This window comes from Chlorocebus sabaeus, chromosome 24 (genome assembly GCF_047675955.1).
Source record: "Chlorocebus sabaeus isolate Y175 chromosome 24, mChlSab1.0.hap1, whole genome shotgun sequence".
In the NCBI taxonomy this organism is placed as follows: Eukaryota; Metazoa; Chordata; class Mammalia; order Primates; family Cercopithecidae; genus Chlorocebus; species Chlorocebus sabaeus.
In genome coordinates this window covers 81,546,736-81,607,683 of record NC_132927.1, presented here as the reverse complement: position 1 = coordinate 81,607,683, position 60,948 = coordinate 81,546,736, and the positions used below count along the sequence as shown (strand labels likewise).

The 60,948-nt window shown below is 63.1% G+C and overlaps 2 protein-coding genes across 9 annotated transcripts; both read left to right on the top strand.

The window, feature by feature from the left end:
- The first annotated feature begins 10,554 nt into the window (after positions 1-10,554).
- Positions 10,555-18,829, top strand: NUDT14 (nudix hydrolase 14). Of its 7 annotated transcripts, XR_012091110.1 has the most exons (7): positions 10,558-10,738; positions 11,574-11,678; positions 14,077-14,120; positions 14,780-14,844; positions 15,035-15,272; positions 18,141-18,323; positions 18,509-18,613. XR_012091110.1 is itself a non-coding variant. In XM_073011384.1 (6 exons), the coding sequence occupies exons 1-6, from the start codon at positions 10,658-10,660 to the stop codon at positions 18,747-18,749; spliced, it is 738 nt and encodes a 245-aa protein (XP_072867485.1). In that variant the 5' UTR covers positions 10,558-10,657; the 3' UTR covers positions 18,750-18,829. The 7 variants fall into 7 exon arrangements, 6 of the variants coding, with proteins under 6 accessions (XP_007986224.2, XP_072867485.1, XP_072867484.1 ...); XM_073011384.1 differs by lacking the exon at positions 18,141-18,323 and having other exon boundaries at positions 14,816-14,844; positions 18,509-18,829; XM_073011383.1 differs by lacking the exon at positions 18,141-18,323 and having other exon boundaries at positions 14,813-14,844; positions 18,509-18,829.
- A 4,902-nt stretch (positions 18,830-23,731) lies between these two features.
- Positions 23,732-55,283, top strand: JAG2 (jagged canonical Notch ligand 2). 2 transcript variants are annotated; one of them, XM_073011380.1, is made up of 26 exons: positions 23,732-24,146; positions 24,394-24,744; positions 39,101-39,158; positions 40,924-41,175; positions 41,291-41,351; positions 44,653-44,783; positions 44,887-45,006; positions 45,204-45,317; positions 45,553-45,666; positions 45,817-45,930; positions 46,010-46,056; positions 46,144-46,317; positions 47,809-47,959; positions 48,039-48,191; positions 48,270-48,383; positions 48,688-48,801; positions 48,883-48,996; positions 49,206-49,322; positions 49,549-49,576; positions 49,664-49,749; positions 50,393-50,506; positions 50,617-50,732; positions 51,121-51,363; positions 52,032-52,163; positions 53,361-53,517; positions 53,821-55,283. In XM_073011380.1, the coding sequence occupies exons 1-26, from the start codon at positions 24,081-24,083 to the stop codon at positions 54,315-54,317; spliced, it is 3,738 nt and encodes a 1,245-aa protein (XP_072867481.1). In that variant the 5' UTR covers positions 23,732-24,080; the 3' UTR covers positions 54,318-55,283. The 2 variants fall into 2 exon arrangements, with proteins under 2 accessions (XP_072867481.1, XP_072867482.1); XM_073011381.1 differs by lacking the exon at positions 45,817-45,930 and having other exon boundaries at positions 24,061-24,146.
- Positions 55,284-60,948: the final 5,665 nt, after the last annotated feature.

Genomic DNA, 60,948 nt, shown 5'->3' with positions numbered 1-60,948 from the left:
ACACACCCACACATACCCCCCCCACACACACACCCCCCCCCACACACACATACCTCCCACCCACACACACACACACCCCCACACACACATACCCCCCCCACACACACCCCCCCCCACACACACATACCTCCCACACACACACACACCCCCACACACATACCTCCCCCCACACACACCCCCACACATACCCCCCACACTCACACACACCCCCCCCACACACACACCCCACACACATACCTCCCACCCACACACACACACCCCCACACACACACATACCCCCCCACACACCCCCCCACACCCACACATACCCCCCACACACACACCCCCCCCACACACATACCTCCCACCCACACACACACACACACCCACACACACATACCCCCCACACACACCCCCCCCACACACACATACCTCCCACACACACACACACCCCCCACACACATACCCCCCACACTCACACACACACCCCACCACACATATACCTCCCACACTCATACACACACCCCACACACATACCCCCCACACTCACACACACCCCCCACACATACCTCCCACACACACACACACCCACACACATACCTCCCACACACACACACACACCCCCACACACACATACCTCCCACACACACACACACCCCCCACACACATACCCCCCACACTCATACACACACCCCACCACACACATACCTCCCACACTCATACACACACCCCACACACATACCCCCCACACTCACACACACACCCCCACACATACCTCCCACACACACACACACCCCCACACACATACCTCCCACACACACACACACCCCCCCCACACACATACCTCCCACACACACACACACACACCCCCACACATACCCCCCACACTCATACACACACCCCCACACACATACCTCCCACACACACACACATACACCCCCACACATACCTCCCCCCCACACACACACACCCCACACACATACCTCCCACACACACACACACACACACACCCCACACATACCCCCCACACTCACACACACACCCACACATACCCCCCACACTCACACACACACCCCACCACACACACATACCTCCCACACACACCCCCACACACACATACCTCCCACACACACACACACCCCCACACACATACCTCCCACACACACACACACCCCCACACACACATACCTCCCACACACACACACCCCCCACACATACCCCCCACACTCACACACACACCCCCCCAATACCTCCCACACACACACACACACCCCACACACACATACCTCCCACACACACACCCCCCACACACATACCTCCCACACACACACACACACCCCCAATACCTCCCACACACACCCCCTATACACACGCACACCCCCCACACATACCCCCTATACACACACACACCCCCCACACATACCTCCCACACTCATACACACACCCCCCACACACATACCTCCCTCCCACACACACACACCCCACACATACCCCCCACACTCACACACACACCCCCCCAATACCTCCCACACACACACCCCACACACATACCTCCCACACACACACACACACCCCCCACACATACCCCCCACACTCACACACACACACCCCCACATACCTCCCACACACACCCCCTATACACACACACAAACCCCCACACATACCCCCCACACTCTCACACACACCCCCACACACACATACCTCCCAAACACACCCCCTATACACACACACACCTCCCACAACACCTCCTATACACACACACACACCCCACACATACCTCCCACACACACCCCCTATACACACACACACCTCCCACACACACCCCCTATACACACACACACCCCCACACATACCTCCCACACACACCCCCTAAACACACACACACCCCCACACATACCTCCCACACACACCCCCTATACACACACACACCTCCCACACACACCCCCTACACACACACACACCCCACACATACCCCCCACACTCACACACACACACCCCCACACACACATACCTCCCACACACACCCCCTATACACACACACACCTCCCACAATACCCCCTATACACACACACACCCCCCACACATACCCCCCACACTCACACACACATATCCCCATACACACATACCTCCCACACACACACCCCCCCACACATACCCCACACTCACACACACACACCCCCACACACATACCTCCCACACACACCCCCTATACACACACACACACACCCCCACATACCTCCCACACACACCCCCTATACACACACACACCTCCCACACACACCCCCTATACACACACACCCCCACACATACCTCCCACACACACCCCCTATACACACACCTCCCACACACACCCCCCACACTCACACACACCCCCACACATACCCCCCACACTCACACACACCCCCCCACACACATACCTCCCACACACACCCCCTATACACACACACACCCACACATACCTCCCACACACACCCCCTAAACACACACACACCCCCACACATGCCTCCCACACACACCCCCTATACACACACACACCTCCCACACACACCCCCTACACACACACACACCCCACAAATACCCCCCACACTCACACACACACACCCCCACACACACATACCTCCCACACACACCCCCTATACACACACACACCTCCCACAACACCCCCTATACACACACACACACCCCACACATACCCCCCACACTCACACACACATATCCCCATACACACATACCTCCCACACACACACCCCCCCACACATACCCCACACTCACACACACACACCCCCACACACATACCTCCCACACACACCCCCTATACACACACACACACACCCACATACCTCCCACACACACCCCCTATACACACACACACACCTCCCACACACACCCCCTATACACACACACACCCCACACATACCCCCCCCACTCACACACACACCCCCCCCACACACACCCCACACACACACACCCACACATACCCCCACACTCACACACTCACAAACACACACATACCCCACACATACCCCCCACACTCACACACACCCCCACACACACCTCCCACACACACACACACACACACATACCTTCCCACACTCACACACACACCCCCCCACACATACCTCCCACACACACCCCCTATACACACACACACCCACACACACCCCCTATACACATACACACCCCACACATACCCCCCACACTCACACACACATACCTCCCACACACACCCCACACATACCCCCCACACTCACACACACACCTACACACATACCTCCCACACACCCCCTATACACACACACACCCCCCACACATACCCCCACATCACACATACCCCCACACACACATACCTCCCCCACACACACACACCCCCACACATACCCCCCACACTCACACACACACCCCCCCCACACATACCTCCCACACACACCCCCTATACACACACACACCCCACACATACCCCCTATACACACACACACCCCCACACACACATACCTCCCACACACACCCCCTATACACACACACATACCCCACACATACCCCCCACACTCACACACACACACACCTCCACACACACACACACACACCACACACATACCTCCCACACACACACCCCCTATACACACACCCCCCCACACACATACCCCCTATACACACACACCCCACACATACCCCCTATACACACACACACACACCCACACCCACACATACCCACACACACATACCTCCCACACACACCCCCTATACACACACACCCCACACATACCCCCCACACTCTCTCACACACACACTCCCACACACATATACCTCCCACACACACCCCCTATACACACACACCCCACACATACCCCCCACACTCACACACACACCCCCTATACACACACACCCCACACATACCCCCTATACACACACATACCCCCACACACACACACCCCCACACACACATACCTCCCATACACACCCCCTATACACACACACACACCCCACACATACCCCCCACACACACACACACTTACCCCACACATACCCCCCACACTCACACACACACACACCCCACACAAACCCCCTATACACACACACACACCTCCCACACACACCCCCTATACACACACACCCCACACATACCCCCCACACTCACACACACACACCCCCACACACACATACCTCCCACACACACCCCCTATACACACACACACACACCTCCCACACACACCCCCTATACACACACACACCCACACACCTCCCACACACACTCCCTATACACACACACACCCCACACACACCCCCTACACATACACACACCCCACACATACCCCCTATACACACACACACCCCACACATACCCCCTATACACACACACACACCCCACACATACCCCCCCACACTCACACACACACACCCCCCCACACACATACCTCCCACACACACCCCCTATACACACACCCCTCACACATACCCCCATACACACACACACACCACACATACCCCCCACACTCACACACACACCCCCACACACACATACCTCCCACACACAGCCCCTATACACACACACACACCTCCCACACACACCCCCTATACACACACACCCCCCACACTCACACACACACCCCCCCATACGCACACACACACCCCACACACACCCCCTATACACACACACACACACCCCACACACCCCTATACACACACACACCTCCCACACACCCCTTATACACACACACCTCCCACACACACCCCCTATACACACACACACACCCCCCACACTCACACACACACACACCCCACACACACCCCCTATACACACACACCCCCTATACACACACACACCCCTCCCACACACACCCCCATACACACACACACCCCCCACAGTCACACACACAGCCCCACACACACTCCCCCCACACTCACACACACCCCCACACACACCCCCCCCCACACACACCCCATACTCACACACACACACCTCCCACACACACCCCCTATACACACACCCCACACATACCCCCCACACTCACACACACACCCCCACACACACATACCTCCCACACACACCCCCTATACACACACACCCCCCACACATACCCCCCACGCTCACATACACACACACCCACACACACATACCTCCCACACACACCCCCTATACACACACACCCCCCACACATACCCCCCACACTCACACACACACACCCCCTACACACACACACACACCCCACATTCACACACACACCCCCCGCACACCCCCCACACTCACACACACACACACCCCACACACACACCTCCCACACACACCCCCTATACACACCCCCCAACACCCCCCACACTCACACACATACCCCCCCCACACATACCCCCACATACCCCCCACACTCACACACCCCCACACACACACTCCCCACACTCACACTCACTCCCACATATACTCACACATACCCCCCAAGCTCACACACACATACCCCCCACACTCACACACACGCACCTCCCACACACACACCCAGTCACACATACCCCCACACACTCACACATACACCCCCACACTCACACACATACCCCACACACACATCCCCCACACACCCCCGCAAACCCCCCCACATACCCTCCCACACACACACACACACCCACAAACATATCCCCCCACACCCACACACACACATCCATACTCACACTCCCTCTCTCACACACTCTCCCTTACACACACAGACACACACATGCACACACACACACAGCCCAGCCCCCTGCTGTTCCTCTGGGTGTGGTCTCTGCTGTACCCCCTTAGCCCCCCACGGCCAGTCCTGGAGCCTGCCACTCTGCTCACTTATGAGCACTCTGCACCCAACTCCTGCCCACACTCAGTGGACTTCCGTGCCCACACCCCGGACCTCCTGACCCCCTATCCTGACCCTCCTCCAACTTCCCCTCAAGCCAGCCTTTCTCGGGACACTCCCTCTGCACTTACCTTGGACTCCCCGCCCCCAGTTCCCCTATGTCCCTCCTGCCCTTGGCTCCTCCATGTCCTCCCCAGCCCCCGACCCCTCACCTGGGCTCTGTCATGTCTGGAGCTCCCTGCTCAGCGTCCTCAACTCTCTGACCCACTTGCTGCCTATGACCTTACTGGGAAGGAGCCGAGCCCTGGAGGAGCCCAGTGGTCCCCCTTGTACCTGCCCTGCATCCCGCATGGCCCAGGAGCATCCCCCAGCCGGGCACCACCAGGAAGCCTTGCTCCCCAGGCTCCCTCGGGGCCGGCACCCAAGCCCCTGCCAACGGAGGCCACTTTGCCTCCCTCCCCCTGCATCTCATCCTTAGCAGGGGACCCTGCTTCACTCCCCTTACAGAAGAAGGACAGAAGCCCACAGCAATCTCCTCGGTGTCCTGCAAGAAACCGGCCCACTTGCTTCGAGGCAAGCCCCAGGCCGCAGATCCTGGTGCCACAGGGTCCTGCTGTGGTGGTGATACCCTCCCGATGCATCCTCCCCAGACTCCAAACCTGGATCCCCAGAACCCGCAAGTATGGAGCTTCAGTGGCAAAGGGGACTTAGCAGGTTTGACTACAGAAGGACCCAAGATGGGAAGATGCTCCTGGGTGACCCGGGAGGCCCTAAATGTGGTCACAAGGGCCTCAGAAGAGGGAACAGGAGGGTGGAGGTGGAGATGTGAGGAAGGCAGCAGAGTCAGAGAGGGGACGGAGGGGCACTCTGCTGGCCTCGAAGGTGAGAAGGGGGCCGGGGGCACCTTCGGAAGCTGGAGAGGACAACGAATGGATCTTCCCCTGGAGCCCACAGAAGGAGCTGCCCTGTGACCCTTGACCCTTGCCCGGTGGGATGCATTTTGGACACTCATCCCCCAGGGCTGGAAGGCCATGGCTGTGCTGTTCCCAGCTGCTGGGTTGGCAGTGGTTTGTCTTGGCAGCCCTGGGGAGCTGACGCTGGTGCCCTCTGGCCCTGCTACAGGGCGTCTGCAGGGGCCTCTGCCACTATACTCAGCAGGGTCTCCGAAGTCCCCACACTGCCAAAGCCAGAGGTGGCTTTTCAGAGCTCTCCACCGTGATTCAGGACACCTGGCCACACTGAGGCCTCTCATTCCCCCTCCTGCAGCCCCTCCCCAAACCAAGCTCCTCCCCCTCCTCCTCCTGCACCTGCTTCCATGGGGACCAAAGCCACCCTCTGCACAGCCACCGCTCTGGACAGCCAAAGGCCCTCAGACCAGTCCCCTCCTCCCTTGGCCCCAGGCAGTCTCAGTGACCTCCCACAGGGGCAGTGACCTCCCAGAGGGGCATCTGACCACCTACCCTGCCCAACCCCTCCAAGACTCCCAGTGCCCCAGGGGATGTGCCAAACACAGGCCCAGGGAACTGCCCCCAGGGCCATGACCCCTCTTCCGGCCTCGGTCTCCTCATGCCAGGACAGCTTCCTTTCTCCTGACTTGGATCTTCGGGTTTCTGGGGAGTGTCGTGTCCTCAGGGAGGCTGTCCTCTGCCTATTGGCATGCCTGTCCTAACTCCTTGTGACATCAGGCCTGTCCCGAACCCCCGTTTGAGCCACCCCAGTGCACAGAAAGAACAGGTAAAGTGTCTGGGCTGCTTCTGCCTTTTCTCCCTTTCCATCTCGTGAGGAGGGACAGCAGGTCTCGCTTGCCCTGTCCTCAGCTCCACGTGTGGGCAGTGGCCCTATGGTCATAGACAGCGTGGGATGTTCCTGAGCAGCCTCAGTGACATGGGTTTTTCTTTTTTAAAAAACAAAAAATTGAACCGAGCCAGGCATGGTGGTGTGAACCTGTAGTCCCAGCTACTCAGCAGGCCGAGGTGGGGGAATTGCTTGGGGCCAGGAGTTCAAGTCCAGCCTAAGCCACATAATGAGACCCTGTCTCTAAATAAAATTTGTTTAAAATGGAACTGAAATTCACAGAACATTAACCACTTCACAGTGCACACCGAGTGCCAATGTAGTACATTCATACTGTTGTGCGACCACCAGCACTTAGCTCCAGAACGCTTTCTTCACCCCAAAAGGAAAGGAAACCCAGCATCTATTAGTCAGCATTCTTCATTCTCCCCGCCCTCAGACCCACCAGCCCACAGCTGCTTTTGTCTCATGGATTTACCTGTTCTGGACATTTCTTTCTCTCTCTCTCTCGCTCTCTCTCTCTTTCTTTCAAGATGGAGTCTTGCTCTGTCACCCAGGCTGGAGTGCAGTGGCGAGATCTCAGTTCACTGCAACCTCTGCCTTCTGGGTGCAAGCAATTCTTGTGCCTCAGCCTCCCGAGTAGCTGGGATTACAGGTGCGCACCACCACAGCCGGCTAATTTTTGTATTTTTAGTAGAGACAGGGTTTCACCATGTTGGCCAGGCTGGTCTCAAACTCTTGACATCATGTGATCTGCCTGCCTCGGCCTCCCAAAATGCTAGGATTACAGGTGTGAGCCACCGCGCCTGGCCTGGACATTTCATATACACAAAATCGTGGAAGACGTGGCCTTTGTGTCTGGCTTCTTTTGCTGAGCGTAATGTCTCAAGGTTCATCCACACTGTAGCGTGTGTGGGAATTTCTCTCCTCATGGCTGAGTCATGTTACCTTACACGTCTACACTGCATTTTGTGGATCTATTCACCTGGCAACAGATGCTTGTGTTGTTCTTCCCTTTGGCTGTTGTGAACAAGCATCTGTCTGAGTGTCTGTTTTCAACTCCTTTGGGTAGGCACCCAGGAAGACAGTTGCTGGACCACAGGATAATTCTACGCTTAACTTTTTGAGGAGCCACCAGGCTGCGTCCCACAGCAGGCACCTTGCTGATATTTTCATGCACCTCAGCTCTGCAGTCTGCACTGCCGGGCACCTTGACCTCAGTGAGTCTGAGGAGCACGGTGCTCTGTAGAGCTGCTGGCTCTCCCAGGGGCTCCTTGATGGGGCTGCTGTTGCCTCTGCCTGCCCCAGGGCTGCTGCTGCTGGAAGCTGAGACTCATCCTCATTTTCCACACAAGCACGGGCAGGAAGGGGCCTGCACGGGACATGCGAAGATGCGCACTTACCCCGGGCCCCTTGTGCACCAGAGGAAGAGGCCTGCCTGGCTGTGGGGTGGGGTGGGGCCAGCTTCTGGGCTGGGTGCTCTGGTGGGTAAACTCTGGCTTCGGGGACACCAGGAGGAATGGCCAAAGCGGGGAGACACAGGCCCCTGTAGAGCTACTGGGGCGGTCACAGCTGGACTTGGATGCTGGCTTCATGACCGTGTTCCCCAGCGTTCCCACCTGGTGATACCCCTTCCCTGGAATCTTCGGGTGGCCCAGGACTTTCTGACCCACAGGATGCAGTAGGAATGACACCATATGACATCCGAGGCCAGGTCACACAAAGTCTGGCAGCTTGGCCTGGCCTGGTGAACGTGCTCTGGAAGGAGCCAGCTGCTACGGGAGAATCCGACTACCCTGAGACCACCAGGCTGCGGGGAAGCCCACACCAGCCACAAGGGAGGCCAGCTGGCCCTGGCTGTTCCAGCCACCCAACTGAGGGCCAGGGGTGAAGACGCCATCCTGGACGGTCCACCCCGTTTGGCCTTCAGACGGCTCTAGCCCCAGCTGCCACCTGATTAAAACTGCAGAGAGACCCCAAGGCAGGGCTGCCTGGCTGAGCTGGGCGATCCATAGGCCAGGTGATAAAGGGGCACTTTAAGGCATTAAGCTTTGGAGTGTTTTGTTACACAGCAATAGTGAACAGGGATCTGGGAGTTTATTTCAAGCCCACATGGCCAGTCCACCCTGAGCCTGTTCCCCTGGGCCATAGTTCAGAAAGCAGGTGCAGGTCAGGGTTCAGGGCCAGTGTGGGCCTTAGCTCCCTTGCCTCAATATTGTTTCCAGCCCCTGTGGAGGCCGTGGTGGCATTTGGAGGGGGTCTTTGGAATCCATGCCCAAGGAAGAACTGCAGCTGCCTGGGACCCTTCCACACCCAGGAAGGACCATCATCAAGGTAGAACTTGCAGGAGGAGGGAAGGGCAGCTGGCTTTTGAGTGGAGGAGGGACAGCTGCAGAGACAGCGTGGCAGCTCCCAGCCACCCTGGACACCAGGAACCTCGAGGGGAAGCCCCCTCGGCCCAAGCTTTGGCCCCTCCCGCGCCCCACTCTCCTCTCCCCTGGCTTATTTCCAGGGCCCTCTTTCTGGTCTCCCGTGACTCTCTTCCTGGACCCAGTCCCTCCTTCCCTGGGGCGCTGCTCCGCCCCCGGCCCCGCCCGCGGACCCCTGGAGTAACTTAATCTCAGGGTTGTGGTCCATCCCCAGAGTGGGGAGGCATCCACTTGGCCCATCGCACCCCAAACGGGCAGGCTCTTGGCTCCAACCACCTCCAGGCCCTCCCTCCCCCAGCCAAGAGGTCCCGAGTCCCACCCAAGCACTGTACCCCGGTCCGGCTGGCCCCGCCTGGCGGCCGGGATCGACCCAGCCAGTCCTTCCTCTGCGCGACGCCCACGTGCCTGCGCGACTCCCCTGGCACCGCGGCGACAGGCGCCCCCAGGCGCGCAGCACCCGACAGGTGGCACCTGCGAGCCACGCCCACCTCGGCCGCCCCGCCCCGCCCCGCCCCGCGCACCCACGGAGCATGCTCAGAGCCGCCGTCACGCGCCCGCCCGAAGGCTCCCGTCCGGCCAGGGCGCTGCCCCGGGTTGGTCCCCGCTGCGGTCGCGACCCCCGCCTGTCCTGGCGGCGCCATGGACCGCATCGAGGGAGCGTCCGTGGGCCGCTGCGCCGCCTCACCCTACCTGCGGCCGCTCACGCTGCATTACCGCCAGGTGATCCCGCGTCCCCGCGCCCTCCGCGCCCCCGCCGGCGGCCCAGCCCACGACCCGCGTCCCGCCCACCGCCTTCTGCGCTGCGGGCCCCGCCCCGGAGCCCCGCCCCCGACTCCCGCCGAGCTCCGGGTCGGCCCCTTCTCCGCCCGCCGGATCGCGGGTTCCCAGACCCAGTGAGCCCCCAGGCCGGGGAGGGGCCACAGGAGGGACATTTGAGGGGACACCACTCATCCTTTCAAGGAAGCATTGCTGGGCCCTATCCTTCCCGTCCCCCGAATCCGACCCTTTTGGCAGTGGGACTCCTTGGTTGCCCTGGGGATCAGGGAAGGCTTCCTGGAAGTGGTGGCTTTCATGCTACAACTTGAAGGAGGAGATAGCTGGGCCGAGGAGGAAGGAGCAGGGAGTGCAGAGGGTGGAAGCAGGGAGGTAGGAAAAGGAGCTGAGTGAGAATTTGAGCGAGTCTCTCAAAGTAGGCTTCCTCCTTGGGGTTTTTTCCAGGGAGGGCACCTCCTTGGAGTCTCCATCTGCCTAAGCTCAGCCTTCCCCACCTCCTAGGGTGTCACATTCTCCCATGCCAGGCCGCGACACAAGGGGCTGTGTTGCCTCACTTGGCACCAGGCACATGGTAGGTTCACAAGGAATATTTTGTTTTGTTTTGTTTTTGAGACAGGGTCTTGCTCTGTCTCCCAGGCTGGAGTGCAGTGGCATGATCAAAACTCACTGTAGCCTCAACCTCCCGGGCTCCAGCGATCCTCCTGCCTCAGTCCCTGCCCCAGTAGCTGGGACCACAGGTGCACACCACCACACCCAGCTGATTTTCAAATTTTTTTTGTAGAGACGAGGTCTTACTGTTGCCCAAGCTGGTCTTGAACTCCTGGCCTCGAACTCCTGGCCTCAACCGATCCTCCCGCCTTGGCCTCTGAAAGCATGGGGATTACAGGCATGAGACATATGTGTTGGGTGAAGGAGCTACTGCCATCCTCTTCCCACATCCAGTGGATCGCTGAATCCCAGCTTGTCTTCCTCCAAGCCCAGCCCTGTCCAGTTCGGGCCCCACCTTTTGCTTGCATGCCTGCCTGCCCCCAGCAGATCTCCCCTCTGCCAGAGCTCCTGCATGCCATTTAGGCAAAGACCACCTTCTTGGCCACAGTCAGTCCAGCACCCCCAGCCTCTCTATCAGGTCAGGTGGTCCAGGTCGCCGTGCCCCTCTGCTTGCCTGCCTCCCTCAGGGGGCATTCCGTCCCCCCATCACATCCAGGACGCTGCCCCTCACCATCCTTGTGAAGCCCTCTTGGCTGCCAGCCGGAGAGAGGCCCTGTGCCCCTCACTTTCCCTGTGGCCGGAGTCCTGTTGGCTCTGGAGGACAGGGGATCCCTCTCCCCAAGGCAAAGCTAAGCTGGTGGTGCTGGCGGGGGGCAGCTGGGATCAGTCGAGGTACAGCAGGTGGGGACATGGGGTCACTGCCCTTTTCCCTGATGGCCACATGGGATGCCTGCTTGTGGCTGCACAGTCCCCACAGGGCTGGGCCTCAGGCAGCAGGTACAGGGCAGCCCAGGCAGGTGCCCTCTGTGGCCCTGGTGGCAGCACTCTCTCCCTCACTTCCCGTGAAGTGCTCAGGGCAGCCCTCGCAGCCTCAGCGGGCAACCCACTGGCACAGCTCTGCTGAAGGGCTCTGGTAACCAGAGCTGAGCTGGTGTGGGCCGTGGCTGTGGTGGACATGGATGCAGGCTCAGGCCGGGCGGCGTCTCCTCAGGGCCAAGGGACACTGGGTTGGACCTTGGCCGCCACCCAGGGACAGCTGCAGCCCTCAGCTTTTTGCTGCATCCAGCCAGGGGAGGCCTGTGATGGCAGGCAGACCAAAGGCGGGGGACCCCCATGGCTCTGAGGTGATGGGGCTTTGTTTGCACCCAGCCCTGCCCCTCTCTCCCAGGCCTCAGTGGCCTCCCTGAACCTTCCTGCACCTTGATCTGGCTGGACCTAAGGGTCTGACACACTTTTGACCTTGAGCTGAGAGGGTCCTCGAGACCTGCATGGGGTGATGTTACTCAGGGGGAAGCAGTGGTGGGAAGGGGGCATGGGCATAGCAGGCACATGGCAGGCTGTGGGCAGGGGTCTCCTGAAGCCTGCCCTGGCTGGGTGGCTGGCTCTGGGGTGGCTGGATGTCAGGCAGGCCTGAGCTCGCCTCCCGGGAGTGGTACCCCACGGCCTCTTGGGCATCCTGACCTGCGCGGGACACTGGCCCTCCCTTCCCTTGGAAATGGGCACTCTCCTCCCAGGACGCCTTTGCCTCCCAGCCAAGCTCAGAGGGCCTCTGTGCCTCTGCCTGCCCAGAATCCCTTCCCTCACTTCTGTCACCTCTTCCAGGAAGTCCTCAGGAAGGCTTCTTCCCTCTTCTTCCCTCCTGGCTGCACTTCCTGTGTCTCTGCCGCTCAGGCTCTGTCCATTTCACAGCCTGGGCAGAGCCCCCAGGGTGGGATGAGCAGCTCACCTGGGCCTCGGAGTGGCAGATGGGCTGAGCTTGCCGGAGATGGGACCCCGTGGGACCCCAGGCCCAGCCCCCAGGATGGGAGTGCATCTCAGAATCCGTCAGTTCCAGCCTCCCCCAGCAGGCCCAGCCCACACACCTGCCCACCCAGGGTGCAGGGGCCTGCCAGGGCGGCGTGCCCAGCGTGTGGAGGGGGAAGGTGGAGGGTGGCCACAGGAGAACAGGACCACAGGGTATGTGGGAGAGCCAAGGCCAGAAACGGGATGGGAGGGTGGGAGGCGGGGCCCAGCCCGGTCACCATCACAACAGTCACAGAGTCCTGCAGTGCCATATCCTACCTGGCTGGGGCGCCACCCTGCCCCATCCACTCCTGGTGCTGGCCCCTCCTGCCCTCCCGTCTCCCCTTGTTCAGTGGCCCAAGGAAGCTTCAGCAGGAAAACCTGACCTCTCCTCTGCCTGTGGGGCCCTCCCTGCCCTGCTGTGAGGGAGTCATGCCTGCCTCCCTGAGCCTCCATGAGCCTTCCTATACTTGGTGACAGTGTGCGTCTCTCTGCAGCCCCTTGTGCCCAGTCTGTGCTGGGCAGTGTTTCATGGGGTGCCTGGACACCTTCCCTGCCTTTTGCCCTGGTCTTCTGCCTCACTCCTAGGGTATTAGGCTGTCCTCGACCTCCCTGCCCCTCCCAAGCTGCTTGCTCCTCTGCCCACGGGAGCTGCAGCTCCTGGGTCCTGTGGGCCCAGGCCATGAGCCAATCTCCCTGGTTTGGAGTGGGTGCAGCGGGTCTGTGGCTTCCTTGGTTCCCCAAGCACCTCTGCCCATCCTGGCACATTGTAACCGCTGATCTGCCTCTTCTAGAACGGTGCCCAGAAGTCCTGGGACTTCATGAAGACGCATGACAGGTGAGAGCCTGGCCCAACCCGGCCACTGGGGAAGCCCCAGACTGATGTCCACGGGAACACTGGGCCCAGGGGGAAGGGGCCCTCTCCTCCCTGACGTTTCTGTTCCCTGCGGGGCTCCAAAAGTCCCTTCTCTCTGCCCGGCCTCTGGGTTTCCTGTCCCTGAGGGGTCAGCCTGAGGCCTGGGGGCTGAGTCAGGTCTTAGCTCAGGCCATCAGGACCGTGATGGTGGGCAGGTCCTCTCAGGGCAGGGAGAGGTCATCCTGGAGCCTTTGCCCCTAGCATCCAGGGTCTGGGCTGGATGGCGACGTGGGTCGAGGAGTGTGGCTGGTGGGCAGCTGGTCAGTGAGGGCCAAACGTCCTGTCAGTCACCTGGCCGCAGCTGCTAGCACCCTGACCTACTCAGCTGCCCGTGTGGCCTTCCCTGCCCCTGCCTCCCATCCTGCTGGAATACAGCAGGTCTGGGTCCTGGCCGGACTGTGACCCTGGAAAGCTCTTGTCCTGCCTGGGCCTCAGCCATCCTATCTGAGCAAGGGGCCTGACCTCTGTGGGCTGCTGGCAAGGAGGTGGGATGGCCATGCTGGGAACAGAAAGGTGGGAGGCAGGGCCCCAAGCAGGGCCAGTGGAGTGCTTCTGTGCTGAGCCCCTCCCACCGTACACAGCGTGACCATTCTCTTATTCAACTCTTCTCGGAGGAGCCTGGTGTTGGTGAAGCAGTTCCGGCCAGGTGAGGCCAGCTGGGGTGGGAAGGGGATCTGCAGGGTCACTTCAGGTCCCTGTGGTCCTGAGGGTCTGAACATAGATGTGGGAGGGGGCTCCAGGGGAAGCTGAGGCCCTGTGAGGGGGCCTGGCTGCACGGGTGACCTGGAGGCGGCCACCACGTGGCTGTGAGCACAATCTGGCTTCCTCCCACGCAGCTGTGTATGCGGGCGAGGTGGAGCGCCACTTCCCAGGGTCCCTAGCAGCTGTAGACCAGGACAGGCCCCGGGCGCTGCAGCCAGCCCTGCCCGGCTCGGCGGGGGTGACAGTGGAGCTGTGTGCCGGCCTTGTGGACCAGCCTGGGCTCTCGCTGGAGGAAGCGGCTTGCAAGGAGGTTTGGGAGGAGTGTGGCTACCACTTGGCCCCGTCTGATCTGCGCCGGGTTGCCACATACTGGTGAGTGGGACCAGGCCCTCAGGTCTGTGGTGTGGCTCAGGAGACGGGAGAGGCTTCCGGGGAGAGAGTGAGGGCCCCGTCCCTGGGAGTGTGCAAGCAGGATGGATTTCTCCTTGTTTTTCAACATGGGATTAGGGGAGGGTTGGACAGAGTGCGCCTCAGATCCTAAGCCAGGCCGGAACCTGGGCTCCTGGGGCTCTCTGGAGCGTCTCAGCCCCATGCCTCCAGCCCGCGGCCCCAGCCGTGTGGGGCAGGCCGGGCAGCAGCTGCTGCTGACAGGTGCCTCCACTTCCTGTAGGATTAAGACCGGGTGCTGGGGGTGGGGGTGAGTCACAGCTCTGTTCTCAGAGGGTGGCTCAGGAATCAGGGAGAAGCTGTGTCCTGGGCTGGAGAAGGGGTGGCTCCAGCTCTCCTGGGGAAGAGGCACGGCCTGGAGCCTGTGCTTTGGGACGTGACCCCACCAAAGTCGAGGCGCCAACTCCTGCCCCATAAGGCCTGCCAGCTGGGGTTGCCTTCCCAGGACAAGATGTTGGGATGAAGCCCATCCACTTCCCCAGGGACACTACGATGGGCTCCTGACTCCAGCTGAGGTCTTGGGGAAGGAGAAGGGTGTCACAGAGTCCCCCCAGCCCCACCAGCTGAGCACCAGCCTCCACAACCTCCTCCAGAGGCTAGGGCCCACTCCACTGGGAGAAGCACCAGAAGTCTCTGAGCCTGTCAGCCTGGCACATGGGCCACTCAGGGTTGAACCTGCGGCCCTCCTGCCTCAGCAGCCTCAAGGACTTCACCTGGGCGCGTTCCTGTCTGGGTAGGTGGACTCCCAGTTAAAGGCAGCATTTCCACGCTGGGCCAGGCACGGTGGCTCACTCCTGTAATCCCAGCACTTTCGGAGGCCAAGGCAGGCGGATCACCTGAGGTCAGGAGTTCGAGACCAGCCTGACCAACATGGAGAAACCCCGTCTCTGCTAAAAATACAAAATTAGCCAGGTGTGCTGGTAGGAGCCTATAATTCCAGCTACTTAGGAGGCTGAGTCAGGAGAATCGCTTGAACCCAGAGGTGGAGGTTGCGGTGAGCCGAGATTACGCCATCGCACCCTAGCCTGGGCAACAAGAGTGAAACTCCGTCTCAGCAAAACAGAATTTCCACGCTGAAGGGTGGACTTGGGTGTGAAGGGTGGGCCTTCGTCTTCTGCAGGTGTACACCCCGTGGCCGGCCATGCCCACTGTGCCCCCACCTCCCTGGCCCGTGGTACTGAGCACAGCTGGGAGGCATGGGAGGGGTTGGAGTCCCCTTTGTCCCCCTGGAGGAGGTGGGCCTGGGCAGAATCCGGGCAGAGGGGCTGCACGGCATAGGCTCTCAGGGCAAGTGGTCAAGCAGCCCTGGCCGCGGTAGTTCTACTGGCACAACCTCTGGACCACAGCCTGATTGTGAGGGTGCTGGGGAGCCAAGGAGGGCTCTGGGAAGTGGGCATCCTGCTCAGACTTGCATTGTGAAGAGCAGGCCGTGGCTTCAGGGACGCAGGACTGGAGATGCGGCTGACTAGGGGTCAGGGCGTCTGTCTTTGAGGGCGTGATGGGGGGCTGGACTGACAGCAAAGTTCACCCACCCTGTGGCAGGGCCCGTGGCTCCTGTGTCTGATTCTGGAGGTGAGCCAGGCCTCTTACCTGCCGCTGCAAAGGACGAGGCCCGGGGAGGCAGTCAGCTTGGGGTGTGATGGAGTGAAGTTGGAACGTGCCCTGGGGTGGGGGAGGCATTGCCCAGCCTGGCTGGTAGGTTCCTCTCAGCCCGGGCCAAGGGCCGGGCCTGTCTCCTTCACAAGCCAGCGGAAACCGGGGCTGGAAACCCCAGACCCGCCACTTCCCCCAGAGGTGCAGCTGTGGCCGCCACCGGAAATGGGCCATCAGGAAGGGGTCTGCGGGAGGTGAGGGGCTAGAGGGCAAGGAAGCAGCTGGGTAAGGTCAGTCTGGGATGGGGAGGCCTTGGGGGTGGGGCATGGAAGCCCCCAGTTCTGTTCTCTGCCCATGCATGTTGGGCCCATCTCAGAGGGCGGCCTCTACCCTGCAGGCCTCCAGCTGGCCTCGGTTCATGGTACCCGACAGCCCCTCCTGGGCGAGCCAGGGCTCCCCCACCCCCTGGTCATCTTCCCAGATGCCCCTCAGTCCCGTTTCTCCCCAGATCCACACCTCGCTTTCCCCGTCCTGTTCCAGAATGCAGCCTGGTCCCTCTGCCATCCTGTCCTCCCAGCCTGTGGTCTCCCTCCACACACGCCAGTCCGGGCACCTTCCCTTGGTGCCTGACCCCTCCTGGCTGCCAGCAGCCCCCTTCTGGCCACTGCCCACTGAGGGAGGGGGCTCCGTCTCACCCCTCCCCAGCCTGGGCCACTGGGCCTGATCCTGGGGACCTCGCTGCCACCTCACCCCACTCTGCCATGCTGCGGGGGGTCAGTGCATGCTGTCCTTAGTTTGAAACTTGTGTCCTGTGGGTGCCTGGTGGTGAGGAACCCTTGCGGGAAGGCCATTCCCGGCCTGCTGGGTTTGTCCCTGCTTCCCAGCCAGCCTGTGTCCCCAGGTATGGGCTGGGGTCTGGCATGGGCCTCTGCAGCCGGCCACAGACTGAGGGGTTCCAAACAACACCGGGAACAGCCTCAGGGTGTCTGTGGTTGGGGGCTGCATACAGGGGTGGGGTCTTCTGCTCAGCCTTGACAGGTTGCAGGCAGGTCGTCAGCCGGATCTGCAGTCTCATGGGGGCATGGGGTATCCTTGGCCCACGTGGTTATGGCAGAATTCACATCCTAGTGGCTGGCAACTGGGTCCCACCTCTCTGCTGGCTATTGGCCCCTCCCAGCATGGCAGTTGCTTCCTCTTCAGGGCCAGCAGGACAGGTCCGAATTTCTCCCTCTCTGGCGTTGAAACACTCTCCGGAGGGCTTCCTGATTGGGCCATGCCCGCCTAGGATGCTCTCCCTTTTGATGAGCTCAAGTCACTGCTTAGGGTCCTTAATCACATCTACAACACCCTCCCCACCTGGCGAGTACAGCCTGATCAGGGAAGGTATGCCCTGCTGGTGGAGGGGCCACAGGCGTGCACACCAGGTGGGCAGCCGGGTGGGAGAGGGCATCCCAGAGTCCTGCCTACTGGAGGGCTGGAGGGAGCAGAGTAGAGAGGGTGGGTCGGAGGATGGTAGAAGGGCCAGGGGGCCAGCGGGGCGACTCAGCAGACCCTGTCTCAACCCGTAGGTCTGGAGTGGGACTGACTGGCTCCAGACAGACCATGTTCTACGCAGAGGTGACAGACGCCCAGCGTAGTGGTCCAGGTGGGGGCCTGGCGGAGGAAGGTGAGCTCATTGAGGTGGTGCACCTGCCCCTGGAAGGCGCCCAGGCCTTTGCAGACAACCCGGACATCCCGAAGACCCTCGGCGTCATCTTTGGTGTCTCGTGGTTCCTCAGCCAGGTGGCCCCCAACCTGGATCTCCAGTGAGATCCAGGGTTCTAGACAGAGGCCAGTCTTGGCCACTTACCCTACACCCTGCAGACCCAATAAAGGCTTACATAGCTCCAGCCTCTGCCTGCTGGTTCTGAGCTGTGACCAGGGCCTTGGAGAGGACTGGGGAAGGGGCGGGGAGCAGTGACCCTGACCTGAGATGGCCCTCGGGACATGGCGAGCTCTCCTGTAGCAGGAGCAACTGGTGGCAGGCCATGCAAGTGGCTGCTGTGGGGCTGACGGGCCTGGGGATGCCATGGGCAGGGCCAGGCTGTGCCTTCTCTTGGAACTAGGAGGGGTGGGGTCTGGGACTCATGGAGGGTGGCATGGCAGGCCTGGGGGTGGGCCTGCTGGTCACGGGGCTGCAGCGTGAGCTGTACTCACAGGAGTGGTGGCTGAGCCAGTTCTCGGGTGTCGGGATGGGGCAGGCAGCACTGCAGGCTGCTCACTGCAGGGAAAGTGCGCTGCCTGCTCCTGGGGCAAGTGAGTGGTCCCCACCCTGACGAGCTGGGCTAGAGCCACTCCACAGGAGCCTGGAGCCAAAGCTGCCCCATGTCGGGGGCCCCAGTAGCGTCCATGCACCCCCGACCTTGGAAGTTTTCCGGGCACCTTCCTCGGCCTGTGGGGTATGCAGAAATGTCTGCAGGCCCCCAGAGAAGGGGGTGGCAGCACAGGGTGGGGACACAGGGCCAGTGTTCTCCTTGACATGGGCCAGGTTCCTGGTGCTAACCTGATCCTGGTCCCGGAGCACGGCCTCAGCCTGGGCCGCCCAGCACCAGGCTCTACTGGCCCCTGAGCATCTCTGGCCTGTATGCCCTGGCCTTGCCTTCTGACATGTCCTGAGGGTGGGGCTGTGGGAGATGCGTGCAGCTCAGAGCTGCTTCCCAGGTGCCCACAATGCTTGTGGGGCAGGAGCCCCACTGGCCTGGTCTGCTTCCTGGGCCACAGGTGCACAGGAAGGGCTCCGCAGGTAAATGGCTGTGTTGGCACTGGTTGTGGGCATTTGAGGGCACTGCTGGGCCATCAGTCTTGGGCAGGATCCTCTCCTGGACATCATTAGGTGCAGGCTCTGGCTCCCAGGAAGGTGGAGAAGGGGACTGTGAGGTGAAGGGAGCCTCAGTACCCTGCAGGGGGGCACCCTGGGTGGGGAGGTGGGGACTGACCCCCTGTTGTCATCCAGCACAGTGCCAGGCAACCTGGCATTGGAGGCTGTCCTGAGGAGGCTGTGCCTCAGGGGCCCACAAAAGCAGTGCCACCTGTATGCAAATGCTGGCTGTGGCCCAGGTGGAACCCTGTGTGCATCAGCAAGGCCAGCGACAGGGCTGCCGCAGAGGGGCTGTCTGGTATGAGGTGTGTGCCAGGGAGAGGCTGTCACGTATGGGTGTGTGGGTCTTGGCCAGCCTCAGCTTCCCCCTACCCAGATGAGGCCCCAGCAGGATGTTCACAGCACAGGAGCTCTGCCTGACCCACAGCAGCCCTGCTGTGCTGCCCTTACCAGCAGCCTGCCTGGTGACCCCATGAGAGTGCAGTGGGCCCTCCGGGCTGACCGGCAGAGGCTGCCCACTGCCTCAGAGGGACCTCTCGCAGGCACCAGGTGGGTCTGGCCCCCAAAGCACCGAGGGGACAGGTGACAGGGCATCCGGACCTGGGTGCAGTCCAGCCCCTCACTCTGCTCCGCAGCCTGATGGGGTGGGTCAGCAGGCAGCGCTGCCGGGCCTAATGGAGCTGGCATTGATTTCCCGGCACTGGAGAGGGGTTGTAACCGGAAACTCCCCTCCCTGTCTGCTATATTTAGCACTGCAGGACCCGGCGGAAGCACAGCTTACTCCAGAACCTCGCCGGCTCTGTCCAAACCCCTGGCAGCCTGTCCCCAGCCTGGTCCCCAGGAGTGCCCTATGGGCCCAGAGCCCCTGGCCAGGCTGAGTGGCTGCACCCTTGCCCTCTGCACACAAGCTGGGCACTGCCCGCTTCAGAGCACACCCCAGCCCTTCAGAGCACAGCCAAGCCCCTCAGAGTGGGAGCCCTCCAGGCTGGGGGATGGGTGGCTCTGGGAGGCTGGAGGGTGCTGTGGTCCAGCGGGCCCCAGGACAATGACAAGGTCCCTTTCTAGAAGAGACTGGGGAGCCTGGTCTGGTGAGGGTTGGGGCTGGAGCCCTGGTCCCCGCTGGAGCCTCAGCCCCTCACCCAGCAAGGTGCAGCACCAGGGAGCAAATGCTTTTTGACAAATCTGTATAAGGGGCAAGAGTTCCCACTGCTGCCTTCTGGGAACTCAAACCAGGGTCCAGCTGCCTGGCATTTCTGGCTCAAGGGCTGCAGAAATTCCTGCAGGAAAGGGACCCCCTCTCCGATGCCTCCTATGTCCCCCTCCTCCCCAAGGGCGGGTGCGGCCACCTTCCTGACCTGGGTCCTCTCGTGGACATCATGAGGTCCAGGTAGTGGCTACCAGAAGGAGACAATGACAGGGAGCCACCCTGGGCAGGAGGGCAGGGACTGATCCCTTGGTACTGCCCTGATGCTCACCCACCTGCCCTGGGCCACGGATACCCAGGCAGGTCTCACTCCAAAGGACCTGGAGGGAGGCAGTGGGGTCGCCATTCCCCTGCTTGGCCAGATGGGCTGGGCTCTCTACCCTGAGGCTGGGCAGGCCAGTGGGCAGCGCTCCAGGCAGGTTGCGGCCCCTTCCAGGTTGAGCTTGAATCTTGAGATAAGTGCACATCCCTCACCGGGGCCTCCACGCTGAGACAACTCTGAGCTGGGGGCGCCTTGGCTGAAATGCAGATGCTGCAGGAACAGGCCCCACACAAGCCCTCAAAGTTCAGCCGCAGGGCCACTAGCCGCTGCGTGGCCAGCCCTTTCAATCCTTTCCTCCCACAGCTGGCCAAAAGCAGGAAGCTGGGAGCTGGACCAGGGAGGGGAACCTGGAGAGGCTGTTCCCTGGGTTCCCTCCTACGCTGGAATTCCCCCACCTCAGCCCAGCCACCATCCCCTCCCCTCACCTGCACCATGGCAGATCCTTGACCTCACCCCTGTGCCTGTCCCTTCCCCACAACCAGGGGTCTTTGTGAAAATGTAGGTCACTGCAGCCCACCCAGCTCAGTTGCTTTGGGTGACCCCTGTTGGGTCTTAGCGGGAGGACTCTCACGTCACCACTGGCCTTGGGTTGTAGTCAGGACCCTTTCCAGGCTCCGCTCCTGTGGCTCCACGGCCTTGACACGAGCTGTTCTCAGCTCCTGGCCTGGCTGACCTGTGCCCGTCCACCCTCTGGCGGCCCCATGCCAGATTCTGCATTACTTGTTTAAGTCCTCTGTCCACCCCTGGGCCAGGAGCTCCTGAGGGTGTGCAGGGATGGAGTCTCCCTTGTTCACCACTTAGCTGAGTGCCCAGCAGAGGCACCCAGCACCCCCTCTCCCACCATAGTGGGGCAGTGGGCATAGGTGGGGATGGAGCCCTGGGCCTCTGGAGCCGGGCAGGGGGCTCCTCTGTCCTAGGGTTTCCTTCTCTGGAGGACCTGAGGACCTGCCCCTAGGCCAAAGCACAGGAGGGGTGGCATCTCCACAGGGAGCCCCTCCCCCCGTAGGCGGTAATCACTGCCCACATACCGGAAGGTGGCAACTGGAAGGCTCTGAACACAGCTTGGATTCTCTTATTTGGTGGGGGTCTCTGTGCAGGCCTCATCCTGGTTTGTGTCTTAATCCCCATGAAGCCTACCCGCTACTAGGTTTGGGGTGGGCATTCTGAGTAAGCAGAGCCAGCTGAGGCGGGCATGGGGGCGCTCTGACCCACCCCTTTAGGGACCTTCAGCTGAGCCTGTGGCCTGGATCCTGGAGGGGCTGCTAAATAGGGATGAGGCAGGCAGACCCTGCATATGGGGTGTTCACAGGCCCTGTGCCTCCAAAGCTCTCTTCTTTCAGCCCTCAGCCCCAGCCCCATGGTGGCAGTGACTTGCTCCAGGCTGGGGGGCTACACTGTCACCCAGCTCCGGGCACAGGGCAGATTTGCCAGAGGAGCTAGGGGGAGAGAAGGCAGCTCGGTTATCACGGGGATGGGTTGAGGACCCCTCTGGTCCATGTGGGGATCTTGAACCACCAAAGTGACCCCTAGCCTTGGAAAGGACCGCGCTCAGTGGAGGAGAGGCAAGGTGCCCTTGGTATTGACCCTGTGGCGGAGCCTCGAGGTCACCCAGCGAGAGGGCAAGGAGGTGACTGCAGAGTTTGTGGAAGCCTGGTGACCAGGGTAGCAGGGGGAGGCCTCTCTTGGGGTAGCCTTCAGGCTGAGCTTGGGGGCGAGAGGCGGGAAACAGGGAATGTGGCCTGAGCATTTCCTGAGTGCATGGCCTGGCGACCCGAAGCCAGCGCCGCGCTGAGCAGTCTGCACCCTGGAGCATTTGTTGACTGGCTGCATGACTGGCGCGCCTCGCAGAGGGGAAGGCAGGGGTGTCGGAGGGGCGCAGCGCCCCCTGCAGCCGGCGTGGAGGCGGCAGGAGCGGAGCGGAGCGGGGGAGATTCCCGGAGGAGGTGGGGGGCGCGCAGCAGGGGCTGGGCACGGCTGTGGCCCCAGGGCCGCGCCACCCCGCGTGGGGGCCGAGCCCTGATCACAGCAGGAGGCGGCATCTCCTCTGGGACTGCGAGGAGCGCGGCGGTGGCGCACTGATGGGAGGGGACCACACGGCAACCTCGGGGCGCCCCACCCCCGGTTTCTGACACCCGGCGGGAGCCCAGGCGGAGGAAGGGAGGCCTCTTTGCGGCGCCGGCGCCCGCCTCGCCGACTCACGCGGAGGTGTGAGCGGGGCCCCAACGGCCCGCGCTGACCCCAAGGCCCCGTGCCCCCGCCGCCTGGGCGCCCTGGGAGGCGCACGCCAGGCCGGGGCGCTGGCAGGCGACGCCCTCCGCCGCCTTTAAAGCCTGGGGCGCCCCAGGACCCCCCCGGCCCCACCCCGCGGCGCGGCCCCGCCCCCTCATGCATATGCAGGTACGCGGGTGACGAATGGGCGAGCGAGCTGTCAGTCTCGTTCCGAACTTGTTGGCTGCGGTGCCGGGAGCGCGGGCGCGCAGAGCCGAGGCCGGGACCCGCTGCCTTCACCGTCGCCTCCGTCGCCGCCGGGTGGGAGCGGGACCGGGCAGCCGGAGCGCGGCCGCCCCTGCACGCCCGCCGCCCAGACCCGCGCGCCGCGGCGCTGCGCTCGACCCCGCCCGCGCCGCCGCCGCCTCTGCCGCTGCCGCTGCCTCTGCGGGCGCTCGGAGGGCGGGCGGGCGCTAGGAGGCCGGGGCGGCGGCTGGGAGCCGGGCGCGGGCGGCGGCGGCGGGGCCGGGCGGGCGGGTCGCGGTGGCAATGCGGGCGCAGGGCCGGGGGCGCTTGCCCCGGCGGCTGGTGCTGCTGCTGGCTCTTTGGGTGCAGGTGAGCGGGGCGGCGGGGGCGGCGGGGGTCGCGGACGGGGCACACCGGGCCGCCCCTCGGGGCCGGGCGGGCACTGCCTGGGGCCGCTGCGGTTCGGAAGCCCTCGAGGCTGCGCGCGGCGGCGGGGGCTCCGAGCGGGCGCGGCTGGGTGGGGGCGGGGCGGCGGGGCCTGTTCCCCCACCCGTGGCGCCCGGCCCGCCGACCCCGGCCCGCGCCTCCCTCCGCTCTCCCGCTGCCTTATTTTTAGGCGGCGCGGCCCATGGGCTATTTCGAGCTGCAGCTGAGCGCGCTGCGGAACGTGAACGGGGAGCTGCTGAGCGGCGCCTGCTGTGACGGCGACGGCCGGACAACGCGCGCGGGGGGCTGCGGCCACGACGAGTGCGACACGTACGTGCGCGTGTGCCTTAAGGAGTACCAGGCCAAGGTGACGCCCACGGGGCCTTGCAGCTACGGCCACGGCGCCACGCCCGTGCTGGGCGGCAACTCCTTCTACCTGCCGCCGGCGGGCGCTGCGGGGGACCGAACGCGGGCGCGGGCCCGGGCTGGCGGCGACCAGGACCCGGGCCTCGTCATCATCCCCTTCCAGTTCGCCTGGCCGGTACGTGTGCTCCACCTCCGTTCTCCAGCCCTTCCTTCTCCCTCCGCGCCCCGGCCCCTCGCGCTCCGCGTCCTCCCAGCACCTGCGGCTGGGTCTGCGTGCGAGCCGCGCGCGCCCAGGCGGGGCGGGGCCGGCAGGGGGCGCGTGCTCTGGGGGCTCGGTCCGCGCCTGGCCACGTGGGCGCGCCGGGGCCACGGGGCCACCGGGAGCGGGGTCGCGGCGGGGGCGGGGCGGCGGCGTCCCGCGTGCGCGGCGGCCTGCGGCGTGTGCCTGCGTCGCCCCGCGCGTGTCTGTCTGGGTGGGGAGGCGAGGCGAGGCGCCCAGGTCCCGGGCAGGCCGCAGAGGCATGTGCGCAGCGCGTGCTGGGGCTGGTCTAGGGCAGGCCCTGACGGAGCCGCCCCGGGCCCGTGGCCAGCCTGCGCTTGCCCTGCAGTTTCCTGGATGCCTGGGGGGCACGGGCGGGCGCCGTGGGACCTAGGCCCGGGAGAGCCTAACGCCTATGTCGGCGAAAGCCCCCGATGCTGGCCCAAGATCCTTCAGAAGCAGAGAGTGGGATCCTGGTGCTGTGATCTTCTGTGGCACTGCCCTGTTTGTGGATCTTGTTGGTTTTGTTACTCTTTGGAGGAGCAGAAACTGAGTTGGGGGCTCTCTGGTCTCCCCTGGCAGGTAGCCAGTCAGGCAGGGGCCCTGGCCTGGGCATGCTGGGAGGAAGGGCGGTAGGGGTCCAGTGTCACTGGGAAACAGGTACTCATCCCAGTGGGCTGGTGGGCGGGTAGTGGTAGGGGGGCAGGCCCAGGCCTTGGGCGCCTTACCTCATTCCCTGGAGCAGGGCCTTGCCCTGTTGCCCAGAGGTCCTTCCCTGCTTGGTCACTGTGCTGGGGGACTGGAACTGGGTGGGTGCTGGAATGAGAAAACCATGCAGACTTGTGATCAGGGAGTACATGGATCTGGCAGCCAGGAAGTGGCTCCAGCCAGCAGGAGGCACAGGAGTGTGCCCACCTGGTATCCTGGGCCCTAAAGAGATTGTGAGTTGAGGGCAAGCCCTGCCGAGGTCATGCCAGTTGAGCCTGCCGTGTCTGGCTCCCAGTCCTGTGCTGTACCTTTGAAGCTCTGGCTGGCGGCCTTGCCTGCTGCCCCTATCCTCACCCCTTTCTGAGCTCCCACCTGTGGAAGCTGGCCACAGTCCCCTTTGGCCATGTCCTCAACCCCTGAGCACCCCCCTGGGTATCCCTTGACCCGAGGGGCCTCAGAGTGGGGAAAGTGTCCCCCTGATGGAAAAGGCAGGGGCAGGCATGGGAGGGCCCAGGCAGTTGTGAGAAGCCCAGCCCCTCGCCCCCACAGCGGCTCGGCAGGCAGGTCTGAGCAGGGCCCGCAGCCTGTCATCTGCACCTGGGCCTGAGCCAGCGTGGCCCCACATCGCTACCTGAGGATGTGTTTTCTGCTCGAGTTGGCAGCAGTGGGTGTGGGGGCAGGGAGGTCTTGGAGGAATGTGGCGGGCTATCGCGTGTCCGCCCTGGCTCTTCGCCCTGCTGGCCAGCCGGTCAGGTGTGGGATGGGACTGGGCAGGCCCTTGCCTTCCTTGGAGTCTGGGCACTGGGTTTCGGGGCCAGCTCACCTCCCTGCCTCTTGCTTCCAGCCAGTTCCTCGAATGCCCCAGGAGGGGGCAGGCGGCCTGTCTCTGGGTTGGGGACTGGGGCAGAGGCATAGCTGCATGTTTGGGGGCAGCCCTGTTCTCCTGTCATGTAGCCTGGCTGCCGGGCGAGAGCTGTGCCATGATGCCAGCACCCTGGTATTTGCACTCGGGCGGCAGCAGCCCGTGGCCACACTGCCCTGACTTGCTGAGGTCCTGCTCTGTGCGGTGATCTGAGGTGTACTTGGCTGTGACAGGAAGTTCAGGCTCCCTGAGACTTGAGGGGTTTCAGCCTGGAGGCTAGGGTGGCATCCTGCCCAGGCCCATGGGACTCTTGGGCTCTGTGGAGTAAAGGGTATGAGAGGGCCTTGTGGAAGAGGAGTGGGGGAGTCTGGGCTCTGCATTCACTCCCTCTGCCCCCCGCTCCCTGAGTGACTCTGTCACCTTGTGGTCTCTGCTGGTGACCCAGGCCTGGCTGGATGGCCCTCTGCCCCCTGGCCTGGCTTCTTGGCCGGGGTCTGTGTGCTGTCTACGACTCATGGATCTGTGCTGGTCTCAGGCTCAGCTTCCCTTGGTGGGTGGGCCCAGGGTCTTAGATGTGGAGAGGTGGTGGACCACGTGCCAGCAGGCTGCCTGGCTGCCCCTCCTCTCCTGGCTCCACCCCTAGACGTCCCCAGGAGGCTGGTATCAGCCTGGGTTGGTCCTGGTGCCTGACTTGTAGCCGGCAGGGTAAGGCCACATTCTCCCGGTCGCGTGTGTGCACGCACCCCGGGTGCTCTGTAGGCGTGGCAGGTGGCGATGGAGGTTTGGAGAGGAGTAGTGTCATGGTGGGGGCAATAGGGAGCTTTGCTTTGGGGCCTGGTAGGTGGCAGGCCTAGGGGGCACCTGCTGGCTGAGGGAGGAGCAGGGTGGTGGCAGTTGGCTGTGACCTGGGCAGCCAGGGTCCTGCCCTCAGAGGTGCAGCTGGAAGCCGTGCCTGCCTGGCTGGCCCATCTCTGGAGCCAGGAGCCCAGGAGCCTGCCTGCCAGCGAGGGTCTCTCCTGTTCTGTCTCGGCATGTGCGTGCTGGGCTCCAGGGCAGCTGTGCGGGGTGGCGTGGGTGGAGCATGGTCCCCATGACAGATTTGGGCTTGTTGAGGAGAACGGGATGGGTGAGGGCCCTGCAGATATAGGAGGTGGGCCTGTGGCTGACCCTGTATCTGTCAGCTCAGGAGGCCTGAGGTCCTGGGCCATCAGAAGGTGCTGGGGCTGAGCTTTTCTCACCTGTGGAACGGGCGCGGTGGTGCTTTTTCATCGCGGGTCTCACGAAGTCAGATAGGGCTGCTGGGCTCCCAGCCTGGCTCCCAGAACTGTCCAGTACCTCCCCTTCCCAGCCTTCCCTCTCCTCTCCTCTCTTCGCCCTAGGGAGGAAGGCTCTTACAGAGCCTGCCTCCTGCTTCCAGCCCAACTGGGGCTCAAGGTGGGCCAGGCTGAGGTCTGTGCCTGGGGCCACCTAAGCTGCTGGAGGCAGGCATGAGGTTCAGCCCCACGCTGCTTCCTGTTTTTTCTGAGCTTGGGGCTGGGGCTGACAGGGCCCTGGCCTCCCCACCCTACCTTCAGGGGATCCCGTCTGCACACGGAGCCACCTTCTTCCCACACCTTCCCAGCAGGGACCAGGAGAGCTGGCTGGTCTGGTGTGGACCGTGGGTGTCTGGGTTCCTGTGTTGGGTGGGCATCAGTCTGCTCCTCCTGCCGTGGCCCTGGGGCCCAGAGCCCTGGGGGGAACTCAGAGCATGTCCGCCTTGTACACTGGGGGTCTTGTTCAAAGCTTTGGTATGGGGGCAGGGTGGGGCTTTCAGTGCCCAGGCAACATGGGGACCGTAGGAGCCAGGGAGGACTGCCCTTGGCTAGGGAGGTTTGGAGAGTGGGCTGGGGGTTTGTCACTGGTCCCTGAGAGTGGACTGAAGGGTCAAAGCTGCAGCATGATAGGAAGGCGGGGGTGGGGTGGGGGGTGCGGGTCGGGGAGCAGGCAGCAGGCCTGGGTGGGAGGGGACTGTGGCTCTCAGGGGCCCTCCTGGGCTGCTCCGTGGTGTCTTTATGAGAAGCAAGCTAGGTCAATGAAGGGGCGCTTGTGGAGCTGGCTCCGGCCTGAGCTGCTGGTGGTGGGGTGGGGGTGGGAAGACAAGAATCTGCAATCGCAGGCTCCAGCCAGGGTCCCTGTCCCCAGACCTAGGCCTGAGCGGGGTCCCTGTCCCCAGACCCCAGGTCCCAGCCAGGGTCCCTATCCCCAGACCCCAGGCCTGAGCGGGGTCCCTGTCCCCAGACCCCAGGTCCCCGCCAGGGTCCCTATCCCCAGACCCCAGGCCTGAGCGGGGTGCCTGTACCCACACTCCAGGCCTGAGCAGGGTCCCTGTCTCTAGACCCTAGGCCTGAGTGGGGTCCCTGTCCTCAGGCTAGAGGCCTGAGCGAGGTCCCTGTCCCCAGCCCCAGGACTGAGCGGGGTCCCTGTCCCCAGACCCCAGGCCTGAGTGGGGTCACTGTCCTGAGACCACAGGCCTGAGCAGAGTCCCTGTCCCCAGACCTCAGGCCTGAGTGGGGTTCCTGTCCCCACATCCCACGCCTGAGCGGGGTGTGGCTGGCATCAGTTGTACCCTGGGCTTTGTGGCAGGTGCTAGCAGGTCCTGGCTGCCACCGTCTTCACAGTGGGGGGCCTGGGACCTAGGGGGGGTGTGCTGGGGATGGGGAGGTGCACCCAGGCAAGGCCCTGGCTGGTCTCTGGTGTGGAGCATGGGTGTCTGGGTTCCTGCGTGAGGTGGGCTTTGGTCTGCTCCTCCTGCTGCGGCCCTGGGGCCCAGAGCCCTGGGGATGGTGTTTGCCCCCACCCCCTCTTCCCTCCCTCGGGTGACAATGGTGGCAGAGGCCTGGGCCTCTCAGAAGCTCAGGTTTCAGGAAATGTATCTGTGCTTGGAGCTCCTGGCGCCTGCACCAAGCCCGGTGCTCTGTGGGGGGCGGGAGACTGATGCAAGGCCGAGGGGAAGAAACCAAGTCAGGGCTTTGGGGGGGAGCAGGTCTAGGAGGCTGTGTTGGCCTGGACCATGCAGGGCCCTGGACCTGGAGTGCCCTGGGCTTTGGGGTGCCCTAGACCTGGGTGGCCTGAGTTTTGGGATGCTGTATATTGGGGGTACACTGGGCTGGGGTACACTGGACTTAGGGTGCCTGGGCTTTGGAGTACCCTGGGCCATGCAGTGCCCTGGGCTGGGGGTGCCCTGGACCTGGAGTGCCCTGAGTTTTGGGGTGCCCTGGACTGGGGGTGCGCTGGGCCATGGGGTACACAAGGCTGTGGGGTGTACTGGATCTAGGGTGCCCTGGGCTGTGGGGTACTCTGTGCTTTGGGTGCTCTGGGCCTGAGGCGTCCTGGGCTTTAAGGTGCCCTGGACCTTGGGGTGTGCTGGGCCATGCAGTGCTTTGGGCTCTGGGGTACCCTGGGCTTTCGGGGCCCTGGACCTAGGATACCTTGGACTTTGGGGTACCCTGGACCTGGGGTACTCTGGGTCTTGGGGTATATTGGGCCATGCAGTGCTTTGGGGCTCTGGGGTACCCTGGGCTTTGGGATGCCCTGGAACTGGGTGTCCTGGGTCTTGGGGTACCCTGGACCTGGAGTACCCTGGGTCTTGGAGTATGCTGGGCCATGCAGTGCCCTGGGCTGTGGGATACTCTGGGCTTTGAGGTGCCCTGGCCTGGGGTGGAACATCTATTGCCTTGTCTGCCTGTCCTCTGACTTGTGCCACTGCTGTTGCCCCTGCCTGGGGACAGGAGGAGGGGTTTAGACTTAGTCTTGAGGGTTTAGGCTGGGGAGGAGGCAATCAGATGGTGGGAGATGAAGTTGGGCTGGGGGTCTGCTTGTGCGGTGGGGGTGGGTCAGGCCAGGCTTGCAGGGAGAGGCTTAGCTGGGCCTGCAGGGATGAAGCCCTTCCCCCTTGGCCTCCAGAGGCTAGGTAGGGGCATAGCCCCACTAGGCTGGCCTCGAGGGAGGGCCTTGGTTCCTCTCCCTGCTTGCTGGGGAACCTGGGCAGGTGATGGGGCTGACCTGTCCCTAGATCCCCAGTCCACGCAGCCCCTATTGCCCCTGCCAGCACCAGGCCCACATCCCCACATGTCCCAGCCCCATTCCTAGAAGGGCAACATGCCCCTCACCCCCCACCCAACCCAGGCCCTATTGTCCCTCCTGTATTCTAGGGGTTTGGTGTTGACAAAACCCTGTCCCAGACCATGGCCTGCCAGGCAGGAAGGACAGGGGTGAGAGGTTGCTATTCCCAGAGGAGGCAACTGAGTCCTGGAAGGACAGGGGTGAGAGGTTGCTATTCACAGAGGAGGCAAATGAGTCCTGGAGGCTGGCCCCTGGGGAAGAAGAGGAGCTGGGAGGGCTGGCAGGTGGGGTGAGGCAGGTACCGCCCTGTCAGCCGGCTCAGGTTCGCTCTGGATAACTTCCTGCCATCCAGGTGTAGGGACCCCAGCTGGCGGGCGGCAAGGCCCTCTCGGCGGGCGGGCAGGCGCACGTCCCTGCGGGAGCAGGTAACCGGAGCCTTGGGCTCAGGCAAAGGTGGCAGTAATCTTACCTGAGTGCCTGGCATGAGGTTTCCTGGGAGTTGAGAGGAGCTCCCTGCTGGCCCTGAAGCTCAGGTGTGGCTGTACTGGGAGACCGGGAGGCCTGGCTTTCCTCTGCCACTGAGCTGCTCTCAGACCCATGCTGGCCCCATCCTCTCACCTCACTATTGCTGCTTCCTGGCCCTGCTGGTTCCTGTCCAGCGGCTAGAGTGACGGTTAAAGCCTGGTGGGTCCCAGTCCTCACTCAGACCCCAACAACAGACCTCACTCAGACCCCCAACATTCTTCACTCAGACCCCCGACAGACCTCACTCAGACCCCCAACAGTCCTCACTCAGACCCCCAACAACAGTCCTCACTCAGACCCCCGACAGACCTCACTCAGACCCCCGACAGACCTCACTTAGACCCCCAACAGTCCTCACTCAGACCCCCAACAACAGTCCTCACTCAGACCCCCAGCAGTCCTCACTCAGACCCCCAGCAGTCCTCACTCAGACCCCCAATAGACCTCACTCAGACCCCCGACAGTCCTCACTCAGACCCCCAACAACAGTCCTCAGACCCCCGACAGACCTCACTTAGACCCCCAAACAGTCCTCAGACCCCCAACAACAGTCCTCACTCAGACCCCCAACAACAGTCCTCACTCAGACCCCCAGCAGTCCTCACTCAGACCCCCAACAGACCTCGCTTAGACCCCCAACAGTTCTCACTCAGACCCCCAACAACAGTCCTCACACCCCCAGCAGTCCTCACTCAGACCCCCAATAGACCTCAGAGCCCCAACAACAGTCCTCACTCAGACCCCCAACAGACCTCGCTTAGACCCCCAACAGTCCTCAGTCAGACCCCCAACAACAGTCCTCAGACCCCCAGCAGTCCTCACTCAGACCCCCAATAGACCTCAGACCCCCACCAACAGTCCTCAGACCCCCAGCAGTCCTCACTCAGATCCCCAACAGACCTCACTCAGACCCCCACCAACAGTCCTCAGACCCCCAGCAGTCCTCACTCAGACCCCCAACAGCAGTCCTCAGACCCCCAACAGACCTCACTCAGACCCCCAACAATAGTTCTCACTCAGACCCCCAACAACAGTCCTCACTCAGACCCCCAATAGTCCTCACTCAGACCCCCAATAGACCTCACTCAGACCGCCAACAACAGTCCTCACTCAGACCCCCAATAGACCTCACTCAGACCGCCAACAACAGTCCTCACTCAGACCCCCAACAGTCCTCACTCAGTCCCCCAACAGCAGACCTCACTCAGACCCCCAACAGTCCTCACTCAGACCCCCAATAGTCCTCACTCAGACCCCCAACAACAGACCTCACTGAGACCCCCAGTAGTCCTCATTCAGACCCCAACAACAGTCCTCACTCAGACCCCCAGTAGTCCTCATTCAGACCCCAACAACAGTCCTCACTCAGACCCCCAACAGTCCTCATTCAGACCCCAACAACAGTCCTCACTCAGACCCCCAACAGTCCTCATTCAGACCCCCAACAACAGTCCTCAGACCCCCAACAACAGACCTCACTCAGACCCCCAACAACAGTCCTTACTCAGACCCTCAACAGTCCTCATTCAGACCCCCAACAACAGACCTCACTCAGACTCCCAACAACAGTCCTCACTCAGACCCCCAACAACAGACCTCACTCAGACCCCAACAACAGTCCTCACTCAGACCCCCAACAACAGACCTCACTCAGACCCCCAACAACAGTTCTCACTCAGTCCCCCAACAGTCCTCACTCAGACCCCCAACAACAGTCCTCACTCAGTCCCCCAACAGTCCTCACTCAGACCCCCAACAACAGTCCTCACTCAGACCCCCAACAACAGTCCTCACTCAGTCCCCCAACAGTCCTCACTCAGACCCCCAACAACAGTCCTCACTCAGACCCCCAACAACAGTCCTCACTCAGACCCCCAACAACAGTCCTCACTCAGTCCCCCAACAGTCCTCACTCAGACCCCCAACAACAGTCCTCACTCAGACCCCCAACAACAGTCCTCACTCAGTCCCCCAACAGTCCTCACTCAGACCCCCAACAACAGTCCTCACTCAGACCCCCAACAACAGTCCTCACTCAGACGCCCAACAACAGTCCTCACTCAGACCCCCAACAACAGCTCTCACTCAGTCCCCCAACAGTCCTCACTCAGACCCCCAACAACAGTCCTCACTCAGACCCCCAACAACAGACCTCACTCAGACCCCCAACAACAGCTCTCACTCAGTCCCCCAACAGTCCTCACTCAGACCCCCAACAACAGTCCTCACTCAGACCCCAACAACAGTCCTCACTCAGACCCCCAACAACAGCTCTCACTCAGTCCCCCAACAGTCCTCACTCAGACCCCCAACAACAGTCCTCACTCAGACCCCCAACAACAGACCTCACTCAGACCCCCAACAACAGTCTTCACTCAGACCCCCAACAACAGACCTCACTCAGACCCCCAACATTTCTCAGACCCCTGACAGACCTCACTCAGACCCCCAAAGTCCTCACTCAGACCCCTGACAGTCATCCACTTCGCTTAGCCTCAGGAAGGAAGTCCGTGCTGGGGTCTGGATCTATGGTATGACCCCACTGTCCCCGTGGGCTCTGCATTCTCAGCCCCTGGGCTTCCTTGTGGGCTCTGCGATGCAGCTCCTTCACTTCCTCATGCCCTGCAGCCGCAATCCCAACACCACCCCTTCAAAGCCTGGCCTGGCTTTTTTTTTTTTTTTTTTTTTTTTTTTTTTTTTTTTTTTGAGACAGAGTTTCGCCCTGGTTGCCCTGGAGTGCAATGGTGCGATCTTGGCTCGCTGCAACCTCTGCCTCCTGAGTTCAAGTGATTCTCCTGCCTCAGCCTCCCGAGTAGCTGCGATTACAGACACCTGCTACCATGACTGGCTAATTTTTGTATTTTTAGTATAGATGGGGATTCACTATGTTGACCAGACTAGTCTCGAACTCCTGACCTCAGGTATCTGCCTGCCTCAGACTCTTAAAGGATTACAGGCGTGAGCCACCGTGTCCCATTGGCCTGGCCTTATTAGAACAACAGCCCCTGCCCCCTGCTGCTTTCCCCGAGCCCCACTGGTCATAGGTTGTCATCCTTGGTGGCAGAGGCATGCCTGCTGCACACTTGATGTGAATGAATGAAGTAAGGAAGGAACCAAATGCCCGATGCCTGGGAAGCGGCTGGTTGCTCCAGCTGTCACCAGGGGTGGGGAAGGGCTTGGCCAGGTGCAGCTGCAAGGATGGTGCTCCCGGCAGACAGGTGGATAGGCTGGGATGGGTGAGTGGGGATGGGCAGGAGCCTCAGGAGCCCCAAGGGTGCTGTGAGCTGGGAGGGTGTGGACAGAGCTCTGGGGGTTGGGGGTGTGGATGGAGCCCTGAGGGGTGTGGATGGAGCTCTTCGTGGCATGTGGCTGGAGCTGATGGGGGCGATTTGTGGACAGAGCTCTTGGGGGGTGTAGACGGAGCCTTGGTGGGGGTTGTAGATAGAGTGCTGGGGGTGGGGTGGACAGAGTCCGGTGGGGGTACGGATGGAGCCTTGCGGGGAATATGGATGGAGCTCTTGGCGGCGTGTGGATGGAACTCTTCGGGAGTGTACAGAGCCCTGGGGGTAGTGTGGATGGAGGTCTTTGTGGGGTGTGGACGGAGCTCTGGGGAGGTGTGGACGGAACCTATTGGAGTGTGTTGGGGGTGTGGATGGAGCTCTGGGGGTGTGTGGATGGAGCTTGTTGGGGGTGTGGATGGAGCTCTGAGGGGTGTGGACGGAGCTCTGGGGAGGTGTGGACGGAACCTGTTGGAGTGTGTTGGGGGTGTGGACGGAGCTCTGGGGAGGTGTGGACGGAACCTGTTGGAGTGTGTTGGGGGTGTGGATGGAGCTCTGAGGGGTGTGGACGGAGCTCTGGGGAGGTGTGGACGGAGCTCTGGGGAGGTGTGGACGGAACCTGTTGGAGTGTGTTGGGGGTGTGGACGGAGCTCTGGGGAGGTGTGGACGGACCCTGTTGGAGTGTGTTGGGGGTGTGGATGGAGCTCTGGGGAGTGTTGATGGAGCTCTGGGGAGTGTGGACGGAGCCTGTTGCGGGGTGTGGATGCAGCTCTTTGGGGGTGTGGACGGAGCCCTGTTGGGGGATGTGGATTGAGTTATTGGGGGTGTGGACGGAGCTCTGTTGGGGAGTGTGGGTGGAGCCTGTTGGGGGGTGTGGACGGAGCTCTTGGTGGGGTATGGATGCAGCTCTTTGGGGGGTGTGGACGGAGCCCTGTTGGGGGATGTGGATTGAGTTATTGGGGGTGTGGACTGAGCTCTGGGGGGTATGGATTGAGCTCGGCGGGGGTGTGGATGGAGCTCTGTGTGGGGGTGTGGAAGGAGCCTGTTGGGGGGTGTGGATGGAGCTCTGTGTGGGGGTGTGGATGGAGCTCTGTGTGGGGGTGTGGATGGAGCTCTGTGTGGGGGTGTGGATGGAGCCTGTTGGGGGGTGTGGACGGAGCTCTGTGTGGGGGTGTGGATGGAGCTCTGTGTGGGGGTGTGGATGGAGCCTGTTGGGGGGTGTGGAGGAGCTCTGTGTGGGGGTGTGGATGGAGCCTGTTGGGGGGTGTGGATGGAGCTCTGTGTGGGGGTGTGGACGGAGCTCTGTGTGGGGGTGTGGATGGAGCCTGTTGGGGGGTGTGGATGGAGCTCTGTGTGGGGGTGTGGACGGAGCCTGTTGGGGGGTGTGGATGGAGCCTGTTGGGGGGTGTGGACGGAGCTCTGTGTGGGGGTGTGGACGGAGCTCTGTGTGGGGGTGTGGATGGAGCCTGTTGGGGGGTGTGGATGGAGCTCTGTGTGGGGGTGTGGATGGAGCCTGTTGGGGGGTGTGGATGGAGCTCTGTGTGGGGGTGTGGATGGAGCCCTGTGTGGGGGTGTGGATGGAGCCTGTTGGGGGGTGTGGATGGAGCCTGTTGGGGGGCGTGGATGGAGCTCTGTGTGGGGGGTGTGGATGGAGCCTGTTGGGGGGTGTGGATGGAGCCTGTTGGGGGGTGTGGATGGAGCTCTGTGTGGGGGTGTGGATGGAGCTCTGTGTGGGGGGTGTGGATGGAGCTCTGTGTGGGGGGTGTGGACGGAGCCTGTTGGGGGGTGTGGACGGAGCCTGTTGGGGGGTGTGGACGGAGCCTGTTGGGGGGTGTGGATGGAGCTCTGTGTGAGGGTGTGGATGGAGCCTGTTGGGGGGGTGGATGGAGCTCTGTGTGGGGGTGTGGGCGGAGCCTGTTGGGGGGTGTGGACGGAGCTCTGTGTGGGGGTGTGGACGGAGCTCTGTGTGGGGGGTGTGGATGGAGCTCTGTGTGGGGGTGTGGACGGAGCTCTGTGTGGGGGTGTGGACGGAGCCTGTTGGGGGGTGTGGACGGAGCCTGTTGGGGGGTGTGGATGGAACTCTGTGTGGGGGTGTGGACGGAGCCTGTTGGGGGGTGTGGATGGAGCTCTGTGTGGGGGTGTGGATGGAGCCTGTTGGGGGGTGTGGACGGAGCTCTGTGTGGGGGTGTGGATGGAGCCTCTTGGGGGGTGTGGATGGAGCTCTGTGTGGGGGTGTGGACGGAGCTCTGTGTGGGGGTGTGGACGGAGCCTGTTGGGGGGTGTGGATGGAGCTCTGTGTGGGGGGTGTGGATGGAGCCTGTTGGGGGGTGTGGACGGAGCTCTGTGTGGGGGTGTGGATGGAGCTCTGTGTGGGGGTGTGGACGGAGCTCTGTGTGGGGGTGTGGACGGAGCTCTGTGTGGGGGGTGTGGATGGAGCCTGTTGGGGGGTGTGGATGGAGCCTGTTGGGGGGTGTGGATGGAGCTCTGTGTGGGGGGTGTGGACGGAGCCTGTTGGGGGGTGTGGATGGAGCCTGTTGGGGGGTGTGGACGGAGCCTGTTGGGGGGTGTGGACGGAGCTCTGTGTGGGGGTGTGGACGGAGCCTGTTGGGGGGTGTGGATGGAGCCTGTTGGGGGGTGTGGACGGAGCCTGTTGGGGGGTGTGGACGGAGCTCTGTGTGGGGGTGTGGACGGAGCCTGTTGGGGGGTGTGGATGGAGCTCTGTGTGGGGGGTGTGGACGGAGCCTGTTGGAGGGTGTGGATGGAGCCTGTTGGGGGGTGTGGATGGAGCCTGTTGGGGGGTGTGGATGGAGCTCTGTGTGGGGGGTGTGGACGGAGCCTGTTGGGGGGTGTGGATGGAGCCTGTTGGGGGGTGTGGATGGAGCCTGTTGGGGGGTGTGGATGGAGCTCTCTGTGGGGGTGTGGATGGAGCTCTGTGTGGGGGTGTGGATGGAGCCTGTTGGGGGGTGTGGATGGAGCCTGTTGGGGGGTGTGGATGGAGCTCTGTGTGGGGGTGTGGATGGAGCCTTGGGAGGCATGTGGACAGAGCTCTGGGGATCGTCTGGTGCCTGTAGGCAGAGGTTTGCAGACCCTGGTAGCCTCAGAGATGGGCGGGGACTGGGCCCCGTGGCCTGGCAGCACCATGGCGGATGTGGGAAAACAGGTTTAAGGGAGACCTAAGAGGTGGGATTGAGGGCCTGGTGACAGCTTGACGTGGCTAGGGAGGGTTCTAGGAGTGTGTTGGGGATGGCCCCCCACTTCCATCATGTGCTCCCAGCGGCATGAGGCTCCTCAGGCCATCCCTGGGTGTTCTGCCGGCAGGAGCTCAGGAAGGGAGGCCAGGGTTGCACAGCTGTGAGTGAGGCCTAGGTTGGCTGCTGTGTTGGGCCCTAGGTGTCCATATTTGAGGGACAGTCGGAGGTGTGGGGCGGGGGCTAGGTGGGGGTCCTGGAGGCTGGGCTGGGTGTGGCTGGCAGCAGGTTGGTTAGGGGAGGGGCTGGACGTGGAGTGTACTCTTCTGAAACATCTTGGGAGGCCAGGCCTGTCCTTAGCTGGATGGGGCCGAGGCACCGGGGCAGGGGTGGGGGAGGGGCTGGCAGGCGTGGGGTTGGGCCTTGCTGGGGAAGTATGGTTTTCCCCAGCATAGCCAGGCCTTGGAGCTGGGTGGATGGGGGGCGCTGAGGGATGGACTGGCCTGGCCTGCCCGGACACTGCCCGATGCAGCATCCCCTGGGGTGGGAAGCCAGCAGGCCTGGAGGTGGCTCAGCCCCAGCCCCCTCCTGTGGGCCCTACCCAGATGGAGCCAGGGCTGGGCTCAGGGGCCACGGGCACACCAGGGGTGGAGCTGTGGGATTCCTGGGCAGTGAGGGCTGAGAGGCCGTGGCATGTGGGTACCCAGTGCTGGGCAGTACAGGGCATGTCCTGGGGGTCGCACCTGTCCGAGCATGCCTGTGAGTGACAGTCTCCGTGGACTGCACTAGGTGGAGCAGGGGGCCTGCCCTGTGGTCTCTTTGCTTGACTGACAGCATCGGCTGTCACCATGGCTGGGGTACAAGGGCCAGGTGGCCCGGGGGCAGAGCGGGAGTAGTGGCCATGGTCTGAGGCTGTGCTGGGCAGTCCCAGGACCTCTTGGCCTCAGTTTCCCCAACTGTACCGCAGGGGCTTCTCCTGCCTCGTGTCCTGTGTGGGGGTGGAGGTGGGTGTGGGTTTGCCTGTGTGCTATGTACCTGCAGGACCTGAGCTCGGGCCTGTTAGGGACTCTGGCTGGGTGTCCTGTACTTGGCCACCCCGTGCACCTGGTAGAGGCTGCCGGCGTGGCAATGGGGCCCCACATTCTCTCGTGTGGTCACCCCCAGTGAGGCGCCAAGGGGTGTTCCACCGGAAACGCTCAGGTCCCGGCTACCTGTGGGCCCCAGTCTGTGGCCACTCCAGCCAGGCTGCCCCTTGCCCACCTCTCCCCCGGTTGCTCTTCCCGTGCTCCATGCTGACTTGAGCCAGCTCAGGGCAGGCTGGGCCTCTGGCACCCCAGCGGTAGGGAGCCCAGGCCCCTGAGCCCAAATGGCCTGGAGGGGCAGTCTCCCTCCCTTGAGCTGGGTTATTTTGGGGTCTGCAGAGGATGTGGCCTGAGGATGAGGAGGGTGGTGGGTCCTGTGAGGAACTCTAGGAGGGGGTCCCTGGCTGGGGAGGAAAGGCCAGAGCCTGGCAGACCCAGGGGCAGGTTGGAGCCCTGGGCCCTGTCCCACCCTGAATAAAGCAGGCAGGTGTGGCCTCTGGCACCTGACCCACCTCTCCATATCTACAGCGCTCTTTCACCCTCATCGTGGAGGCCTGGGACTGGGACAACGATACCACCCCGAATGGTGAGTGAGCCCTGGGCCAGGTGGCAGCGCCTCTCAGCTTCAGGGCACCTGTGGCGGGGCCCATGTCCTCTGCCTGCTTGAGACAAAGCCTTTCTTTACTCTGAGGATCATGTGTGCTGTTTCCCTTTTTGCTCTGGCTGCCAGGAAGCTCTGCCACGTTTGGGATTTGAAGAGCTGTGCATGCACTCTCTTCCCCAGTCCTGGCTTTGCCTATGTTGTTCTCCTATCGGGTGTGCTCTTTTGGGGCCCACGTCAGTGACTTAGTGGAGGGGACACCCTTGAGTGTCTCTCTGGCTTTGTAGCCCCCTCTACCTGTCTGTACTGGAGCATGGAGCCTTTGTGGCCCTCTCCCTGAGGCCCACCTGCTAGCTGGCTGACCTGGGCAGGGGCTCTGCAGGGCCCCGCAGGGGTAGTGGGGGATGACTTCTATGGGTGGATGCGGAAGTACCCGCAGGCCGAGGGAGCTGCTCATGTGAAGGCTCAGACAGGAGCACGCTTGCTGTGCAGGAGGGGCTGCCGGGGCCGGGCTCAGATCATGGGGGCTGGCACACCACTGAGAAGACACGGGCTCTGTCTGGCAAGCTCTGGCTGCCTTATGGAGGGTGGGCTGTGGGGCCAGGACGGAGACCGAGGAGGAGCTGCGCCATGAATCTGGGCGTGTCAGGGTGACCTGGACCAGGGGCAGTGTGAGGGAGTGAGGGAGACTCTGGCTGCTCTCAGAAGTGGAGACACAGGGTTGGCCAGTGGGTTGGAGGTGGTGAGAGAGCAGGGCCAGGGCATCCTGGCTGCCAGCAGAGTGGAGGGGCTGTTTACAGGGCAGGGATGGTGGCAGGGGTGCCCAGGTGGGGAGTAGCAGCTGTGGGGACCCCAGCGACTCAGGGCAGTGGTGTTCCCTGAGGGGGTGGCAGGGGAACAGTTGGGCTGAGGCCCAAGTAAGGTCGTCAGGGCTCTTGATGACGTGGGCCTGGAGAGGCTGGGGTGGCCGGGAGGCCCCTTGGGGAGTGACCAGCTCGGTGTCTTCCCAGGCCTTGGCCCATGAGGCGGGAGAGCTGGGGTCTGGAGGACCTGTTCACCCTTTATTGTGGAAAACATTGAGCCTGTGCCGAAGCACAGGGACCGGCATCACAGACGTTGCATACCAGCACCAGCAGCTGCAGTGCCCCTGGCCCCTGGTCTCCCATTGTCTTACCTAAAGTGAGGCTTAGCCGGCAGGTCTCAGGACCTGTGCCTGTCTTGGGGGCCTGAGGGGAGGGTTGTTTTAAGGTGGGGACGGTAGCAGTGTTTGGCACTTCTGGGAGCAAGTCACAGCACAGGAAAGGGGAGGGCAACTGAGCGCCATGCCTGTGCTGGTGAGGGCTGGACACGGTGCCCAGCTGTGTGCAGGTGTTGGAGCAGGGCTGTGGGTGGGTGGGCACAGGTGTGGGATACGGGACTCACCCCCTGGCAGCAGTCATGCCTTCTCTGTGGAGCCCGTGGTCTCGGCAGCCCTCCCTGCAGGACGCCCCGCCCCTAACTGGGCCCCCCAGCCCTCTGCGTTTAGGGTGGGAGCAGGAGCGCAGGCTTGGTGGCGGGAGGGATAGGCCTTTCGGGGCCCTGAGCTTTCTGTAGCAGTCTGGCCAGGGGCCCTGCCCTCGGAGTGCTGCTGCCGCCTGCTGTGCCCTGGCCTTGCAGCAGCCGCAGACTTCTGCCCCGTCCCCGTTGTTCCTGGAGGCCACCTGGCTGGGCTGGTGTCTCTGGCCTGTGCTGACTATGCCGCCTCCCCAAGAGGAGCTGCTGATCGAGCGGGTGTCGCATGCTGGCATGATCAACCCGGAGGACCGCTGGAAGAGCCTGCACTTCAGCGGCCACGTGGCGCACCTGGAGCTGCAGATCCGTGTGCGCTGTGACGAGAACTACTACAGCGCCACCTGCAACAAGTTCTGCCGACCCCGCAACGACTTTTTTGGCCACTACACCTGCGACCAGTATGGCAACAAGGCCTGCATGGATGGCTGGATGGGGAAGGAGTGCAAGGAAGGTGAGGGGGCTGCCGGGCCACGTGGAGGGCAGGGAGGGCCTCGGGCAGGGCCCTGGGCACGCGCTTTGCCACCAGGCTGGCTGCAGCTGTGCCTCTCGCTCCTCTCTGTTCGCAGCTGTGTGTAAACAAGGGTGTAATTTGCTCCACGGGGGATGCACCGTGCCTGGGGAGTGCAGGTGAGTGTGCCGCCGGCCCACCTTTGCCCTCGCACCCTTTGCCCTCACATCCTCGCTGGCACACTCGGCCTTGCTCTCAGGAGTCACCCGGCGCTGGCTGGAGGTCGGGTGCGCAGCCTGTGAGAGCCAGGCCGTGTGCTCGGGATGCTCCTTAGTGCAGTACGTGCATGTCTGAGCGTGGGATATGTCTGATGGCGGCAGCCCTGTGAGGATGGTGAGGAGAGATTGGGGAGGCTGGATAGACAGTCACATCACCAAGCGGCAGAGACCTGGAGGCTGCAGGCCACCCGAAGATGGGGCACGGGCAGAGGACACAGTAACCCTGTCCATGTGGAGGGGGTGGGTGGCAAGCGGCCGACAAGTGAGACCAGCAGGCGAGGGGTGGCAGAGCAGACTGGTGGTGGGAGATGAGGCCTGCAGGACCAGGGAGAGAGGAAGGGGCTGCTGGCAGGTTTGTAGCTGGGCAAGGTGGGTGGGAAGGCTGTGGTAGCTGTTGAGTGGGGAAGCACCAGACGGGAGGCTGTGAGAGGCAGGCTGTGAGGAGGAGGCTGCTGTGGGGCATGTGGGGGTTCGGGGGGAGGGGCCAGCGGAAGGTGGAGAGGGGCACAGGTCCTGCAGGCATCCTGGGTTGGAGCCCAGGGGTTTGTGGATAGATTTGATCAAGGAGGAAGAGTCTGGGGTCAGGAAGAACCCCGAGCCGCTGCATAGTGGAGCCATCACGACTGAAGGAGGACTGCCACAGAGGAGCAGGCAGGGCAGAGGTTAGGTGGATATGGAGAGGCGATGCCTGCCCTGTCCCGGAGATACCCAGAAAGCTCGTGGGAGAGGCCTGGCCTCAGCCCCGCGGGGCCTGTGGGGGGCCTGTGGCATTCAGGCAGTGTTGAAAGCCCAGACAGCAAAGGGGGAAAGACGGAGAGGAGAGAGGCCAAGAAGCGAGTCCCAGCTGCCGCAGGTCAGGGCAGGTGGATGAGGAGCCAGCAAGGGCCTCCACGAGGGAGTGGCTGGGGCCCTGCAGCCAAGTCCAGACAGTGGAGGCCTCTGGACCCGGACCAGGGTGTGGGGGAATCCAGCCGGGGGACTGGCAGCTTTGCCCTAGAGTGGAGCAGAGAAGTCGCAGGGGGGAACCAGAGGGGCTGGGGCCCAGGGTCTGGGGTAGGCATGGGCTTCGAGCTGTGGTGCTTACTGTACGTGAGCAAGCTGGGGAGCCCGAGAGAGGGGCGCAAGTGGGTGGAGAGACAGCAGGTGGAGGTGAGTACCACCGTCCAGCCAGCCTTGGATTTCAGGGGTCCCGGAACCTCCCTCTGAGGAGTGGGTTTGCCTCCGTGGGACAAGGACCCTGGGGCACAGTGAGGCTGAATGATTTCCCCAGGATCACACAGCATGGCGTTTTGGAGAGGAGTGGGGGTTTGGGAACCAGCTGAGTTGGGAGCCAAGGTGGGGAGGTGGGTGACCCTTCCACAGGTCCCATGGCTGAGTGGCCTGGAGGGCTGTGAGAAGCTTTCTTGGCCGGTCCCAGAGCAGGGAGGCAAGGAGGGCTGGGGTCGCCCACCTGGTCACTTGCACACGCAGGGATTCCCGGCAGGTTGAGTCTCAGAAAGTGCAACAGGGTGGGCCTGGTCTGGGCAGATGTAGATGTAGGCCCACGGGATTCGGCCCTGCTCACCCTCGCCTGGCCCAGCGTGCATCACACAACCTGGATGGCAGTGCCACCCTCCCTGGATGGCTGCTGGCTGGCAGCCGCAATGTCCTACCAAGGCTGGAGGAAGGCGGTAGGGAAGCTGGCCATCCCTGCCCTTTCCCCGCAGGAAGATGAGGAGACGGAGTCCGGGGGGCCTGGTGGGTGGGGGCAGTAGGTGAGCCCCGCCTGCCCCTCTTGCTGGCCCTGTGGGGGAGGCCCAGCTGTTGCTGACAGCCTCGGCTCAGGTTCCAGTGCAGGACACCCCCCCCCGCCACCGGATGCTGCGGAGATGGCCATGCCTTCCTGCTGCCGCCTCTCCAGGGCCCTGGGGCTGCTGGCTGGGGAAACTAGGAGGTGGGGGCCTGGCGTGGGCTGCCCCGCCCAGGGTTGAGAGCACGCCCTTGGGACCCACGAGGTCTGGGCTCTGAGCCCGGCTGTGGCGCTCCCTGGCGGATGACCCAAGGTGTGTCACAGCCCCACCCTGAGCCTGGGTCTCTATGTCCATGGAGGAGGAATTCCAGGCAGGACGCGAGGCCACCCGCATGGGCCACTGTGCGTGCTGGGCTGTTACCATGCTGGGCTGGATGCTGGAGACACGTTCTCCCCAGCCTCAGTTTCCCCATTTTTGGCAGCTGAACTGGGCTGATAGGCCTTCGGTGCTGGCTGTGTGGCTTGAGGGCGGCTCAGGAAGGGCCGTGGTTCTTTCCTTTTACGAAAATAAAGTGTTGCGGGTGCCGGTGTGGAAGTGACGTGGCCTGGACGACATTCCCATCCTGCAGGACCGGAGAGTTCTAGGAAGGGCCCCCCGGGAGTCCCGGCAGGGCCTGGATGGCAGCCCGCTGGGCCTTGGGGTGTCGTCATTGCAGGCTCTCTCCCCTGACGGAGGCACCCTTGAGTCAGGCCAAGTTCTCCCCTGGCCACCTGCCCTCTTCTGGAGGACTCCCAAGACGGGACGTTGGCCGATAGCCTGGAGCAGGGTGAGGCCTGGGGGTTGTGGCCGGGGGGCCACGAGGCCTCTCGTTTCCAGGGTGCAGGTGGAGCTCCTGCAGGGTCAGGAACTGCCCTGAGCGGGGCCAGCCCAGGCTAGCCTGTGGGCCTCAGTAGCCCCATCTATGAGATGGGTACCTTGTGGGACTTGACTGGGAGCGAGCGAAATGACTGTCTTTGAGGTGGGGGTGAGGGTATGTGCTGTGCCCAGGGCCACATGGCCGAGGCAGGGCCAGGAGTGCTCCCCTGCTGCCCGCTGGCCTGCCCAGCCCCTGGTGCCACCCGGCCCTTGCAGCACGTGGTGAGTCTGAGCCGGCATTCTCATCCCCGGGCTCCCGGCAGGGCCTTCCTTTCCTGGCGCCTGCTCTCGGGGCCTAGCTCACGGGTGAGTCCCAAAATAGCTCAGGGAGGAGTGACGGGACAGCTGGGGCTGACCGTCGGCAGCCAGCGGCCGGGAATGCCCGTGACAGTGGGGCTGGCCTGCGAGGCCGCAACCCCTGCCCGGCTCGGGCTGCTCCAGTTCAAAGGCCTGAGGCGCCGGTCCTGGGTGTGGCTTGGGTGACTGTGCCTGGCTTCTCTGCCACCCTTTCAGGTGCCACAGCTCACTGGGTCTTGCGCCCCTCCGCCTTCCCCCAGGTGCAGCTACGGCTGGCAAGGGAGGTTCTGCGATGAGTGTGTCCCATACCCCGGCTGTGTGCACGGCAGCTGCGTGGAGCCCTGGCAGTGCAACTGTGAGACCAACTGGGGCGGCCTGCTCTGCGACAAAGGTAGTGGTGGGGGGTGGCGGGCCTGATGCTCTACCTTCGAAGGGTGGGTTGTCGGGGAGTGGGGGGCCTGCTTTTCCCCTGAGCATCCCACCCCTGCCCCCAGACCTGAACTACTGTGGCAGCCACCACCCGTGCACCAACGGAGGCACGTGCATCAACGCTGAGCCCGACCAGTACCGCTGCACCTGCCCCGATGGCTACTCAGGCAGGAACTGTGAGAAGGGTACGTGGGGGGCCTGCTGCCCAGGTTCTGGCCAGGCAGGGACTGGTTCCCTTGGGAGCTGGTCAGGCCCCATCCCTCTGGCCTCTTGTGTGGTGGGCCCCTGACCCCCAGCTTCGGAACCTGTGGGCTTGGGGAGGCGTGCCTGTGGCAAGCTGGGGGCCTCGCTGCCAGCTCTGCCCCTCCCTGTGGTTCTGCAGCTGAGCATGCCTGCACCTCCAACCCATGTGCCAACGGGGGCTCTTGCCATGAGGTGCCGTCCGGCTTCGAATGCCACTGCCCATCGGGCTGGAGCGGGCCCACCTGTGCCCTTGGTGAGTGTCTGCACGTGAGTGGGGGACTCCCGCCTGGCATCAATGGGGGTCTGGGAGTGGGGCAACTCGCTGGGGATGGGGTGCAGTGGTCAAGTCCACACGTGTGGCTGCGGCTGGCTTGGCGAGGACAAGGGGCAGGAAGACCCAGGCTTGCGGCCCCACCTTATCCCCACCATGGGGACCTTATCCCCACGGCTCACACTGCCAGGGCCCCACCTTTCTCCATCCTCTGCAGACATCGATGAGTGTGCCTCAAACCCGTGTGCGGCCGGTGGTACCTGTGTGGACCAGGTGGACGGCTTCGAGTGCATCTGCCCCGAGCAGTGGGTGGGGGCTACCTGCCAGCTGGGTAAGGGTTCCGAGTGTGTGCACAGGAACGTGGGCCACGCATGCAGGCTGCTGGGGCTGCTGCTGGAGCTGCTGGGCTGCGGGCGCAGGTGCCGGTGCTGCAGGGCAGGCAGGGCCCGAGCCCCACAGCTCCCCCTTGTCTCTTTCACAGACGCCAATGAGTGTGAAGGGAAGCCGTGCCTTAACGCTTTTTCTTGCAAAAACCTGATTGGCGGCTATTACTGTGATTGCATCCCGGGCTGGAAGGGCATCAACTGCCACATCAGTCAGTATGGGGGGTGGGTGCCGGCGGGTGGGCCGAGGCACATGGGACCCCGCCTCTGACCCTGCTCCTCTGCCCCCAGACGTCAACGACTGTCGTGGGCAGTGTCAGCACGGGGGCACCTGCAAGGTGAGGCGGGGCCGGGAGGGGGTGTGGCGTGGGTGCTGCGGGGCCGTCAGGGCACCTGCGGGAGGCTCACCTGGCTGGCCCGCCCAGGACCTGGTGAACGGGTACCAGTGCGTGTGCCCACGGGGCTTCGGAGGCCGGCACTGCGAGCTGGAACGAGACGAGTGTGCCAGCAGCCCCTGCCACAGCGGCGGCCTCTGTGAGGACCTGGCCGACGGCTTCCGCTGCCACTGCCCCCAGGGCTTCTCCGGGCCTCTCTGTGAGGTGAGGTCTGCCTGGCCACCCTGCCCCACCTGCTGCTTTAGGAGCTGTAGGGCAGGCCTCGGCCCCGACCATGGGGCCTGAGTGACCCGGGAGTGCCGCACGGGGAGTTGTCCCCATGGCATCCCAGGCTCAGCCCTCCCCTGGGTGCCGGGTGGGCAGGTGGGGCTGTCACAGGTCACCAGGCTTAGCCCCTTGTGGCCCTCGCTTGTGATGGGTCTCCTGGTGGCCTGGGCTAGGAACCCCCGGGCTGCTGCCTGCCCAGGCCCATCTGTCCAACTGTGCGCTCCCTCGGGACTGGAGGGCAGGGGGCTCTGGTGGGCAGAGTATGTGGAGTAGGGTGGATGCCTGATGGTGGACGGGCATACACCTGTCATGGGTGAGTCCTGGGTCGGAGTGGGCGTCTCTCTCGGGGCTGATGCTCTCGCCTCCCTCTGACCATCTTTTGGTGCTGGACCCCCTCCGCCAACCTCCCCTTTCCCCGTGCCTCTAAAATAACCTGCCTCCCTACCACCCCTGCCCCACCTCCCCCACCCCTGCCTCCCTGTTACCTGCCTCCCTACCACCCCTGCCCCACCTCCCCCAACCCTGCCTCCCCGTTACCTGCCTCCCTACCACCCCTGCCCCACCTCCCCCACCCCTGCCTCCCTACCACCCCTGCCCCACCTCCCCCACCCCTGCCTCCCTACCACCCCTGCCCCACCTCCCCCACCCCTGCCTCCCTACCACCCCTGCCCCACCTCCCCCACCCCTGCCTCCCTACCACCCCTGCCCCACCTCCCCCACCCCTGCCTCCCTACCACCCCTGCCCCACCTCCCCCACCCCTGCCTCCCTACCACCCCTGCCCCACCTCCGCCACCCCTGCCTCCCTGTTACCTGCCTCCCTACCACCCCTGCCCCACCTCCCCCAACCCTGCCTCCGTTACCTGCCTCCCTGTTACCTGCCTTCCTACCACCCCCTACCCTACCTCCCCCACCCCTTACCTCCCCTTTTTCCCTGCCTCCCCCCACCCACCTCCCTACCACCGTCGGCCGCCCTCGATCCTGCCCTGGTCTTGGTGCAGAGGGTGGGGCCTCCAGTGCAGGGGATGGGACTCCTGTCCAGAGGGCTTCTAAGAGCCCAGGGCAGGGGTCTGACCTCAGAACCTGCAAGCATGGCAGTGGCTGGCCCTGGAAAAGACCCACAGTCTCTGAGGGTGGCCAGGCAGTGTGTGAGGTACTCAGGAGCTGTCCTTCCTGCCAGCAGCAGGGGCCAAGGCCACATCCCTCCCGAGGGACGCTGAGGAAGCTGGGCTGCAGCGGAGGTGGGGGTAGGGGCCCACAGGTATCTGCGTTCAGCTGACAAGGCCTGGGCAGTCTCAGGTGGGCAGGGGTCTTGGACTCTGGCTGGCACTGCCAGGCCCAGGGCAGAGGGGCCTGGGGGTTCCCAGGGATCTGCCTTCATGTGGACAGAGGCCTGGCCTGGGCTCTCACAGGCACCCCCGACCCTGCAGGTGGATGTCGACCTTTGTGAGCCGAGCCCCTGCCGGAACGGCGCTCGCTGCTATAACCTAGAGAGTGACTATTACTGCGCCTGCCCTGATGACTTTGGTGGCAAGAACTGCTCCGTGCCCCGCGAGCCATGCCCTGGCGGGGCCTGCAGAGGTGCTGGGTGCGGCGTGGGGTGGTGGGGGAGATGGTGGGCAAGGGCGGGCCTGACTCCTGACCATACTGCCTGCCATAGTGATCGACGGCTGCGGGGCGGATGCAGGGCCTGGGGCGCCTGGCGCAGCAGCCTCTGGCGTGTGTGGCCCCCATGGACACTGCGTCAGCCAGCCAGGGGGCAACTTTTCCTGCGTCTGTGACAGTGGCTTTACTGGCACCTACTGCCATGAGAGTGAGTGGCCGTGAACAGCGGGCTGGCGGTGGGGCTGGGCTGGCCTGAGGCCCTGGCTCACCCTGCTTGCTTCTGCAGACATTGATGACTGCCTGGGCCAGCCCTGCCGCAATGGGGGCACGTGCATCGACGAGGTGGACGCCTTCCGCTGCTTCTGCCCCAGCGGCTGGGAGGGCGAGCTCTGCGACACCAGTGAGTGTTCCAGCGCCCGCCCACGCGGCCTGTGCCTCCACCCCTGTGGGCCCCTCATCACCCTGAGGTGGGCTACTGTCTGGGTGCCGCAGGCCCAGTACCCGGAAGGGCCTGGCCAGAGGGTGCTGCCACCACGGGGTGGAATCTCAGGCTGCCCCCACGCCTGGGGCCGGCTCCCTGCCACGATGCTCCTTCCCTGCCCCTCTCTGTCCTCCCTTGGCCCAGCTCCAGGGCTTCTTCCCCCGGGAAGCCCTCCCTGAGCGCCGGTGACCCCCCGCCTGCTGACCGGCGTCCTCGCCCCCAGATCCCAACGACTGCCTTCCCGATCCCTGCCACAGCCGCGGCCGCTGCTACGACCTGGTCAACGACTTCTACTGTGCGTGCGACGACGGCTGGAAAGGCAAGACCTGCCACTCACGTGAGTGCCCGCAGGCCCCGGCCGCCGACCCTGGCCCTGGCGGTCTGGGGCCCGCCTGCTGAGCGGCCCATGTGCCCACAGGCGAGTTCCAGTGCGACACGTACACCTGCAGCAACGGTGGGACCTGCTATGACAGCGGGGACACCTTCCGCTGTGCCTGCCCCCCCGGCTGGAAGGGCAGCACCTGCGCCGTTGGTGAGGAGCCCCCGACGCCCCTGTGACCACCGGGCATGGGCCCTCCCCAGCGCCGCTCCCTCGGCCGTGGTGGGCGGAGGGGTCTTTTTTGAGGGCCGCACCTGCCCCTCGCCCCGGGTCTGTCTGCCCTGTCTGGGTTGGGGACGTGGTATGGAGACCCAGGGCCTGTGCAGGACCAGGTGAGAAGCTCCCTCCTCCTCTCCTTACAGCCAAGAACAGCAGCTGCCTGCCCAACCCCTGTGTGAACGGGGGCACCTGCGTGGGCAGCGGCGCCTCCTTCTCCTGTATCTGCCGGGACGGCTGGGAGGGCCGCACTTGCACGCACAGTGAGCATGGGAGGGACATCCACAGACGACATCCCTGTCCCCGACTCTCCCCCTATCCCCTTCTGCCAGCCCCTCCCCTGGCTGCCCCTGCCCCCAGCAAAAGGCACCCTCCTTGATGCCCTCCCCAGCCCCACAGCCTGATCACGCCGAGCCAGCCTGGACCGTGCCTGGCACGCTTAGGGGGTGGGTACTGATCCCCTGCCTTCTCCTTCTTCTCCCAAACCAGATACCAACGACTGCAACCCTCTGCCTTGGTGAGTGGCACCCGGGGGCCGCAGCAGGGGTGGGTGGGACTTGGCATACCGCGGGGGGCTGCCTGATGCCCACCCTCTGCTCTGCAGCTACAACGGTGGCATCTGTGTTGACGGCGTCAACTGGTTCCGCTGCGAGTGTGCGGCTGGCTTCGCGGGACCCGACTGCCGCATCAGTGAGTGGCCTGGGATGACAGACAGCCCCAGCCCGGGAGCCCTTCCAGCCCAGCCGAGGTGTCAGGAGTCTGGGGACATCAACGTCCACATCCCTTGAAGGGCAGTGTGGCCACAGCCACTTCCTGCCTCTCTCTGAGCCTCAGTTTCCCCACATGACTGTGCCCTGTGGGGTTCCTGCGGTGTACCCTGCCAAGTGACTGGGGGGGGTGCCAGCCCGGGGGACCAGACCAAGGCCAAGGGAGCTGTGGGGGTTGGAGCATGCAGCTTGACATGGGCTCCTCTGTGGCTGCAGGGCTGTTGTCCCTGGGTGTCGGCCCAGGTGTCTGTCCAGCACCCCTTGGCTGGTCCAACGCAGCAGGTGGGGCTAACCCAGGATGGGACAGGCCCACTGCAGAAGCAGATGGAGGAGGGTGCTATTGGGCCAGGGTCAGGCTGGGCTCAGGAAGGCCTCGGGCAGGCGGCAGCTTGAGTGCTGGGGCAGGTGGGACCTGCAGAGCTGGCAAGGCCTGTGTGCTGGCCTAGGGGCTGCTTCTCATCGGCCTGGGGCTTTCGCCCGTGTGCCACTGGCTCCCCGCTGCCCTAGGCCATGCCGGTCCTGTGGTGGCCATTCACCGTGCTCAGCAGCAGCCGCTCTCCCCGCAGACATTGACGAATGCCAGTCCTCGCCCTGCGCCTACGGGGCCACGTGTGTGGATGAGATCAACGGGTATCGCTGTAGCTGCCCCCCTGGCCGAGCTGGCCCCCGGTGCCAGGAAGGTAGGCCCCGTGTGATTGCCCTGGCCTGGGGCGGGTTGGGGGCCATGGGTGAGACCCAGCCCCGAGGGCCAAATGCACACTGCTGACCCTCGAGCCCCTTCTCCCCACAGTGATCGGGTTCGGGAGGTCCTGCTGGTCCCGGGGCACTCCGTTCCCGCACGGAAGCTCCTGGGTGGAAGACTGCAACAGCTGCCGCTGCCTAGATGGCCGCCGTGACTGCAGCAAGGTGCGGGCTGCCCGTGAGCCTCCCTGCCCTCCCCGAGGCTGGTGCACGCTGACCCTGACCACTCTGTGAGATCAGGAGGCGGGTGCTGGGGTCAGGATGGGCTGAGAGCAGTCTGCCCCCACTTGAGGGACACCCAGGGAGGAGGGAGCTCAGCCAGGCCCCATGCTTCAATGCACAGTTGGGAAAACTGAGGCCTGGTCTGGGTCCTGCCTTGCTCCGCCTGCCCTTTTTGGTGTTGAGCTCGGCCTGCCTCCCTGGGAGCCCTGGGTGGGGCGTGGGCTGGGACTCACAGACCTGGGCGGTGTCCCTCCCTGGCATGGGGTCTGTGCCTGCCTGTGGGTCCTCATCTGTGTGCCTGCATCTGACCCGCCTGTGCGTAACTGCCCAGGTGTGGTGCGGGTGGAAGCCTTGTCTGCTGGTCGGCCAGCCCGAGGCCCTGAGCGCCCAGTGCCCGCCGGGGCAAAGGTGCCTGGAGAAGGCCCCAGGCCAGTGTCTGCGACCACCCTGTGAGGACTGGGGGGAGTGCGGCACAGAAGAGCCACCGAGCACCCCCTGCCTGCCGCGCTCCGGCCACCTGGACAATAACTGCGCCCGCCTCACCTTGCGTTTCAACCGTGACCATGTGCCCCAGGTGAGGGGCCTGGTGGCATCTGAGCTTGCAGAGGCCACACGCCGGCATCTGCTTGTGGCATGGCCAAAGCCTAGCCCCGTGGGGCAGGGAGGCCCTGGTTGGCTGAGCAGAGTCACTCTTGGTCACAGAGAGTGGCCCTGTGGGGTGAGATGAGAGGGGCATTGGGCCTGGTGCTGGGTGTGGGTGGCAGAGGAGGCCGGGAGAGCAGCCAGCTGGGGGTACCTGTTTGTCCAGCTATCCTGAGGGCCTGCACTGATGGCGCCATGGCTGCCTCACCCCAGCTCTTGGGCTGCAGCTCTGTGGGCAGTTTTGTCCTAGCCAAGGACCCAGCTTTGTCTGCTGTGTGCTTGGAGCTGGGCCCCCGTCTCCCAGGAGGACTCAGAACTGGAGGAGACCCACTGTACCCCGCCCCTGCCTCTCCTCCCCCCACTGCCCTGCAGGTGGAGCTGGCTCTGCCATGAGGGCAGGCGAGTGGGCACTGTCACTCCTGCCTCCTGGTATAGGGCACAGCCGGGTGGGAAGCTGCCCCCACTAGACCCTGGGCATCCCTGCTCTGCTCTCCTGGGCGGGCTATAGGATGTGTCCCGCGTGTACCCAGTGTCAGTCCAGGGACGTAGCTGTCAGGTTCACGGCCCTGCCCTGCCCATGCACTGCCTGTCTCTGCCCAGGGCACCACGGTGGGCGCCATTTGCTCTGGGATCCGCTCCCTGCCAGCTACGAGGGCTGTGGCACGGGACCGCCTGCTGGTGTTGCTCTGCGACCGGGCGTCCTCCGGGGCCAGTGCCGTGGAGGTGGCCATGGTGAGTGTCAGTGGGGAGCAGCACGTGGGTGGGCCCTGGGTCCAGTCCTGTGCAGGTCCTGGCTGTGCTGGGCAGAGGCTCTGGCGAGGCTAGTCATGGTGCGGAGGGACTGCAGGCAGGCATGTCTCCCCAGGCTGGGGCTGCGGCCCCTCACTGCCCATGCTGCAGGCTCATGGAACTACTCCCTGGGCCTGGCCAGCACTGGGGACATGCAGGGCTGTGGTGTGGAGCCCACTTCCCCTGCAGCTGCATCCTCGCCTGGTCCCCTGCTCTGTCTTTGCCTCTGTGTCCCCACGTCACAGGCAGCAGGAGAGTCCGTGGGCTCAGTCTGCCCTGGGAGGCCTGCTTTGGGACTGGCACCTGCCCTGGCCTTGGGGGGTGTCAGATGTGAGTGGATACCAAGGGAGTCGGGTGAGACTGGGGTGGGGATGTGCCTGGAGAGGGGAGGGAATGTTCTGGAACATGATGAGTGTGTGTGCAGAGCAGTGGGTGTGGCCATGGCACAGCGTGGCAGGTGGAGGCCGTGGCCAGGCACAGGAGGGATGTGCAGTGTTTTGGTGCCCTGAGGCTGCAGATGGGGTGGGGGACATGGGTGGGTGCTGCTGGGTGATGGAAGGGCAGTAGGGCAGGGGGAAGATGTGAGAAGTATGCCAGCATGGGCATGGTGCCATCAGGGACGTGGTGGAGGCAGGGGCACAGCCCCGGGTTGCTGTGGCCTCCTGAAGGCACTAGGTTTGTGGTGCCCTTGGGGCGTGGCCCATAGGTGGGGGTGAGGGCTGGGAGCTGACGAGAAGGGATGGCCATCTCGGAGCAGGCGTCAGTGAATGGGGCCACACCCCCCACCGACCCACTGCCTGGTGGTAAGGTCCCCACTGCAGGACTCCAGGCTCTCCTGTGTGCCCGGACGGGGCCACCCTCCACCCCTCCACTTCCCCCCGCCACTACTGCCTGGTGGTGAGGCCCCCACCGCAGGACCCCGGGCTCTCCTGTGCTTCCAAATGGGGCCACCCTCCACCCCTCCAGTCCTCCCCCTGCCACTCCCTGCTCCCTGCCTATTGGTGAGGTCCCCACTGCAGGACCCCGGGCTCTCCTGTGTGCCCACCATGCTCCAGCGTGGCCAGAGCCTCAGTATTGGGGGCAGGCTCCTGGGAGCCTGGGGCCCTCGGGCCATCCCCCCAACGCCTTTCTTTGCCACAGTCCTTCAGCCCTGCGAGGGACCTGCCTGACAGCAGCTTGATCCAGGGCGCGGCCCATGCCATCGTGGCCGCCATCACCCAGCGGGGGAACGGCTCACTGCTCCTGGCTGTCACCGAGGTCAAGGTGGAGACAGTCGTTATGGGTGGCTCTTCCACAGGTAAGCACGGGAGGTGGGCCCCTGGGAAGGTGCCAGGCGGGCAACTCAGGCATTGGCATAGAGCCGGCCGATCCTGCCAGCCACCAGGAACACAGAAGTCCCTGGCACCTGCTGCCCCAACTGCCCAGCCCCACAACCCAACCTTCCTAGCCCCCGTCCTGGGACCCTCCCCACAAGCCAGGAACCAGCGGGTGGGGCCTGGCCGCCTGGCCAGCAGGGCCCTCCCAGGCCTGGATGTGTGTGGCTAGTGCCTTGCAGGCACCCAGGCCTTAGTGCCTACTGGCTCTTCTCCCCGGTCCCCAGGTCTGCTGGTGCCCGTGCTGTGTGGTGCCTTCAGCGTGCTGTGGCTGGCGTGCGTGGTCCTGTGCGTGTGGTGGACACGCAAGCGCAGGAAAGAGCGGGAGAGGAGCCGGCTGCCGCGGGAGGAGAGCACCAACAACCAGTGGGCCCCGCTCAACCCCATCCGCAACCCCATCGAACGGCCGGGGGGCGGCCCGTGGGGCGGCGGGGGCCACAAGGACGTGCTCTACCAGTGCAAGAACTTCACGCCGCCGCCGCGCAGGGCAGACGAGGCGCTGCCCGGGCCTGCCGGCCACGTGGGCGTCAGGGAGGACGAGGAGGACGAGGATCTAGGCCGCGGTGAGGAGGACTCCCTGGAGGCGGAGAAGTTCCTCTCGCACAAATTCACCAAAGATCCTGGCCGCTCGCCGGGGAGGCCGGCCCACTGGGCCTCGGGCCCCAAAGTGGACAACCGCGCGGTCAGGAGCATCAATGAGGCCCGCTACACTGGCAAGGAGTAGGGGCGGCCGCCAGCTGGACCGGGACCCAGGGCCCTCGGTGGGAGCCATGCCGTCTGCTGGACCTGGAGGCCAAGGCCATGTGCATAGTTTCTTTATTTTGTGTAAAAAAACCACCAAAAACAAAAAACAAATGTTTATTTTCTACGTTTCTTTAACCTTGTATAAATTATTCAGTAACTGTCAGGCCGAAAACAATGGAGTATTCTCGGATAGTTGCTATTTTTGTAAAGTTTCCGTGCGTGGCACTCGCTGTACGGCAGGAGAGAGCAAAGGGTGTCTGCGTCCTCACCAAATCGTAGCGTTTGTTACCAGAGGTTGTGCACTGTTTACAGAATCTTCCTTTTATTCCTCACTCGGGTTTCTCTGTGGCTCCAGGCCAAAGTGCCGGTGAGACCCATGGCTGTGTTGGTGTGGCCCATGGCTGTCGGTGGGACCCGTGGCTGATGGTGTGGCCTGTGGCTGTCGGTGGGACTCGTGGCTGTCAGTGGGACCCGTGGCTGTTGGTGGGACCTACGGTGGTCGGTGGGACCCTGGTTATTGATGCGGCCCCGGCCGCCGGCACGGCCCGTGGCTGTTGGCACACCTGTGGTTGTTAGTGGGGCCTGAGGTCATCGGCGTGGCCTGAGGCCGGCAGGTCGACCTCGAGCTTGCTGGCCAGTCCGCCCCGCCTGCCGTCTGTGCTTCCTCCTGCCCAGAACGCCCGCTCCAGCGATCTCTCCACTGTGCTTTCAGAAGTGCCCTTCCTGCTGCGCAGTTCTCCCCTCCTGGGACGGCGGCAGTATTGAAGCTTGTGACAAGTGCCTTCACACAGACCCCTCGCAACTGTCCACGCGTGCCGTGGCACCAGGCGCTGCCCACCTGCCGGCCCCGGCCGCCCCTCCTCGTGAAAGTGCATTTTTGTAAATGTGTACATATTAAAGGAAGCACTCTGTATATTTGATTTAATAACGTCAACATTCCAGCCTCCCTTGTTCTTTGGGTGCTGTTCCTTTTGCATTTAGAGTCAGACTGGGGGAGAACCGCGCCGGCAGAGAGGCGTGAGGCAGTGGGGCATGTGCGGGGTGTTGGCCCACATGGCTGTGGTGGCTGCGGAGGGTGAGACGGTCCTGCTGAGTCAGGGCCTGCCAGGGCCTCGAACGCATTGCCAAGTTGGTGGATGCAGGTTTGGCCAAAACCATTCTGGGAATGGGGAGGGGGGTGTCTAGGTGCCTGGCACCTGACCCTGACTACAAACAGCTGAAAACAGTTTTATAAAATAGTATAAAATTGCTTACCCACGAATACCTATCAAAGTCTTAAAGAATTAACAGTTCAAAATTTTTATTCATTCATTTATTCCTTTGTTTTGCTTGTTCATTCAGAGGCAAGGTCAGCATTTGAGAGACTGGAGGCAGGAGAGAAGCAGCCCTTCCACCTGGCCCTGGAGCTGGTTTTGCCTCTCACTGCTTGAGCCAACTGGAACATGGCATGGTGGCCTCAGGGCTGGGCATGGAAGGCCGACTCCAAGGCTGACTCCGAGCCGTCTGTCAGTGACGTGCAAGTCTTTAACCTGCTGTGAGGGGCAGGAGGTCAACTGAGTCAAGGAGCAAAGCCAAGAACCAGATCTGTACAAAAAAGAAGAAAAAAGTCCTGCCAACAGCCTGGAAGTGAGGCTGCCTTGCAGAGGCAGAACAAATGAATAAATGAATGAATGAATAAAAATTTTGACCTGGTAATTCCTTAAGACCTGCTGGTTGCTGCAGAAGTGACTCTGGATGTTGAGCACTGCTGCTAGGGACTCCAGGAAGCTGTGCAAATGAGCTATGGTGTGCACTCCAGGGGCAGTCTCTCTCACTCCGGCTGGAGTCCTCCCATCAGCTCCACCACCGTATTGAGCCAGGTCTGCAGGGACACACAGAGGAGCTGGTAGGAGACCCTGCTTGCCATCGGCTGCTCACAAGCCCAAGGCTTGTGCCATCAGGGTGAGGGCAGGGGTTAAACCCGCCTCCTGCCTTGGCCCCAAGGAGTTGGCCAGGCAGTTCAGGCAGAAGGCCAGCCCCTGAGGAGTCATGTACACCATGACTCGTGTGGACATGAAGCCCATGTTCCCACCACCAGGTTGGCCAAAAAGACGGCAAGCTTTGCGTTTCCTTTTAAACGGCGTTTACCTAACTTGCAGTTCCCTAGGTTCCTGGTGGAACCAAATGCAAATCACCTTTGTCATAGACCTCTGTACGCCTCATGAATGATTTTTCAAGGTCAGTGAGTAGACCACAATCAAACCAAGCACACGGGAACCTGGCACCATGATTGAAATGCGTGCAGAGGCATCTGAGTATACTGGAATTCTCAGACATGGATTGTAAAAAGCTTGCTGTGCTCAAAGACAGCTTGGAAAAGCTGATAGGCCAAACAAACTTCAACCTAGCACCAAGTAGAACTTCTGGAAATGAAAAAAAAATACAATCTTTAAACACTCCAGAAGTAGTTTGGCAGCCACTCTTAGACACTGCTAAAGAGAGAATTTGTGAACTAGAAGATAAGTGAGAAGAAATGATCCAGGCTACCCGCCAGGACAAGAGATAGAAAATAACATCAGCAGCTGAGGAGGGGGCCCCAGGCAAGGGCCTGGCAGGGGCTGTCCTGAGACCCATGGGAGCCCATCAGGCATGGAGTGAGCAGTGAGTAGGTGTGGCAGGTATAGCAGGTGTCATGGGTGGGGCTGGGTTGCCTAGTTACTTCTGCAGGAAGTGTCCCACAGACCTGCACCTCCCTGGCTGTGCCAATGTGTTCCCCCAATTCTGGGGAAGCCCCTGTAACCTCGGGGAGATGCATCTGGCTTGGAATCTCACAGGACGTAGACTGGCCTCTGTGCCTGTGTAAGGGTGTGCGGCTGTTGGAGGGGTGGCACTCAGGGATCAGCATGCACCAAGTGTGCATGGGTTGAGCTGAGAGCCTCTGCCGTTGCCTGCATGTGTCCATGGTGGGCAGGCCTGCCACCCCAACCCCAAGCTTGTTGTCCAGTGTCCTGAGCCCACTGGGAGTTCATGGCCTCCCTCCACCCGATACTCAGTCATAAACCACCACTTGGGTGACCTTGCACCTAAGGCCTGGCTGGTGCCTGGCCATAGCCAGCCCATATGGATGGCAGCACCAAGAGGTCCAGGCCCGGCCAGCAAGCTTACTGCTTGCTGTCTCACGCCATGCCAGGGTGGATGATGGGGCTCTTCTTCATCTCAGTGCTACCACCCCCATGGTGTGGTCATAAGCCAGGCTGGGTTCTGGCCCAACCCCCTGGGGTGAGCCTGGCAGTCCACTCCTTCGGACCCTAGGCCACCTCCACGCCTCCCGAATGCCACTCACCTGCCTCACGGAGTCCACTATGCAGAGGCCAGGGTCCACAAGTGAGGGTTAGGCCCCAGGGTCCATCCTGCTGCCACCAAAGCCTTGTTCCCTTGTGGGTGGGTGGGTGGAGTGGCTGCCTCCAGAGAGGGTGCTGTGTGGTCTGCAAATCTAGCGAAGGAAGGCAGGCTCCCTGGCACCCCCAGGCTGGTGCCAGGCTCCTGGGGCCCCTCTGGCTGTGGCTGCAGGAACCCTGGTGGCCACCCCCGCTCTGGCCGCTGGGCTTGGGACCTGTGCCACTCCTGTTTGCCCCTCAGGACACGCAGGCATGCCCTGCCACCCATCCTGGCTGCCGAGTTCCTGGAGCCCGTTGTGTCCTGCCCTGCCATGAAGCGGGGACCCCCGACAGCGAGTCTCCCGCTGCCTCCACTCTTTTTGCTCTTCCTGTTGACAAGTCTGGGGTTCTGACCCGCTGTGCAGAGGGAGAGCTCCTCTGTCACTGGGGCATATGTCACCAAAATGAGCACCTGGGCCTCCCCAAGCCTGGTGGGCAGTGAGCTTGGGGGACACCAGGCTCTGAGGCATGTGCCGGGGACGGTGGGGACGGGCTGGACACAGGGCCTGTTCCCCACACTTTGGAGCTGCTCCCAGCTGGGCCCAGAGGCTACATGGCTGTTGGCTGTGTGGCTCGAATGGGAAAGGTCTGGATGCAGAGGGAACTCTGAGGTGACCACTGCGGCCCCAGGAGGGTGCCTGGCTGAGGAGGCCCTGGGCAGCAGGCGCTCACTCAGGCAGAGGATACAGGGACCCACACCACCATCCCTGCCACGACTTTCCAGGCAGAGTGACCTGTGCACAGAGGCCAACCTGCAAGCTAGATGGTGTGGGCGGGGCCCCATGCGCACATGCCTTGGAGACTTCCGCCTCCCTGGGCCATCCTCTCCCACCTCTTCTCATTCCCACACCGTCAGAGCAGGGAGCAATGAGTCGGCCCTGCCTAGCCTGGCTCGAGAGGTGCGTCCTGACTGTGCCGTCTGACCCAGCCTGGGACCAAGTCATGGCAGGGGCCTGCTGTGGGTGCAGAGCCCCTCTCAGGTGGTGAAGCAGCACCTCCCGCACCCACTGCTGCCAGGGCCGCCTGCTGCGTCCTTGGTGTTCGGCTGCTGGGACTGCGCCTGCTGGTTCTGCTTGGCAACAGCTCTGACTGCCGCATCTCTGAAGAAACCGGGCCCCAGGGTGCAGAGAGGAGGTTCCACACAGGAGCCTGGTCCCTGCGGTGGCCAGACCCATTAACCCCTGCAGGCCAGGCAGCAGCAGCCGGCTGGTATGGGCCTCATGGTGGCCACAGGCCCAACTCCAACTGTCCCAAGACCCAGCAGGGCTCACCCCTTCCCCATCAGACCCCCAGACCCAGGGTCTTCCAAGGAGCCCCTGAGGTCAACAGGGACTTGTTAGGTCTCAGATGGAGAGCATCTGGATGCCAGGGCTTGAAGACCTTTATACAAAAGGGGAAACTGAGGCCCAGGAGGAAGGGACCTGCCCTGTGACATTCTTCATGGCTCCCCAGCCCAGGTGGATTCAGGGGCTAGGATTTGAGTCTTGGGGTGGCGTTCTGAGAGTAGGGCAGCCAGCAGGAGGCACGGAGCCACGGGAGGGCTTGCTGGGGACAGTGGTGTCAGTGCGGCTCTGGGCCAGGGGGCTGGGGTGGCAGCTGGGCGGCACCGGGGGCTTCTCCTCTGGGTAGACAGGTGCTGTGGAGCATCTGTAGGGGCAGAGGCAGGGGCCCTAGGAAGCTCACTCTAGGCTAGAAGGTGTGGCCTGTGGGGTCACCTGTTCAGCTGCAATATTGTTATCCTGCTGTTGATCTGGGAACCAGGAAGTGTCTGCTTGAAAGCCTTCTGTGGAGGAAGGAAGCCCAAACTGTAAGGAGGATTCTAGAAGCACGGAGGAGGCTGGAAAAGGCTGCTGAGAGGCCTCCGGGGCTGCAGCGTCCTTGCTCTGGTGGAATGGCCAGGTGGCTTCCTTGTGCATCACAGGTTTGGGGTGGCCCAAGGGGAAGGGGGTCTGACCCCGAGGGCTGGCAAGGACACACTCATCAACCGTGGGCAGGAGACAGGTCCTGGGAGAGCGCCCAGGCCATGGGACGTGTCCACTCAGGCAGGAGGCCTCTCACCGGGCAGGGCTGGGCAGCCTCCCCCACGGTGGCCAGGATCACCCCCGGGCCCCTCAGCCCTCATCCCACATGTTGCCATTTCCACAGCTGGATCCAGTCCCCCCACTCAGCACCCCGTCCCGCCCCTGCCTTCCACTCCTACAGGCCTCTGAAGGCCAGGACCGCCCTGCCACCCCGCCAGACCGCAACAGCCCTGAGGGGCTCGGTAGCCAGAGATAGGCCCTGCCTGGACGCACAGCGCGGAGCTGCAGAGGAGGGGCCAGGCGCCTCATCATCAAAGATGCTCATTTGACGTGATCAAAGTGCGGCACAAAATGGCTTTCCAGAGCTAGAGCCCTGAGGTCCCAATGAGCAATTGGGCAGCAAAGCAGAAGAACGGCGCGGCGGGGAGCTGGTGCCGAGACTCACACGAGGCCTGGAGCCGGAGACGGGGAAAGGAAACTCGGGGCACAGCCTCTGAGTCCCAGGAGCTGCAGAGGGAGAGGGAGGGACGGACGGAGGTGAGAACATTATATGAAAGAGAGCATTTCTCTGAGCTAAGTAGAGACCCCAGCCCGCAGACCGAGGGGCCCACCGGCTTCAGGCTGGAAACCTGGTGCCACGGCAAGGCCTGGGGAAAAGGAAACCTTCCGAAGCCACAGGCAGACGCCCCGCCAACGGGGAAAGAGAATGGACTGTGTGGTGAGCTAGAGCAGCGAGCCCCGCAGAACGAGGCCCCCTGCCTGGCTGTGGTCCGCGGGCTGGGGGCGGGTGTGCAGACCCTGCAGAAGGAAGGCACAAGCACCAGTCCCTTGGGAAGGCGCCTGGCAAAGCCACTAGTTTCCAATGCAGGTGCCCTTGGGTGCAGCAACCTACAGCGCCAGCCGTGAGGGTCCCAGGCCTAGGAGGGCGCAACTGCACAGCCACGCGTGGCATGGACCAGGCACCAGACAAGGCCACCACGGGAGAGGCCACTGGGGAGGCCACCGGGCTGCCGGGCCTCGCAGGGCAGTGTGCAGATTCATGGAGCAAGCACACTGCGGCAGATTGCTGAGATGCTGCCACTTTCGGGAGGAGCTGGAAAGGAGGAATTCAGAAACAAGCCACCGTACGATATGATCTGTGCTTGTTTTTTTGTTTTTTTGTTTTTTTGTTTTT

What these genes read in the sequence shown, in the direction of transcription:
- NUDT14 (XM_073011382.1), top strand. Translation starts at nt 10,658, where the DNA reads ATGGACCGCATCGAGGGAGCGTCCGTGGGCCGCTGCGCCGCCTCACCC. An exon ending in TGAAAGCATGGGGATTACAG is followed by an intron (nt 11,679 to 14,076) that starts GCATGAGACATA and finishes TGCCTCTTCTAG; the next exon opens with AACGGTGCCCAGAAGTCCTG. An exon ending in GGTGAAGCAGTTCCGGCCAG is followed by an intron (nt 14,845 to 15,034) that starts GTGAGGCCAGCT and finishes CCTCCCACGCAG; the next exon opens with CTGTGTATGCGGGCGAGGTG.
- JAG2 (XM_073011380.1), top strand. Translation starts at nt 24,081, where the DNA reads ATGCGGGCGCAGGGCCGGGGGCGCTTGCCCCGGCGGCTGGTGCTGCTG. An exon ending in CCCTGGCGGGGCCTGCAGAG is followed by an intron (nt 47,960 to 48,038) that starts GTGCTGGGTGCG and finishes TGCCTGCCATAG; the next exon opens with TGATCGACGGCTGCGGGGCG. An exon ending in ACCGTGACCATGTGCCCCAG is followed by an intron (nt 51,364 to 52,031) that starts GTGAGGGGCCTG and finishes GTCTCTGCCCAG; the next exon opens with GGCACCACGGTGGGCGCCAT.